This window comes from Leuresthes tenuis, unplaced genomic scaffold (genome assembly GCF_036924035.1).
Source record: "Leuresthes tenuis unplaced genomic scaffold, fLeuTen1.0.hap1 SCAF_16, whole genome shotgun sequence".
Classification (NCBI taxonomy): Eukaryota; Metazoa; Chordata; class Actinopteri; order Atheriniformes; family Atherinopsidae; genus Leuresthes; species Leuresthes tenuis.
In genome coordinates, this window is record NW_027325370.1 from 9,594,883 (window position 1) to 9,663,363 (window position 68,481).

Genomic DNA, 68,481 nt, shown 5'->3' on the forward strand with positions numbered 1-68,481 from the left:
TCAGATAACAAACTGGAAGCAAGACACTCTTGATAACGAATATTCATCTATATCTGTTGTCAAATTGCTTAAACGACCCACAACGGTTTATATTTTTCTATCTGAGAAGCATCTTAAGATGGATTCAGGTAGTTTTCTCACCAATGTACACACAATTCTCTGAAAAAGCTATTTTTTTCAGTATTTATTAGAAATAAGACAAAAAAGTTACACATGCATTCACTTTTTTTTTTTAAATCTGAAATCCTTGACTAATAGCACAAACTATTAAAAAAAACTATTATTAAAACAAATTTTCTGTCATTTGTCATTTCTTTATTCCACCTGGCAGCTTTTCTTCCGGTCATGATCCGCTTACCCCTGAGCTTTATTTATTTTTGCTGTGATATAACATGTTAGGATATCTAGTTTTAAGTGAGTAAGAAGTTGTTGAGCGACGTTTTTTTTTGTTTTTCTTTGAAAACAACCTTCTAATCCCTCCGGTGTGGATAGAGGTGAAATTAAACACCATTAGAGGGCTTCAGTTTTTTTCCTCTTTTAATCAAGGTGAAACAAAAAGAAGTGTGCTGAAAGGTGTATGGTATCTTTGCTTATCCTTCAGATTCTGGTTACCTGTTTAGTGGAAGCAGACCGGCCTCTCATTATAAAGACTCACCATCCTCAGGTACTAAAACTGTGAGCTTGCAGCGTAAATTCTTAACCATCTCTGATTAGTAGTTGACACTTTCCACTTTTCTTACAGATTACTTTTCTCTGAAGTCCGGGAGCCGCCCGTCATCCCCTGGCCCCTCTCCAACGCCTTCGATTGCTGGGTCAGTTACATCCAGTTCGGGCTCTGCAAGACTGCGGCGTCCCCTCATCAGTCCCGCTCGCCTCAACTTCAGCGGCCAGAAACTCCGGCTTTTCTCAGCAGAGCCTGAACCCAGGCTCATGTCCCCGCCCATGTCTCCGTGTCATTTCAGCGTGGAGCCAGCCTCCTCCATTTACAGTGGCTGCTTTTCCCGCGACATCTCTCCTTTCCAAAGTCAAAATGGCAAGTACAACGGAGGCGGAACTTGACAAACAGGAGCACTTGTTGTTGGCCAATTGTAACCAGTCTGCTTTACCCGTAGTTCATAAAGATGCCACCAGATGGCAGTGTGATACACTGTCAACTCGATCTCTGCAGAGTGAAAGGATTTTGTTGTTCATGGTTTTTTCCCCAGTATCACTATCAACTTACTGCTATTTCCTTGCAGATTTGAGTTCCCTAATGAGAGATGGCAGTGTGATTGAAGAAGAGAAACGAAGCAGCTCCTCTGAGTCCTCTGCGTGTCAAGTTGGCACTACTACACAAAGTCCTGAGGTCATGCCGCCTCCAAAAGGTAGGCAGGTTTATTATTATTATCATTTATAATTATAATACAATGCAAACATTGTATGTAGTATCGTATTGTGGGTGTTTCTCCTGTAATTCATCAGCTTTGTCTCTCTCCAGGTTTAGTGAGGCGCCTTATCTGGCCAGGCCTTTTGTTGGCGAGCCTAACGGCCAACCTGCTGTTCGCCTTCCTTTATATGTACCACAACTGGAGATGAAGTGTCAGCGGGTCGGCTGCCGTGTTCTCATGACCCCGCACAGAGTGACTGAGCCTCAGAAATGAATACTTTTTACATCTGTAGACCTCTGTCGTTCTGCAGTGCCAGAAATCTTCCGTCTGGTCATCACTCATTGTTAGCTGGTGCTAGTTGAAAGTACAGATGTCAGCTAACACATTTTCAATAACAGACCTCCTGTTTTCGTAGTGTTCAAGTGTAAGGTAAAAATCAAAGTACAACTCTAAACTATGTTCGAGGTAACTGCTCGAACATAGTCTGGCTTTTGGTCACTGCACATGAAGGCAGGTACAGCTGATTTAAAAGGGGTCAATTCGAACGCCGATGCTTGAGGGCAATTTAAAACCCATGCTGTAAAATGTGCAATAAACGTCTACTGTTCAGTCGATGCTGCTCGGGCACAGAGGGTCACCTCCTCCTGTCTTACACTGATTGTGATGAGTAGATTCTCTCCCCTCTGCTGAATAACAGATTTTGGTTTCCTACAACAGCCAAAAATGTTCTTTTCTGGCATATTAATTGGACTTTTTTTTTTTTTAATGTGTGCGTATTTCCACTTTGTAATGTTATAATCACAAAGAACTGTCTGATGTCGTTTTTTGTTCAGTTCTGAAAGGTGCTCTACTGCTACAGAATTCACTGCTGAAATGGCTCCTTTCAACCGGGCCACCTTTGTTTTGTTATCTCTGTTTTACACATTTTCGATCTGTTAAAAAAAAAAGAATAAAATAAAATTGTGCTCAGTTTTACTTGACATAAGAAAGTCTGATAGAACTGAGCTTGGTTAATGTTGTTTTTGCAAGACCTCACTTTAAAAACTGGCGTTTTCTGAATTGTATCATCACTTGTGTTTTGGTATGTGATTCGAAAGTATTTGAGACGAGCGAGTTATTGTTTGTGTGTTTGAACGTCGTTGTACATTTTGGATTTGTGCAAGCTGTGTATTAGCAGGTCAGACTTTGTTTTGTTTCTCTTGTGAAAATTCTGTGAAGAAAATATTGTGAAATGACACGTTTTTTCCTCTTTAATCCAAATGAGTAACAATTTTGCGTGGTGTGGATGATCACAGTGCTGTGCGTTTGTTTCCTTTCTAAAACGTGCTGATTTGAGTTTTTTGGGGATCATTTTTGCCGGTTTCAGAGTAATTTTGAGCCAAAGTTTAAAAATAATTAAACAAGTGTTGGAATTTAATCTGCTACTGAAAGGCCGCGATAAGACCGTCCAATGATGGGTGTAGGAAACTTCCTATTAGACGTCCTGTCTAAAAAGTAACACTTTTTGAGCATAATGTATGCGTTTGTGCTTGATATGTGACCTGGTGTACATTTACCTTTTTCTCCTCAGAGGGCTTGTTGATTGAAAGGTGTTACATGTTGAAATGTAAATGTTTTCTCAGCTAAGCAAAAATAAAACGTCTTGAATTTCACGTTTGGAAAGGAAAAAAAAAAAAAGTTTTTTTCAGTTTTTATATGAAATGTAATTAGAGTATGTTGTGCATTTGTTCCTTAAAGTGAGTAACAAGATAACTATTCTGTTAAAATGCAGATTGTCCCGTTTCAGACTGAATGAAGTCGTGTTGTTTTTACGTTTTCTACTACAGTAACTGTTCGGAGAGTTGTTCTGCTGAAATGTCTGTTTGTGATTGTATGGAACAACATTGGCTTCACCTGCCAAGCTTTTTAATAAAATGTTTTGTTTCCCTGAAATACTTGTGTGATCCATCTACTTTCTGCTAAGCCACAAAAAATGACTTAGTTACTCAGTTTTTTGCATTGATGCTGTGTTAAAGTCGCCCCCTTCTGGCACTAAGAGTGCACTGTACCTGCAACTTATTCAAAGACCTTGTTTAATTTGACACGTTTCCGTGAGCATTTCAGCCAGTTGGCTGGTTTTGCAAACAGATTTCATCACTCAGCTGATGCTGAAGCCTCAAAGAAAATTGGACATTTAGAGTGTTGCCATAGCAACTGAATTGGGCTCAGATGAGGAAGCTGTAGACTTGCTCTCAGCATTCATTCTCAAAAAATTCCTCCCCAACATCACTAATGATGTTTCTGAACTCGACATGCTACAGCTTAATATTTCATACAGTGTTTATATCACAGCTGTATCCCTCACTCTGACATAAAATCATAAACGGTCCGTTCTGTGCCATGACTTTGCTGTTTTTAAAAAAATTTTGTTTGTTTTTAGAAGATAGAAAACCGCCGTTAATTCTATTTTGGCCTGATTATTCCCGGTTGTAAGAGAATTTCTATTTAAACCTGATGCATTCTTAAATTCCTTGCTCACGAAATGGACATTATTTCTTTAAGCGGTGCTCTCCCAGTTCTTCTCTCACTTTGCATTTTGTCAGAAATTAGCCTTCAAATAAATTTTCCTGCTTCCCTTTTTGACTGGTTGGTCTGGGCCTCCCCTTCTCGGTTACCCTCAAATTAACTTTTCTTTTTCTCAGAAGTGCTCCACCTATCTAACCTCTCTTAACCTCACAGCTCCCCTTAAAGGAGGAAACCCAGACATAACACCCAGTCATGGCTAGAAGATCCTGCTAAGCCTTTACAGAGAGAAGCTGGGTGATATGCGAAAACTTGTGAGTCATAAAACTGAACGTTTACAGAGAAACGTAGTCAGTTAGTTTTTTGACGCCCTGTCCTTGACTGTCACCTGAAAAGTTTGGGGAATTTTCACATTTTTTCTAAAGTTGATGTTTTTTAAGGTGTGTTTCACCAGTGTAAATTTCTTAAAACGTAACCACGTTTGTGTGTGTGTGATTTTACATATCGATACATAAATATGGCCTCAGATTAACAACACATGACATTTTACGCGATCATTACTTATCTAACAAGTTCTAAGCCAGAAATCGGGAGCAGTACAGTGTGTGAAAACCTAAACGCACCCCATAATTCAACAGCTTGTAACCTTTGACAGAACTGTTTTCTTGTGTGATGTTATCACTTTTCTTCACAACAGTGCTTCAGTTTATTGAGCTTTGTACAGCTCCCCTCGGGTCCACCACAGCATTTCAGTCAGGTTGAGGCCTGGACCTTGAATGAATCATTGTAGCACCTTCATAATTTTCCTTTTCAGTCATTCTGCTGTAGATTTGCTGCTGTGATTTGAGATCATTATTGATCATCCTGCTGTATGACCCAATTTCAGTCAAGTTTGAACTGCCTCACAGCAGAATATTTTGGAATACATAATAGTTCACGGCCGACTCAATGACTGCTAGTTTCCGAGGTCCTGTGGCTGCAAAACAAGTGACCCAGATCATCAGCTTGTGGTGCTGTTTATTATGACCAAACATCTCTACTTTGGTCTTGTCTGTCCAAAAGACATTGTTCCAGAAGTCTTGGGATTTCTTCAGCAAACCAAAGCAATGCTGCCATGTTATTCTTAGAAAGAGGATTCTTTCTCCTGCAACCCTTTCAGGCAAGCCATACTTTTTTCATACAAAAACTGACAACAAACACTCCAGCACAGCATGGCAGCTCATTGTACCCCCTCTTCCCCAAGACACACTACATCCTACTTTATATACGGCCACGCCTCCAAATACTTGATACTATTTAAATATCTTACCCATAATAAATCTGAGGAATTTTACCCACATTTCAGGAAAACAGAATCTTAAATTTGGGCTAGCATAAACTCACAAGTATAACCATAAATTCATTCCAGTCTTCACAACGAGGTTTAACTTTATTTTTTCAGGCCCTCATTGACAAATCCCACATGGGTCAACTCTCACAATGGCTTACTAAGTCCAGTTGGAAGAACAGATCTATCTCTATGAGAAGCCAAAGCTCGAGCTCTGTACCATTCTATCGTCATTATCAAAGAATCAAATGTTTCCTATCTCACATTTCAAGATGAATGTTTGTCGCAATTATGTGTTCATTTTTGTCCTTACCTCTAAAACAAAGCCTATATTCTCACAGTGAGAGGGTTCCTGGTTCAAATCCCGGCTGGGGCACTTCTGTGAGGAGTTTGCACGTTCTTCCTATATACGCATGGGTTCTCTCTGGGTACTGCAGCTTCCTCCCATCATCCAAAAACATGCATGTTAGGTTGATTGGTGACTCTAAATTGTCCCAGGAGAGAGTGTGAGCGTGGATGGTGGTGTGCTCTGTGTGGGCCGGTGACGGATTGGGTGCCCAGTCCAGTGACAGCTGGGATTGGCTCCAGCCCCTCCGTGACCCTGAACTGGATGAAGCGGGTGTATAGACAGTAATGGAAGCAATCTTAACAGCTTGTATTGGTGTGATCAAGTGAACCAGGCAATCATTTTCAAGTTCTTTTTAATCTTTAGCAAAATTAGAAACCCAACAGAAACAAGGCAAAAGCCACACCTTAGACTTACGAGAGTCTCAGGTGGTGTCATTTTTAGCTCTTGATATTTTCACTCTTGAGACCTCACTTCTCTGTTGCTGGAGTTCTAGCACAGCTCTGGACAGGCTTATTTGGCAGATTTGAGACAGAACATTTTCAGTTTCTCATCCTCTTTGCTGGTATCCCTGCAAATTTTCACCTGAGAGCCCGTCATAAGTGGGCAACAGATGGCAATTTTGACCTACAAACAGCTTTAAAAAGTGACTCAACACGTAATATCCCACTTGTAAAATGGAACATTTGTAGTTTTATTGTCCTGTTTAATGACCGTTTTTGTCGGTATATGCATGCCGTTTTCTTTCTGTGAGTCTTCTTTATCTCGACTTTTTTTTATTTAACTGAAAGACAAAACAAGTATTAACTTGCTTTGACTATATTTGTTTTTGACTTGTAGGGCCAAACAATGCATATTCAGGAAGACCCTCACATGACCCCCACCACAGAACTGTGGGTAAGCTGAGTGACAGTAAACAGATCACACATATGAACACCACATGTTCGAGCTATTATTGTATTCACCTTCTGTGAGGGTAAATCTATTGTCTAATCTTTCGGTGTCTGATTGCACTAAAACATAGTGATGCTGGTAATGGCTTTAACACTGTGTATTAAGATTAAAGCTGTTTTTAAGGGAAGGTATTAACCACCAGAGGTTTATACTGCCGTTTCCTTTAAGTGTAACATAATAATCTAAACTTTAACTGCTTTAACTACTTTAATATAATAGTGGGGTTTAAGCTTGAGTCCCCATCAAGAGGAGGCAGAGATGTTCATTTTCTTTCAGACACAATTAAAGAAAGAGTCAACTCTGTACCTTGTTTACTGATCTGACTTTTTTCAGGTTCATAGTTGAGTGTAGCTCACCAATGCTTGGGGGGAGAAGGGTGGGAAGTTTGTTCATGCTTTGAGTCTGCCGAACTGGTCGAAAAGTTTCTCTTCTGCACAGTCGCTTCCTGTTTTTACCAGCCGGCCTGAAGTGAGCTAACAAACACATATTGTATTCTTCACAACACTAGATGACAATCTAGCAGATCGTATGTGCTCATGGCTGTAGGTTTAATGAAATTCAACAGGAAACCAAGGCTTTCAGAGGTAGTAGACCACCAAGGCTCTCAGTGATTAACACCTGCAAACCAAGTTGAATAAAAACAACTGACAGCTGTAGTATACGGCGTGTCTTATTCGGAGATAGTCTGCAAATAAATGACATGTTATATCTTGCTGTTGATAGCAGCCCCTTGATTTCCCCTTTCTACATCATTGCTTGTTCTGTGGTTTATGTTGCACTTCCATGAGTGTGGTGTCATTGTTCAGTGTCTGTTTTCAAAGTTCAAATGTGAGCGGTCTCATTGTCATATGGCAATAAAAAAAGAAAAGCACACTTTCAATGAAAGTGTTTCACTTTGACAATAGACACCTAAATCTGGAAAATTCCAAATAAAGGAAGCCCGCCAGAAGAGAAGAAAAAAAAAATCGGGGTCATCTGAAGACTTGATGGTACAAAACGTCCTGTCACTTTAATTCGAACTGACTGATACATGGGAAACATTTAAGTTTAATATTTGTATCTATTGACTTTTTGTGTGTTTGTTAAAATGTTTATGTCATAAACTTAAATATGGACGTGGATGCGATGACAGCTTTTCTAAAAAAAAAATGCAAAAGTCATTAAAGTGCTCGCAGTTGTGCTGACTTAACATGTGTCTGAACTGCAGGAGAAGAGGCTTTACAAAAAAACTGTTGACTGCTGTGTTCTGGGTTGCAGTACTTTAGACCTTTGAAGTTTGTAATGATGGGAGGAAAGTAAAAAGGATAAAGCAGCTTCTGTACTGGATGTTTCATGTAAGAAAATGTATTTTTTTGAGGGATGATTTTTCTGCTATTTCTCAGACAAAATGATTCATCATTCATCAAGCTGCTGATGACCATGTCTCCTTAGACATCAAAACATTAGATAAAGGCTGTAGTTGATGAGCTTTTCACTGCTGATTGAATGTTTTTGAATTTCTTCATCCTCTCATCAGTTAATGGGTTTATCTGTAAAATAAGTGACACTGTTGACTGTTGACATTTTTCTAAGCCCAAGGTGATGTAATCAGATTGCTGGTTTTATCTAACAAACAGGTCATAAAACTTGCACTTCACCAGAAGCCTATGTCCAGTTTCAGAAGGATTTAAAATATCTGATTAACTTTTTAAATACATATATCATAAACATGCATCATTTGAGAAATATTTGTGATAGATCAACAGTAAAATTCTATATCAATACATCAGTTGCAATGATTAAAAACCTGATACAACAGCCACAAGTATTATTTTTCAGTGCTAAGTCCTGTTACTTTTGTGCATTTTACCACATTTGAGTTTCCTCTTTATGTAGAGAGCCTGAATATTTCCAGCACAACAATCTGAATCCTAAAGACATTCATTTTGTTCATGAGCCAAAGAAAAACAATTCTTCACAACTGAGACACAAAACTCCACAGCTACTTAACCGTTTTGTTTGAAAATGGGCTGAAATGTGGGATTATTTATGAAAATAGCAGAAAACAATTGCTTTAATTTATTTAAATGCAACATCAAATGATTGTGTGAGACTGAATTTATCAGGCTACCTCCTTTCTCTCTTTAGCATTTATAGACACGTTGAATAAGTCTTTTACATCATTTAGTTGTTTGTAGATGAAGTGTTTGATGTTGGATTTGTTCACAGTTTTTTACACTTAAAATGTTCTTATCCTGGTGCACAATTGCATTAAACTGCAGCTGTGTGCTTAAGCATGATAACCGGTGGGCTTATGCCTGTGCATGAGCTACATTCAGACTCCCAGCAGGCAGAGTTGAGGAGGTGGGGGCGGGAGTTAACAGGCAGAAAGGTTCTAGCGCTTTTGCACGAGTTTAACACTTTGCGGACGGTCCCTTGGCCCACAGGGAGCTGCAGCGCGCAGCCGCTCAGTCAGTCTGTCAACCGGCCTCCGTGCAGCAGCATCACCGCATGACTGTCAACGCAGCGGACCGAGGCAGGGAAACACTTCACCGCTTCACATGAACCGTGCGTCTGAACAGGTGGATCTCTGAACCCTCTCACTCACTTGGCGGATATACTCGCGGGGACATTTCGCCGTGATGTGACAGCCTCTATCTTCGCCCCGATAAAACCATGAAGAGATGACCGGATTATAAAGCTGACAGGCAAGTGTGTACGCCAACAGGTTGGCAAAGCTTTCGCCGTCATTTACTGTATGTAAGTTGTACTCAGACAACACGTTTAATGCCGGATTTGTTCCTATGTGTACTTCCTCTGCTGTCATTTCCTTTTTGCCGATTTCAAGAGCATTTTGCTCCGCAACACGTTGAAGATCAACGTTCCACTGTTGGTTCATGCAGATACATTTTTAGAGAGGCTAAGTCAGCCTACATGTGCTATTAAAATGCGGAGAAGCAGCTCACACAGCACATTTTTCTTAATCCTTTTACCAAAATCAATAGTGTAGAATTACTTTAAGGCACACAATAAAATTAGGTTCAGTCCTTCTGTACATGTGTGGGAAGCAGAAGCAGATTTCCAGACCACCTGTACTTCATGCAGTGTGCATAATTAATTCAGGAAAGTGAAGATTTTTTGTAGTGTGGTTCACCTGATCTGACCCTTGATCGTTTGATTGAATGTAAAGGTTGAGTTATTATCCAGGCCAAAAGCATTCAACTGCAAAACACACACACACAAATCTCAGTACATTTGTTTAAGTTCACCATTAAACATGGATTTCAAACAATAACCTAGTGATGATATATCATATCTATGGTTTTAGGAACAAACAAGTGTGTCAATGGTGAACCTATTAACCCTGGCAGTGCTTCCTCTGTGTGGACTGTGTGTTCCGATCAGCAGCAGGGGAGCTGACAGTAAATGAGAGGCCATCATCATGCCCCCGGGGAAGTATGGGATGCAGGAGGAGTGGGAACAGAAGGGAGACCAGGAGATCAACATGGATTTCCTGCTGCCGACCGGGATCTTCCTCAAATTCCCTGTGTCTCGAAACGACACCATCAAAAACATTAAAAAGGTACGTGTCCTCGCGCTGGGTTTATTCATTCATTATTCATTAATAACCATTCATTAATAGTCTTCAAGATAATTTAAATCCTGGTTGAGATAACATACAACACATTTATCATAGAAGGACACTGTGTCTAATAGACTTGAATTGATTGCAGACGGACTGTGGCACTGCTGACCACAGCTGCAAAATGCTGTTGCTACTAACAATACATTCTCAATAGGCCTTTAAACAAATTAGTTGACTTGATATTTCCTTCAGACATTAAACTAATTGGAACGTGCCGGAGTTCAAACAATGCCTGCTGGTTTTGATGCAACGATGGGAGGAGAAGTTACACCTTTGCTCCTTTGTGAAGGCAGCCAGCTCTCTGCTGAGGCAGATCTGCTGTGAAGCGTGAGAGTGCCAACAGCTCTGCCACTGCATGCTGTTTGATTCAGCCGTGCTAAGTAATGATTCTCTTGGAAGCCTTGAAGATGACTTAAAGATTAAATGCCTCTCTGCTCACCGTAATTCACTGGGAGTTTTTGAAAATGTACAGAACCTGTCAGAGTCATTTTCTTAACAGGTTTGTCTATAGAAATGACAGTGGTTGAGGTGTTCTGAATCACTGTTTGAGCGCTATTACATACTGGGACTGGGAGCACACAGCAGGCCTCACCTAAACTCTGTGTATTGCATTTCTTTGTTGTTGTTTCAGATGGTTTGGAAAAATGCCAGAAGTGAAGCTCTGTTCAGTGGACTGGGTGACCCTGATGGGTATGTCTTCACCTGCATCAACCAGACGGCAGAGAGGGAGGAACTGGAGGAAGAGTCGAGGCGGATAAGCGATGTGCGGCCTTTCATGTGTGTTCTGAGGCTGGTGGCGAGGGAGGGGGACCGAGTGGAGAAACTCACCAACACTCAGATCAGCCTGCTAATTGGCAAAGGTAAGCGGCATCCTTATTTCACAAGGATGGCATGGTGCTAGAGTTTCAGTGAGGTTTTCAGTGCTTGGTGGAGGAAGATAAAAAGACTTTAGTCATCATCACAAAGAAGATGAGAGTGCATTTTTTTTTAGATCAGCAGAGCTGTGCTGGCCTGGTTGTAGTCATCTGAATCACATCATAAACACTGGGGCATCTCTCAAGGACAAACAACAACTGATAGATAATAATATACGCAGTAAGAAACTAAAACAGGCCAGCACGGCGGTGTGGTGGTTAGATCTGTCACCTCACAACTAAAGGGCTCCTGGTGTGAATCCCGGCTGGGGCCTTTCTGTGTGGAGTTTGCATGTTCTCCCTGTGTATGCATGGGTTCTCTCAGAGTACGCTGGCTCCTCCCACCATCCAAAAACATGCATCTTGATTCTTAATTGAGCCTAAGAGTGAGTTCAGCGTGCATGGTTGTTTGTCTCTGTGTGACCCTGTGATAGACTGGTGGCCTGTCCAGGGTGTACCTCACCACTCAGCTGGTGTAGACTGCACACACACACCCCTCGTGACGTTTACTTGGATTGAGCGGGTATAGAAAATGGACGGATTTGAATTTGCCTTAAAATTCCCTCACATTTTGTTTTCCCCTGACTTCAGTGTTGCATAGCTTTTTACAAGTTTGAAACACCCAGAGTCATGTGAACTAAGGCTCTTTAATGTCTGGAGCTCATGACAGCTCGCACATTGAGATAAACCTGTTGCTATTTTTCAGGCTTTTGTGCACATGGGGGACAAATCCGTTGTCTGCCCCATCTTAAAAAAAAAAAAAAAAAAAAAAAACTTGTTTGCTTGCTTATTTCTTTTTTTTAAAAGTCCCCTCTAAGCAAAACAAAAGAAAAACACTACAATACTATTTGATTCTATTTGTGCAAAAGCGGTTTGGAAAAACAGAAAGAAAACCAGTTCAGAGGGATGGATTGGGTTTCAGTTAAAGCTCGTCATGAATAATGAGAAAATGTCACTGTATGAGTCTTGTGTTGCTTTTCTTTTTACAAACTGTCAGGTCTGCATGAGTTCGAAACCCAGAAGAACCACGAGGTGAATGAATTCCGAGCTAAGATGCGAACATTTTGCGAAGAGAAGGCTCATGAGCGGCAGAATTTGCCATGGCAACGGTGGATGGAGTACAACTTCCTGTGCAACTTGGAGCCATGCTGCTCTCCACCAGAGTGTGGGAGCGTGAAGTCAAAAAACAGCAAGAAGGTTTTCATCAATGTCAAGTTTGAGGCTTGCGATGTGAGTTGTTTTGCTGTTGTAGTTGTTATGAGTCATAGTCGAGTCATAGTCGACTTGTTAGTGTTATGGTTTAACAGGGCAGCTGTAATGAAGCCCATAAAGAGCACGGTGGCTTTGATTGGAAAAACTGTGGTTCTACCTTGTGTAGACTAATTGTGGAGGATGCTTTGAACTACTGTGAGCACCTTTGGAAATCCCCCTCCCACTGCATAAAAACTACACTGAGAACAATACCATTAAGGCGCAGGATCCAGAGACTGTAAAGCTACATGCTGTATGATTTTCTGTAAAAAACCAGTGCCTTTGTTTGAAATATTTAATCTGTGGATCTTACAGGAGAGCTTCATGCTGCAGCAGGATCCTCAGGACTTCCCACTGGCGCTGATGAAGAGCGCCCTGAAAAAGAAGGCCACCGTGTTTCGCTCAGTGCGGCAGGAGCCCGAGGACTACACCTTACAGGTCAACGGGAGATGGGAGTTCATCTACGGGAAACACCCACTCTGCCAGTTCAAAGTGAGTTTCTGCTGTGAAAGCGAGAGAAAAAAAATTTAGCCAATTATTTAATTGTTTTAAGTGTTATTCTCATTCGAGCATCGCTGGATTTTATTGGTTTGGAAGGTCAGATCAACTGAAATTTGTCAAAATTCAACGGTTTCACTGCACCCTGAAGGGGTGGATCAGGGCTCGGTCAGTAACTGCACATTTTTATTGAGCAATATTAACGGGTGAAATTTAAACGGATTGAAACATCCAATACATTTTCAGTTGTGTTACTTTGAATTGTGATTGATTACAGTGAGTCACACAATTAATAGTGATTGAAATTTCAAGCTACTTATCCGCAGCACCGCTTACAGTAAATGACATGCTCAGATATTAGGACTAAATGCAACATCTATCTTGTTCAGACCAAATAGGGTCTCCATACTCCTTCCTTTAGAGTCTGAAATGTCTGGGTTTGATATGATTTTTCACATTTAGGATCATTAAGAGGACAGACAATAACTTAAAAGCTGAAGACTTAGGCTTTCAAGTGGCTTCTGTTATATGTTTTAATCGGCTTGAGAGGCCGAGAATGAAAGGTTTTAGTGTCATGGGCAATCCCTTCAAGTTTCTCAGAGGCAGAAGGCGTCAGTTAGATGGTAACAAGAGGTGTTGCAGCAAAGTACGGCATGAGAAAGATTAAATTTTGGTGAACATTGAATGTCCCCGTAAATAAAAATGAGAATATGTTAATGAGCATATCATGGAGACACGGTAGCATTAAGCAGTTAGGCATCTTTTCCAGTCTTTCATTTTCACTGTCCGCTGTCATTCAGAAGATTCATTTTTGTTCAGACTAAAGCTGGTCTGCCTTGGTGATATTTTTGTAGCATGTTGCATTTGTTTTATCCTCACAAGCCTTCTGGAAATGCTGCAGAGAGGCAATTAGCGCAGATGTCACACTATTTGTTTCCAACAGTCATTCTCTTTTACCATGAAAGGAGTGTGCCACAGAGCAGGTTGTAGCCTCCATCATTCATGTTCTTCAATTCTTGTGGTTACCTGACTTGTAGATATTTTCAGATGCTATTTTACATGCTTTCAACCCCTGCTTACTTCATATTTACAAATGTTATCCTTTCCCTTTTGTCTCATAGTGTCGTTTTTTTGCCAGACAACTATAGTACAAACAAATGAAACCTTTACTTAAGGCTGATTTAAGTTTATTAAGATAGATTTGAAGAGATCTTGGTCCTTTTTAAAGATTATTCTCATTATCTTTCAGCTAAAACTACAACCATGGAAAAAAGCGATGGAGAATGCTAGTTTTTTTATGCCCTGTTTTATGTTGTTTGTCTGCATGCTCTCTGCATGCTGTGAGTTTAGCCTGGAGCTGGTGGTCCATGACAGCAGAAAGGATAGTCAGATCAAAAGTGGTGTCAGACGAGATGTTGGTGGCAGGAGTCTCCACTGTTGATTTTGAAACTCCAGCTACCTGCAAGGGGTGACTCATATCACTCTAGCAGCCCTGCAGAGAGGAACTGCACCCATCCACACGTAATGAGATTTTGACTGCATTAACCTACAGCAAATGAACAGCCTTCAGGAGTTAACCAGTGCTATCGGGACACTGGGAAATATCTGTGGGTGAGCTGACTGATGACTGTACCGGAGAACAACAAAAACAAAAACCTTCTTATGTCCCTTCTTGTTGTCTGTCTCTGTCTCATGTTTTCCCCAGTATATTTTCTCATGTTTGAGAAATGGTCAAAACCCTCAGCTCACCATGGTGCACCACTCAACCGTCAGCAAATATCAGGAGGAGCAAGGCAGAATGTGCAGCCAGATGTACAAGAATCGCTCCCTGTCCAGACCTCCTCCTCTGCCCGTGAAGAAGGTGAGAGGTTGTCTTTCATTAACTCGACAGCACTTTTTCTTTCTCTCTTCGTCACAGTCGCTTCCCAACCAGCCTCTGGACTTTTGCACGCTTAAAGAAAACCGTGTAGATGATTTACACCTTCGACAGCTTTGCTTACGTTCACTGTCGCTGAACATACTGTATTAGACACTTTGTTTCTATACTTTTATCTGAATTTATTCGCATTCAAAAAGGAGGAATATGGGAAGCTGAGAATGGTAGAATGTTTTAAAACGGACCTAATGAAAGTGTCCTGCAATGCCTTTTTTTTTATCAGTTTCTTACAGTTTAAAAACTGTCTCTTTAAAGTGTACATTGCTGTGCATCCCTCTTTTGACTCGTTGCTAAACAGGATATTGTAGCAACTGTTTCATAACTTAGATTCCAGTGAAAGCGATGAATGCAATTTTGATAAGAAGAATTTGAATATCCTTTTCTTTGATGCCCTACAGCAGAACACCTCCTCTCTCTGGTCCATCAATGAGACTTTCTACATTCACCTGCTGCAGGGCAGCCGAGTCAATGCAGATGAAGGAATGAAGGTTGGTGTGGTTTGGCGTGGGTTTTTTTCTCTCTTTGCTGCTCAATGAAATGTGGCATGGACTTGTTTACCAATATTTCAATTTCAGTTGTAGGAACAGTGAAGTTGACATGTAAATGACAGGGAGTCACATGGTCCAGACCGCACGTTTCCCATAATTCATCAAGGCGGTTGGTTAAAACTTCAAAACAGGAAGTGGGGAGGGCCTATCTGGTTTTTACATCTCACTCTGAGGCCTAGATTCTAAGAAAAAACTTCATGCTCTCTTCTCTCGCTCTCAAATGCACTTCTTTTGTCATAGGGCTGTATGCATTTTGTTACTATTGCAAGTCGGTCACGGCCTAGCTTTAAATATACAGCTTGTCAATGTTTTCTCTGTAATCTTTCTTGTAAAAAAAAAAAAAAGTGGTAAATGGACCTACAAATACATAGTTCTAGTATTATGATATTTAATTTTTACTGTGTTTTGCCACATTAGAAAAAAAAAAAGACAAATGCAAACATGTGTCTGCGTTTGTAATTGTGCTTTACAACTAATGTGTTACTGTTTAAATGGGTTATTACATATAAGTGCACTTCCGGCTGCTGCCTTGGGGCATCATGACTCATGGCTAATTTGTGCTGTCACATAATTATCACTACCGTCTGCTGTTGGCAGGCAGAGGTTTGAAAACATACCCACTTATATTTTGCAAATATAGCATCTCCACTGAGCCAAAAGGCTGATATTGAGTTATGATTCTAGCGGGTGTTTATTATATCTGGTGGACATCAAAATGCATTGCAGCCTGTTTACATTGTGAACGTGTAGACCCTTTGACTCATAGCTTGAGTGACACAGGAAGCTCTGAATCATCTATCACGAAGTCTATAAATCTTCAACAAACAATCACCCTCACGCAAGTGCTAAACTCTTCAGCTTCCAAACCACATGTCATGCCTTCATCTAATCTCCACTGTGTGTGTGTGTGTGTGCTTCCCCTCCAGCTTGTTGTGCAGGCTGGTCTGTTCCACGGCAGCGAGCTGCTCTGTAAGGTGGTGACCAGCTCGGAGGTGACGGTGTGCTCCGAGCCGCTGTGGGATCAGAGGCTGGAGTTTGACATAAACGTGTCCGACCTGCCCCGCATGAGCCGTCTGTGCTTTGCCCTCTATGCGGTCATTGAGAAGGCCAAGAAACCCCGCGGCACCAAAAAGAAGAATAAGAAAGCTGTGAGTCTGTCAGAAACTCGTACAAGTTGTAAGCAGAAGAGTGCCCGGGCTGGTGGGTGTGAATTTGTTGGCAGGCACAAACAGATCTGTTTCCTCTCCAGTGTGTAGTGCGTGCAGTCAAGTGTGTGCTGTGTGGGTGTGTTTTGCTGTTGCGTCTGGTTGTGCAAGTGTGTTCAGTGGCAAGACTGCGGTTAACATTTCATCCGCTTCAGCTCTTTTATCTGTACATCAGTCCAAAGGAGGAAGGAATTGGTAAAAAATTTTCAAGGAATTTTAAATTTGTCACCATTACACACACACACGCTCCCACACATTGAAAGTTTTACCTTTTGATTAGTCAGTGTTAAAACTTACTCAGGGGAAAGTTTAGAGGAGAGACCTAAAATATTGTGCAGGTGAGTGACCCGTGCATTGTTTTTTTACGTTGCATTACACAATACAAGAAAGCCCTGCTACTACACATTAAGCCCCAGTGTGTGCTTATTTATTGATTTATTTCATTTTGCATCAGTTGGATTTTATTGAAGCCTTTTTTTTAAATGTTGAAAACCTTTAGCATAGAAGAACAGAAGCCTTAGTGCCAGCAGGCACTGTAACATTGACAGTCTTTTTGCTTTGCTATGTGTTTGGCCTGTAATTACAGCGTCTAAATTTAAATTTCAAGCTGTGTGGGTGATAGTGGCAGATCATGAGCCATGTCATTCGTATGTGACACTGCGCCATGTTTATTCCAGCCTAGAGAGAAATATTCCAATACGGATAGACATATAAATCAGTCAGAGCAACTTCAGTTTCATTACACATATGAATGATAAAAGGTGTACAGCTGAAATGTGGTTGTTTTTAAAGAGACTCTCTCTGTCTTCATTCAGCATTGAGCCTGTGAAGAAAAAAAAAAAAACTACGGATAAATGCAAAGTTTTTGTTTGTGTTGGTCAGCAACAGAAAAACTGCAGAAAAAGGTTGTTTCCCCAATGATATCCAAGGGACTGATCCTTGGATATCGTTGCCTGTGACACAGAGAAGATGAATCTTGCTGGTTTGTTTACTTTAATATCCTGATTGCTGCCACCAGGAGTTTGAATAAGCTAAGTTTGAATAATATTCGTATGTAGTAACATAGAGAAAAATAAAGATGAAAATCAAAACTCAAAATAACCAGAAAATTCATACAGTGTACACGTATGAATGAAATTTTAAAGGATCGTGAAAAAAAGTAGAAGTACTAAAAAAAAAAAATTTTTTAAAGATTTTTTTTTCATATCATTTTAACACATTACCTTTATTCCTGGAGGTGAATGTATTTTGACAGCAATACAAATAATACATTTACAACCGTTATTACATTCAGTCCTAAATCATTCAGCTGTCAGAAAGTGTGTTTTGATCATGAGCCGATGGTTCCCGAGATGGTCCCAGCCTCTGAATTGTGAGGATTTGATTCCTGTGTCTGTTGCATCTTTCTGAGCTGTTTATCTTTATCTAGCACTGGTTAGTTGTGAGATTTCATACCTATTCTATTAAACTTGGCTGGCTGAATATTATTGAGAAATATAATCATCAGATTATTGAGTATGGAAAAAAAATGAGTTAGATAAATGAACACATTTATAATGCAGATTATTTGAAATGTAGCTGTAAAATTAATTATTTGAATCCCTTATGTTATGAACGATTGTAATTCATTTAAAATAGTTTCACAATAGTTCGAAACCAATAATGGCACTACGGTTGTGACACTTAAAGGGGACACAGGCACAAGTTCCTCAAATGTTATTTTCTTTCCTCTTTAAACATCTCAAAATATTTTGAATCCAGATTAAATGCATTTCTCAAAGCATATTCGGGAACGTTGGTCTAATTTAATTACCCTTTCAGAAACAGCCCTGTCGCAAAGTACAGATGTGCTTTGTGTATCCTACAACATGTAGAATGCTGTCTCATGTATGTATGTTTGTGTTGCTGCTGCTGTTGGAGCGCATGAGGAGCACAGTCCCCGAAACTGTTCAGTGTAAATGAATAGGATTAAAAACTGTATTCTCTATCAGTCACCATTAACAAAGCTGGCAACATTAGAGGAAACACCAGCTCTGATGTGGAGGAGAACAAAAAAAAAAAAATTGTTTAGAACTTGTCCAGTCCAATTACCCTTAAAATATGAAAACATATGTATAAATGAACTTATATATGATTATTAAAAGAAATTCAGTCTCTAATCTTGCACTTTTGTTTAAACATTGTCATGAAATGATTTTGGTAAACTATTTTAAACTTCCTAATGTTCTGATTTGGTAGAATCCCTTATCGTCGCAGTCAGTAACTATGATACGACATTTGAAGCGGACTGTTTAAGAATCCTGTTTCGTGCACAGCTACAGCAGTGGGAGTACTACACTGCGCGACCCACTCAAAGAACAAAAACAAATTCCCCTTTTTCTGCAGCTGTGGTCTCAGCATCTTTTGTTTTTGACAGCTTTGCAGCAGCTGTGGGCACCGTGTTTGGTTGGACTCCCCCAACACGGTGGCCAGGTGTGTTTTATAGACATCAAGGCCACTTCTGCTTTCTGAGCCACTTCTCTCTTCTGTTGCCCGGAAGAGAAGTCCTGCAGCCAGACACAAGCGAGGCAGACGGAAGTTGAGCTATTTTAGCTGTTCTTGTTGATCTGCAACGCCTCTGTTTTTAACTGCACTTTCTCAACTTGAGTATGTTGGTTTTGTTTTCAACGCGCTGAAGTAACACAAGTTATTTTTCTTCTCTTCGCCTGGAACTTAGCTCCATTTCTGCAGCGAGAAACTTGAAATAAAACGTGTTGCAAGAGCCTGCAAAGCACTTTTCTTCACAACTGGGATAAAACATTCTGAAGTCCTAAGAATGTTTTCTTGATGCTTTGTGATTTGAATACAAGCGAACCACTGAAGTAAAGCATGTTTTGAACGAGGGAGGGTTAGTCATTCAGAATGCTTAAGATTGATTGATTAAAAATGTTTTATCTTTAAGGAACTTCCGGTATATTTTTTTCAATGTTGCACAAATTAGTTGATTGTGTAACATTTTACCTTAACAATAACTTGAAAAGCTGGTACAAAGCACTGCATGTGTTCTGGTGGAAATCATCTCAACTAAATACACTACTTTTATAGCATTTGGGTCAGGAAGAAATTTTGGCAACTCACACAACATTTGCAGGATTTCACAGCTTGCAGGTAGCCAGTGAACCTAATCCTCCTGGCGAATTTGTCTTTTTAGGATTGTCCGATTGCCTGGGTGAACACTATGGTGTTTGACTACAAGGACCAGCTGAAGACCGGAGAGTTCCTCTTATCCACATGGCCATCTGTACCTGGTAAATTCTGCCTCCTCTCACATTTCATCCTCCCAGAAAACACCTCACATAGTCACAGCATCCTCCACAACGCTCATCTGGACTCGCTACTGTCTGAAATATCCAGGAAGATATATGACACCGTAAAAACCTCCCATATTTCTACATTTTGAATATGCTAATGCATAGAGTCAAAAGTATATTTGTAAGGTGTGGTTGGTAGATGTTTATTAGCTTTGGTTGTAGTATAAAGGGATTTTTTTTGTCTTTGTCAGTGTATTTGTTTTAAATATAAAGATTGAAATTGTGCTCACTGAGTGGACAAAAATCCATGAGAAAACATTTGATTTATGACATTTTTATTACAGATGATAAAAGTGACCTGTTGAACCCAATGGGAACAGTGGAGAAGAACCCCAATGTGGACAGTGCTGCCGGGCTTCTCATACGCTTCCCAAACATCCGGCCGTACCCTCTTTATTATCCTCCTGTTGCCAAGGTAGTTTTTCCCCAAAATGTTTTTTCGTCTGGCTAAAACAGGGATTTCTGTCACTGTCAGTCTAAAATCCCTCTTCTGTTTTCAGTTAAGTGACGCGGAGAATGGTGATACACTTTTTCCCTCTAAAGAAGACGTAAGGCTCACTCAATGCAGCATTTTTTTTTTTACAATTTTTAAACAGTTTAGATAAATGAATAAATATCAATATATATATATGAATAGGAGCTGTTTCTTGCTGATCACAAAGGTTTTTGTTTTGTTTTTAACTTTTGTACTGTGCATTTCTCTCCATGTAGTACATGAAACTGAAAGAAATCATGGACAACAAAAACTACACTGAGTTTTTTGAGGATGAGAAAGAGCTCCTGTGGAAGCTCCGCACAGACATCCGCGATTATTATCCAGAAAGTCTGTCCAAGCTGCTCCTCATCACTAAATGGAATAAGCGTGAGGACGTAGTTCAGGTATGAATGGAGAATTGTGGAAGAGAATTTCCGCTATTGATGTGATTTTTCTTTTTCTTTGTTGTTCTTAAGTCATTTGGAAATCTTGGATCAGCACACAAAACCTGAGTAAAATTAAGTATTCCCAGTGTACAGCAGTATGACATTAATCACTATAAACCTACATCGTCATGAGTACTTTACATGACATTTACATGCTAATACTACTAATACTTGGTCTATTTGTTCTTACTATCCACCATTATCATTGACTGTGATTCCGAACAGTCCAACCAAGAGGGCTGCAGCTTGTAAATCTTTATTATAACAAATTAATCTACCAATTCACTGGTTTACTAACTGATTGATAAGTAAAAATGTTAACATATGCATGCTAACATGCTTACAGTGACAGTGCTATCAGGTTCAATTGATCAGGGTTTAATTTAACCCCTGTTAATGCTGGCTGAAGATCCATGTAAATCCATCAAATATTTGTTAAGAATTTTCAACCAAAGTTATTGATGGACTGACTGTCAGCAGACCTTGGCTTAAAAACTCCCACTTTTCCCATGGTGATTGCCGCAGCTATATTCACAGTATGACAGTATTCACTGAGTGCTTCTATGTTTAATTCAAGATTTCTATCCAGGAACCGTTGCACGTTTGCATGCACCATAATCCACATTTTGAGTCTTCTCCCTCATATTCAAGATGTACTATTTACGTGGAACATAAAAACACTGATATTCATATCCTTGTGTACAGTATATGGTCATATAAGCATCCAGGTTTCCAATGATGTATGTTCAGTTGTGCCATCGCCTCAACCACAGATGGTTTTACCAGCAGAAAATATTCAGAACCCTGTATGAGGGGTTTTTATAGAACTGGGATAGTTCAGTCATAAGCAGGGACGTTTCACTGACTCGCTCTCATTCAGCATTTGAAGATGTTTTTCTCCCTTTCTTTTTTTTGTTAGACATATTCTAATCTGCTTAAGAGATTTGTAAGCCTCTTAAATGTCCTTCTCCTTACACCCTACAGTCTTATCCATTTGAGCTCTTGTAAGGGCTAAGATGCATTTTCAATAACTTACATCTTCACAGGGATCTAGTCTTTCATTTAAGAGGAAATCTTTGAAAACAAAAACTCAAGAAGTTAGTCACAAAGAGCAAATTCTTGTACTCTGCTGCTGATCTTTGTGTTGTATTTTTTTGAACACATAACCAAATTTCAGTTCTACTTTATTAGGTTTATTATTCAATGAATGCTATAAGCCAGAGAGATGCATCCACTTAAGAGAGAGACATCAACAAATACCATTTTAGCTTGATAAAGTGTTCACAATTGAGTAACTGTCCATCAGAATATTTGCTTTTCATTCCCATTCAACTATGTGAAAGTAAAAATTCTGTACCCTAAAGCTCTCATTACATTTCAACCAAACAAAAGATAGTTTTGATTGTTCTCATTGTGGCACAAAATTCTCATCTCATTCTCCTCAGATGGTGAGTTTACTGAGGATCTGGCCCGAACTCCCTGCAATCCAAGCCTTAGAACTTTTAGACTACAGCTTTCCCGACCCGGCAGTCCGTTCTTTCACTATCAGATGCCTCAAAAAGCTCAGGTACACACATACTGACTGTATGTTCATGCTTTAGCTGTGTACACTTTCCTGATCTGAGTGCTAACGCCATCACAAAATTTCTCTGCACATAGTGATGATGAACTACTGCACTACTTAATCCAACTGGTCCAAGTCCTAAAGTACGAGTCCTACCTGGACTGTGACCTCACAACCTTCCTGCTTGAGAGAGCATTGTCAAACAGAAGAATAGGACACTTTCTGTTTTGGCATCTCAGGTAAAATGCAGGCTAATATAAAGAAATCAGACAAGGTCAATTACATCCACAGGCTTTCGTTTGACTGTTGATTTTGTGTTTATTTCTAGGTCAGAGATTCACGTGGCATCTGTGAGTTTGCGTTTTGGCCTGATCCTGGAGGCTTACTGCAGGGGAAACCTCCACCACATCAAGCTCTTAACCAAACAGGTAATCACAGCCTCATTCCCATGACATTAAGCTCATGGATATATGCGTTTGTTGCTCTAAATCTCAACCTGTGGTGCACAGAACGAGGCTCTGGGCAAAATGAAGGCTCTGAGCGACATTGTCAAGTCGGGCTCCCAGAAGATGACAGTGGAGGACCTGAAGCTGTGCATCAGACAGGAGTCTTATCTGGAGGCCCTATCGGACCTACTGTCCCCACTTAACCCAAGCATCATCCTCACCGAGATCTGGTTAGTGCCAAAAATTCATGCGAACGCACAGAGCATAACTGTTTTGTCACAGTGGAATTATTTCTCTCCCTGATTGGATTCTTGGGGCAACGTCTGGATCCATTCTGGGTTTATTTAATTATTTTTTAAGAAAGCATTTATTCATCATACTGACAAAGTAACCTTTTATAGGTACAGGACAACTGGACATTTTGTTGGATTTTGAATCATGCCCTTTCAAATCTTGCATTATTTATTTCCCCAACAGATGATGATGGTGCTAGTTTTTGCTCTCTCTACAGCTTAAACCTGTTCATACCTGTTGAAAAGTGGTCATTTAAGAGCAAAGACAAAGAGTTTAGTCTTGGCCTTTTGATACAATGTTTATACTGAATATCAGCTCACAAGGGACAATAGTCAATGACGCTTAAATATTTAAGAATTCAAAATGTTACATTTCAATGTTGAAATAAAAAAATTGCTCAGTATTTTGTGACAAAAAACTAAAAAGTTGTTAATTGTCATGTGCCTTTGAATCTGTTCAAAAGATCACGTTTATAATGTTTGCTTCTGCTGTTGCAGCGCAGATAAGTGCAGATTTATGGACTCCAAAATGAAGCCACTCTGGCTGATGTACAAGAACCCCTCAGCTCCGGAAGACATGGTGGGCATCATCTTCAAAAACGGAGATGGTGAGATATAAAAGAATCTGAATGTATTGCTTCACACATACGTATAGAATTCAGTCTTGCACATAAGAATATGCAGTGAAGATCCACATAACTAAAGGGATCAAACTCAAAAATGGAAAGGATTAGAAGTCTAACAACACTGAGGTGAAAGTTACGATAACATTGATTTATTTCCTTTATTTTGTCTGATTACTTTTAGATCTTCGACAAGACATGTTGACTCTGCAGATGATCCAGCTCATGGAGAATCTATGGAAGAGGGAAGGTCTTGATCTCAGGTGGGGGCTTCATTTTGCAGCACTTCATCATTTTGAATAAAGAGGGCTTCCACATTAACCAGCTTCCATTTCACCTGCACTCACAGGATGATTCCTTACGGCTGCTTGTCTACTGGGAACAAAATGGGGCTCATTGAGGTAGTGAAGAACTCCGACACCATTGCCAACATCCAGCGCAACAGCAGTAACAGCGCAGCTACTGCTGCCTTCAACAAGGATGCCTTGCTCAACTGGCTCAAATCTAAGAATCCTGGGTGAGTATGATGAACTGTGACACAATGGTAACTCTTAGAAGCCTCAGAAAGTCATCTTATACCACGATGATTCTGTATTGATCTCTCTGGAAGCACTGACTCTCTGTAACTCCATGAACCAGCCACTTGCTCTATTATTTCTGCACCAAAGCACTATTTTAAGCAGCACATAAGCCAGCAGTGGGAATGTGCAAATCCACCCATACAGCTCTGTCTCTGGAAAAATTGCCCCAGTTCTACATAGGAGGATCCCTAATGCTCCAAAGACCGCACTTAAGTGAGCTCAGTTGCAAACATTAGACTAGCTCAAGCCATCATGTCATCTTGTGTATTGTATTCACCTTGAAAATAGTGAAATCTTCAGACAGACCTGCAGTTATCTCTTGTTTTCTTTTGTGCTACCTCAGTTAAGTTATCGAAAAAAAAGAGCATTGGATTTTAAAAAATGTACTGGAGTCTAAATTTTGGGTCACACATTGTGGTGCTGAGTTGGTGTTATTTTTATTTTTCGCACAAAAATGGTAAAGTAGTGTGCTAATTTCACCTGTACTACTTCAAAACCTCATAAATGTTTTACCATAATACCACACAAAACAATCTGTTGATGAACAGTTAATATGATAACGAATGAATGTAATAGGTGAGTGCACACCAGTCAGCCACAGCACAAAACCAACAGCCAACAAGTTTTCTTGTGGGTCCCACTTTGGTCCCCTAAATAGCTTGAACCCGCCAGGGCATGAACACCAGACCTCAGGGGGTGTCATGTGGTGTCTGGCGTGGCATTGGCAGCAGATCTTTGGTCCTGTAGGTTGAAAACTGCAGTCCCTACAGATCAGCTTTGAGCCTGCGGTGCTTGATAAAGAGGATTGTTTGATATCATGAACAAACCTTTGTATGTTAAGTTGGCAACGCAGGCTCAGCAGACTGCACAGCAGAAAAGAGAGATGCTGCAGAGCCTGAAACAAAAATGAGTAAAAGCTTAACGCAATGAGCCCGATGCATGTCTAGACTGTGAAAGGATGTGACAGTCAATCATTGATCTGCTACAGGAACTCCTCTGTGAATGTTTCATACAAGAAGCTGCAGCAGTGAAGACAGTCCGCCTTGAGGCTCTGTGTGTTTTTGTGAAATGCTTGTTTTATGACGAGAAGTGTGAAAGTACAGTAAAAACAAAACTCACTCATGCTTTACTTCCTTGTTTGTCTGACTTTTTTTTTTGTCACCAGGGACAAACTTGAACAAGCAATAGAAGAGTTCACGCTGTCCTGTGCTGGCTACTGTGTAGCTACGTATGTGCTGGGTATCGGAGATCGTCACAATGACAATATCATGATCAGGGAAACTGGACAGGTCAGGTTTACCACATGTCTGCCCTTCTATGTATGTCACTGCTTAATGTGGAACATCAGTCTTATCTTTGAGATGTAAACCTGATTGTTTGGCAGTTGTTTCTGAATGTCCCTTTTGACATGAAACTTGACAGTAATACTTAGTGCTGAGTTTTAATTGAAATCTATGGAATATTTTGTTTAAATTAGGTGGTCACATTGGAGTATAATCTTTCAGGTGACACACTGGTTAGTGAGGAATGACTGTGATCAGTGATTCAGAACCTTCTTAACAGTGATTTTAACCTTTACTATTTAGCTGTTCCACATTGACTTTGGGCATTTCCTGGGCAACTTCAAGCGGAAACTCGGGATCAACAGGGAGCGTGTGCCTTTTATCTTGACATATGACTTTGTCCATGTCATCCAGCAAGGAAGGACAAACAACAGTGAGAAGTTTGAAAGGTACAATTCTGTCATTTTATGACCTACTTGATGCAATTGCAGACTATCCTAGAGTTCTGTTGCATTCTTCGGACTCATGGCTGCTTTGGTATCCATGCTGACAGGTTCAGAGAGTGCTGTGAGCGGGCCTACAAGATCCTGTGTCGGAACGGGACGCTATTCGTAAACCTCTTCGCTATGATGAAGGCAGCAGGGCTGCCTGAGCTCACCTCTTTCAAAGATATCCAGTATTTAAAGGTACTTCGCAGTCACAATGCTGCTAATGATGATTTGGGTGTCATGGCAAGTATATTCACAGTTGTTTCTTGCTTTCAAAAGGACTCCTTATCTTTGGGCAAATCAGAGGACGAAGCACTGAAGAACTTTAAAGTAAAGTTCAACGAAGCTTTGCGGGAGAGCTGGAAGACAAAGGTCAACTGGATGATGCACTCCTTGGCCAAAGATAATAGACCTTGAAGAGCAGTGGACCAGTCAAATCTACCGGAAATGATTGATTTTAACTTATAGACACAAAAGTGTATGGCATTCAAAGAGAGACATTAGCTAAATGTTTACATGTCACTGGCCTGTCTATGGTAAATAACAACTAAGCAGAGGCGTCCAAAGACAAAGAAAGGATCATGGCGCATCATTTCAACACACATATTTTCACTCTGTCGTCATTGTCACATCTACAACTGGAAAGTCTTTGCCTCGGAGAGATGTCAACCCGGATCAAAAAAGCCTTCTTGGTTTGTCGAAATTGCTACTTGAAAAATGCACCGCTCAGACAAAGTATTATGAACCACTGAAACCGAAAGTTCATCTCGTCGACTGCATTACTCAGCAGGGAGTAGGCTGCAAACAAACTTCTTGATGACTTTAGACGCCGCTCGGTTGCAAAGTACAATAAGAGAGCAGCAGTTTCACCTCAAGACCATGGTACAGTTTACAATCCTCGATGGCTGTCATTTTCTCTCATTTCTACCGCCTCTTTGCTTTTGAGTAATTTTTTATTGTATTTAATTTTGTTATTTTAAAGCACTTGTAAAGTCACGGTGGCTCTTTTAAAAAGATGTTGTTTTATTGCTGTAACATTGTGGTTTGATATTGCCTAATATGTTGCTTCTAAAGTGCCAATACACATGAAGCATTGTAACATTTAGTTTGTGATGAGAAATTATTCCTTTTATTTTGAAATGCCAGAATACCAGGTTGTGTTGCCCAGCAGAACCTTGAGAAACAGCTATCAAGCATTAAAGGAACAATCCGCCTTTTCAACTTTTCTTCCTCAGATGAGAAGTTCAACACGACTCTCTCGTCTTTCTGTTAGATACGATCCAGCATCTTGAAACTTACTGCTTAGCATAGCACAAAAACTGGAAAGAAGTGGAGCTGGCTAACCTGGCTCTGAGCCTAAATAAAAAAAATTATCTGTCCCTCCAAATGTCACAAGATGTTAATCGGTGAGCTTAGAGTTGCTGGTTGACAGACTCATAATCAGGCTTATAGTTATCCCTGTTGGCTTTTTTCCTTCTAAGCTAAGCAAACCATCTTCTGGCTCTAGCTTCATGTTATCACACACTCTGAGAACGGTGTTGATTTCATTTTCCGATCTTTAGGTTGTGCGGACTATTCTTTTATGCCATTGGCTGCTGGATAAAGAAATGACCACATTGCTTTTAGGCAAAGATGTCATTTACGTTTGGTCAAAGGAAGAAACAAATTTTAAATTTTTGGTCCAAATAAGACAATAAGTTTGTGGGCTCATAAAAGCCATTAACTTGCATTGTTTATTTTTTTCTCATAATGTGCTACTGGTCACGTAGCTGTGTGTGGGGGTTTATGTGTGTGCGTGGGTGTATTCGTGTGCCTTTGTTCTCTGATATATTTAAGTTGTTGCGCTGTGATCTCTGTTGCATTTTTGACCAGATGTGCCATAAAAGAGATTTCCCACGTATGCCATTTGCGGTCATACTTTGACATAGCTGATGCAGCACAAAAGTGTTTAAGTGAGCCCCGATGCTGTAAGATTTAATATTCAGATGATTTTGAATTACTTAACATGCTGTATATCCTACTCTATGTCCTGTAACGACAACTTGAATGAAGGAAAATGTGCTTTTTGCTGCCTCTTTTTATTTTATTGAGCAGTTAAAATGGTCTCTACTCTTTAAATGAGTCTCTGTACAGATGACTTGAGGAAGAGCAAGTGTAGCTGTAGATTACACAGCACAAAGATTGTACATCTTAAGCTACTGAAAGATTCACTGTGGAATTTAAACATTGGTTATTACTGTCGCTCAGTCTGGGCTCCACGAAACACTGCTAAGCCACAAGGCCTTGTTACTTTTGCAAATTGTAAAATTTACTGCAGTTGCCTTTTTATTACCTGATTGTTACTTCTTTGTCATATGGTACAAATCTTTTAAGTCCCAGGCCTGATTTACACACATGCAGCTGAAAGACCGACTGTGTCCTGTCAACGTAGGTCTTATGTGGAGCTGTCATTTATCTGCATCCTGTTTTTACATTTGCTTACTCACTGTTGGAAGGAAAAGATGTGCTCAATAAACTATTTGCAACCAGAGTGCTTTATAGGTTTCAACTCATTTGGATTCTAGCATTCTGTTTCTTTGTAGGACTGAAGAAAAGGCTGATCAGAACAATAGGTTGTCAGCATTTTCCATTTTTTGCCTGAGTATCCTCCTGTATTATGAGGTAGAGGGTCTCTGTTCAGATCTGTACGAGTAAACAATGAACAGATGCATTTTTAACGACTTTAGAAAATCAAACTGGCCCATTTTTAGTGTATTGTTATATGTGAATATCATTTATGTGGCTTTATCAGTGCAGAGTGTTTCTATCTGATCTGGCCCACATTCAGTGTCGCTTTCTTAATCAAGGCTGTAGAAAGCAAACATATTTTCGAGAGCCCAGAGTTACAATATTAATTTCAAAAGAGTTAAGGTGAAATCATTAAATACTAATACTGAAAATGCTATCATATTTTGAAAAAGATGTGCTTAAAGAAAAAAAATCAATACTGCCTAAGAGCCTGAAGACTATAGCTGTGCAATATAAGCTTTCACCCTTGTCTCTTGTGTACAATGACCTGAAACTGAGGTTATGTTTTGCAGATGAGGAGATTTAGTTTGAGAAACACAATTCTTAAATCACAGTTTCCCCACACAGTCACAGTGATGAACTCCTCATATCTACTTTTGAAAGACTCCTCAGCCTCTGTTGGATGCATTCTTTATATCCTGCCATGTTACTGACCTATAACGAAATTATTTAATTAGATGTGAAAGGAAACATCACACAACATTTCCTGAACGTTTCAAAAAGTTTCGGCAGTATCAAATTCAATGTAAACTAACATTTATCAGCTTCACCGTTTTAAGTTAAGTATGGCGTTTAACTTTTTTTTTTTTTTTAAAGGTTGTACCTCCAATAAGTGTTGTAGTATTTAGTCTTATATAATGTTAAACAATGTTAAACATTATTCAGGTTCAGGTTTTTAGTTTTTATTTTCCTCCGATTCTAATAATACCGGTTATCTCAAAGGAAATTTAAAAAAAAGGCAAATTCAATTTTTTGTAGGCCTTTTCATTGGTGACATTTTCCTCTCAATTGTAGTTAATAACTGTAATTAAACAAATACGGTAACTATTATCATTACTAAATTAGGTTTAATGTTCTCTGTTCTCTTTAATGATCTGTGTTTATATGTTGTTGGGTGAATCCCAAAGGCAGCATGCTGTGGCGGCTGAGCCTGTAGCGCCCCCTGCGGCAGGTCGCGGTACTGAAGAGCCTACCGCGGAGTCTCTCCGTTGAGTCAGTCCGCCGTAGCTCAGCCGACTGGAGGGATGTGACCCCGGAACAGGACGCCCTTCTACATCAGCACACCATTCAAACAGAGCACAGAAAAAAAGTAAAGCTGGACCAGGAGGGGTAAGCACATATTTGTCGTTTTCTTAAAGAGTATCACATTGTCAGGGGTTTTTCGAAACGATTCGTGTGTTTGAATCGCAGCGCTCAGACTTCTGGCAGAGCAGCGGCACCTGGATGGTGTTTGCACCCATAGGAACTTCATTCAGGCTTTTGTCTGGGGCATGCTAGCGCGCTAGCTCGGCTTGTTAGCACTGGCCGCTTTGCCTTGGACAGCTCGGGTTTGGTAGAGACTAAATCTAATGTATGTTCATAATAAAACTTAAGCGACTTATGAGTCGCTCATAGTACGGTCCATACATTTAACCACGACGGATAAAGCCCAAGAATCGTTTCAAGAATGCGGGGAAGGCTCGCCGCTTGCTAGCGCTACAGTTTGAACAAGCCTGAATCCTGCAACATGATGACAAGAGCCGTTCATTCATGGTTACCCATCACTTATAAAAACAGATTATTTATGTTTCATATAGTTTGGATTGAGGCTCGGGAATTTTGATCGATTTTCAATCCACGCCTATCGTTGAGGAAAACTGATCATCTCTAGTCTAAAAGGATTTATAACCGTTGAGCAAAACCTTCGTTAACGTTAAGTTTGAATGTATTGTTCCGGTGGGTTTTGACGTGAACATCTTTGTATTTTAATAGAGACGCCAAAACTGTTTTTTCTGTTTCTTGCTGTCAATAAATGTAACGTACACGATGCAAGTTTTCGTGTTGATCCAAACAAACTCACCAAACACCCAGTCAGCCTTCAGATAAGTACTGTTCAGATAAATACAGCTTTATTTCAAATTTGATTTTCAGACTCGAGTTTGCTTTTCACACAACTCACTAAACTGGTTTTCTACTTATGAATCGTGTCACTCACGGATGCATTGTGCCACCCTGCCCTTTACAGCAGTCTGAGCTGACAGCCCCCTTTTAGTGGCAAAGCTGGCACCCTCCTGGCAGCAGGACACTGATGAGTGCTGCAGGCAGCAGGTGTCAGGGCTTGGCCACGGGCAAGCGCACTGAATCCCTGGCAACTGGCAGACATGGTTATGTACCACAGTATGTCAGGCCTGCCTTAGTTTGCACATTCTCCTTGCTGTCTGGATTTTTGAGAGAGATTAGGACCACTTGCCTCCTCACACTCAGCAGGACAGGTGCTCTTCAGCGGCTGCTAAACCTCCTCCAGCCCTGAAGGGAGGTCATCAGCTGCCTGCACGCTGATACAGGAGGGCTGGTTCAATCTCACGACCAATTGCCCCATTTTCTAGTCATTCTTAGGAGCCTATTGTGGGCTGTAATATTGGAGCTGCTCACATCCTCTTAAGGCTTTCGCTCTGAGTGGAAATGACAGAGGCTGCCAAGTCTTATTAATATTTTTCATTAATCGAATTTGGCGAGCCTTTGTGCCATTTTCCGACTGCGTTTCTGTCAAATGTGGCAGACATGCTCCCATTTTCTTGTCTGTTGTGCGTTGCCTCTTGCGTTGTGTTGTTCCAAGCACATAGATCATATACGGCTGTTTGCTAATCTGAATTGTATGCCTCGCTTTGAGGCTGGCTCTTTTGAAAATCTTGCAGCAGCACCCCCAAGGGACCAGCTTAAGGCAGCAGCTTCTGTTTCAGTTCCATGAGGGACCCTGAGGAGTGAGCATAGATGTTCTGTGATCATAGATGGATGATGTATATATACACGATGCTCGATGTAAAAACTGTGTTTTATCAAATTAGCCATAACTGAGAAATTTGCTCAGCTGTAGAATGAATGATAATTAAGTGGACAAAAAGCTTTGTTAGCTGTTAAGGAAAAGGCTGGACTTACCCAGTGGCATTAGTTGGAGATGTGTGAAGTTTAATTCAGCACTTATTGTAACTCATTCTCTGGAGATCCTCCTATCTCCTTAGGGTGTGACAGAATGGCCAAAGGACGGTTAAGCACACCGAGAAACTTGGCTATAAGCTTGTAAAGTTCAGAAGGACTGTTTTGAGTTTGTGCCTGATGCGATGACAACAAGACCTGACCTACTTATCGGTCATGTTTTCACAATCTAGTTCATCGCCATTGTCCCCAAATACTGTAGCCATTGTTGGGAACACTGTACTTGTGAAGAGATGGCAGCATGCAGAATACCACTAAGTCCAAGTCAGAGCCTTTCTGGCTCGTGGTGCCTGCTCAGCATGCTCATGCTGAGAGACAGATTAACCTGGGCTGGGTATCTGCCATTTTGAGATAATCGGCATTTGGCTGTGACCTATTTGGTAAAAAAATAAATAAATAAATAAATGAGTGCAGACACTTCTGCAAGGATACAGCTGTGTCTGTGCGGCTGCTCTGAAACGGATTTTAATTACCTGTTTGGTGGTTACTTCTTTATCTTTGAAATGCCACTGCAAATGAAATTCAGAGTTAACAGAGCTGGCAGCTCTGGTCAGCATCGGGCCCTGGAAATGTTTGCTGCATGTTTGAATTTGTAGAGACGATAAGACCATCGTTTTGTTCCATAAAGGTTCATTTGGACTGACTTCAGCAATGTTTGCACTCGCGCTATTTACTCTTTAAATGAAACGCTAATCGATCAAACAAAGCTTGTTTTGATTGAAGCAAACTGCTTAGACGTAAAATCCAAAATGCGGACTGCAGATATGAAACATTTTGATCATCTTCCAGCTAAATTCTAAGTAACAACATTGTTGAATTCTGCAGCTTGCACTCTCACGCCGGGTATGTCCTGCCGGCATACATCTGCGCAGCCTGTGGTGAGTGTGTTCAGCCCTGCAGTTGCAGCGGTGTATTGGAATATTCCCAACCGTCTCTGGGAAAAGTTTATAAAGCTACGAGGTTTAAGTTCGTGTTGGCGGTGATCATCAACTCTCTGCACAAAAGCTGTCTATCTGGCGTCTAATGGCTGTACCTACTCCTGAAACCCCAGCTGTCTGAGTTGGTGTGCAGCCCTCAAACCCCCACAATGCACTGTGGGTTCATCACAAAATGAATTGACCGACTCCAGTACGCACACATACAGCCCCACAGAAGCATGGTGCGAGATTGTTAACTTGGCCTTTCGATCCCTCAAGCACATAACTGTTTCTCTGAGCTGGCACGTTGCTAGGTCTGCTGTGGTGCTGCTTTTCAGCATCACTCTTTAAGAAATGAATCCAGATTTTCTTGTTCTCAGTATACCTCTGCAATTTAAGTGGACAGCCATCACAAGTTCTGTGATGGAGGCAGCACAGTTTGCTAGCTGACTGCTGGTCCAAAACTAATGCATCTTATTGGATTCATACTGCTTCAGAGTTAGAGATGAGGTCAGCTTCCGCTCACCTCATATACTCTGTCCCACTGCAGCGTGTATTTAAGTATTCAAAATTGATGAAAAACAGCCCAACTTCACAGTTCAGTACAACATGGTTCTCTGTGTCTAACATGCTTCTGTGCAAATCTCTGAATTTGCTTTATTCGGATTCTGATCGTCGGCAGAAAAGAGTGTGCGTGAGAGCGAGTGTGTGTACCTGAAGTCACGCAGCTGCTCCACAGAGCCTGGCCAGGTTATTGGCTGCTCAGCTGGCAGCCACACCAGGCTTGTAGCCTACTAATGTTTCTCACACATTTGCTCAGGATGTAAGAGCAGCTCACGACTGAATTCAAGTTATTTTTCCCTCTCAGTTTTTCCTCTCTGCTGAGGCTATCAAACCCTCAGAGTCATGTTGCAGCTCGGTTCTGCTTACTGTAGCAATGTGATTTGTAAATCAGACGGTGTGCATCATGTGAGCATCGCAGTCCAGAGCCAGAAATCGTGGACCAGGCCATGTGCAACCGTGCCGGTGCCCTCTGGCAGCCTCGGCCGCTCTTGACCCTCGGTGGGCCTACTGCATTGCATAATGTTGCAGAACGTATCCCTGGCACAAGACCCTCATTGAATCGTGTGATCCAGGTAGAGTCCTGAAACAATCTTGAGAAATTTTCTTTGTTTTTATTTCTCAGAAGAGTACCTGCTAGAAAAAGGCTTGTCTCTATCTTTAAAGCGACATGAGATTTTGCCCAGCTATGACAGTCGTCATGTTTCCATCCAAAAGTGATTCGAATCATTGGGAAATGCGCATTAAAAGAAATTCGAGTCGTGTGTTTCCATCAAAAGTACGGACTTTGGTGAAAACTACTAACTCCGCAGGTTAGCATGACAACCAGCCTGTAAACGTTTTACCGGTTTCCTGACTCGGAGTGTATCACCATGGAGAGAGTACTTGACCCTTTATTAAGAATTGGGCAAGTGGTATTGAAGCTGTCAGCCCAGTTAGTCCTGGCGATTAGAGGGGCTGTCATGAGGAGAAGGCGGAAAGAGGTGTTATTTAATGCCATTAATTGCCCAAGAAGAGATCAAGGTGAAAGTGCGCTACGTCAGACTTGATGCGAACACGACTGTTTCCATCCCATTCGAATCAACCAAAACCCGGCGCTGGCGAGCGTATTTTCATTTGTGCAAATCGGGGCATTTTAATTCGGATTATGGCGCTTCCATCATAATTTACCGATGCGATACTTCTCGATGTGCATCTAAACAGGCTGATGGAAACACACCTAGTGTCTGTTATACAGTGAAGGTTTGAATAAAGTCTGATCTCGTCGGCTGGAGGAGTAGGAACGTTTGCAGTGTCGTCTGTAAAACATGCCAGACAATATCTCCCCAGCATCTTAAATGAGAGGAGATTCTGTTTTATCAAAAACCTGAAAAGTAGGAGCCCTAATGCATTCATTTACATATCATTTGGTTATCTGCAGTTTGTCAAATGCGTTGTGTTCAGCTTAAATCGCTACGATGGCAAGCTAAAACAGTCTCATCTATTTGAAAAACTGGTTTTAAGACGTCCTACAATATATAAATGTAATTGTGTGAGTAAAAATGTTTAATGTGTATGATCTCAATAATCACAGAAATAATTGTGATTACAATTTCTGCCATTACTGAGCTGTCCCAATATGTGTCCCGACATGGCTGTTCTTACCAATTTTAGACTGGAAGCTGAGTTTTCGTAGAATTCACGGTTTCCTCGCTCGTAGCAGCGTGTCGGTGATGATATGATTTAGCTGGTTGGCCTCGAGGCGCTCAAGGAGTTTGTGTGGCCTCAGCCCAACATCACAGCTCTGACAAGAGCCCAACATGGGCAGAAAGAAAGTGTGGGGGGTGGGGGATTAGGCCGAGATCAGCATTAAAGAAAGCCTTTGATTACGTCTGGTATATTAACCCTATGTGTCTGAGGCTGGCTGAGCATCCCCCGAGGGATTTGTGTTGAGCCAGCCCACTTTGAGAGGTGAACCTTGGGCGCACACAAAGGACTCTGAAAGGGTGTTGACTGTGGTTCTTGAAAGGAGTTATCACATGTGCTGCAGTAATGAGAGCCTGGACGGTTTTACAAACACACGCACCACATTTCTGAACCTCCATTTCTAGTTTTTATCAAGAATATCACTTTTTGAGTTTGAGATATTGCAGTTGTTTAGTATCTTGGTTAGTGTGCCAGTAGGAACAATGATTTTTTTTTCCGGAAGTGCCTCCTTTTTAGTAGGCATGTTGGAACGTACATAAATGCAGTTAGAAACATTTTGCTCTTCTACGAAGCAGCTAACGTCACTTGAGGGTTTAAGAACCACTCCAGACCAGAGGTGTGACTCTCTGCTAGCCTCATGATTTCCATGAAATTATTTAATGCGTCTTAGTGGACCTCACTGTACTCATTAGTACTTTACAAGACTGCTAATGGATACACTTTATTGGTAATGTATTAAAGCAGCGTCTGTTAAGTACTACTGTGTGAATGACACACCTCAGTGCTGTTCGTTTATTAGATATGAGTCATTTGACACAGAAGTCCCAAGAATCGCATGTCATGGCAACTCGAACTAGCTTAGCTTTTTGTCCTTCATCTGTGGCTTAGTTTTGCTGCAGAGGGCAGGTGTAGTCATTTCTATTAAGAGAAGTCTTTGATGAGATCTTATAGTGCAGCTTCACGCTCTTTGACAGATGGTGAAACCTGGGTTCTCAAGGACCAATTCAGTCTAAAGATTCTTTGCTCAGAAAGCCACTGCAGATTGGATGGTTCTCTTGCCTCCCTTGGAGGTGGAGTACAGAATTGACAACCCTTCAGTAATTCCCTGCTGATGAGCCAACTGGCTGTGTTCCTTGAGGCTGCAGAAGTTAGAAAGAACTGAACGCCGTTAACATGGTTTCTTATTTTTCGTAAAATAAAATGTGCCCAGATGTCCACTTTCAAAACATTGGGTGCATTTTTTTGATTATCACCCGCTCTTGCGCTTTCTATTTCTTCGCCCACAACTGCCGTCATGATAAAATTACAGCAGAGTATCTACTGCTTCTTTGTTGGTGTTTTAAAACTTTAGATCATAATGTACTGATGTAATTGTGCAACTTAACTGAACCAGTCAGGCTGGAAAGTCGCCACTTACGAAACATATATTAGAATTTGGTGTCTTTGGTGTCTTTATAAAGATAAAGTAGATGAGAAATATTTAGTGTCCACTATATTTTGTAGGTTACCCTTATTTCACAAGGAAGCCGTTACTATTAACTGGCAATAAGGCCTCGATTGCCAAGTACTTGAGAATTATCCAGTGGATTGTTTCAGTCATAAATATGGCATAAAAGAAAGTTTGTTCAGCAAGATTGCAGCATGAAAGTATGCATTACATAACCATATGCACAGTTTTCATCAGCAGTAGTATACATGTTGAGAAACAGTTCCATAGCTGCTCTGCTGTCGAAAATATTCAAATGAGTCTTTCTGGAACTGTTCGGGCTGATAGATCATACGTTTAAGGCCACAAAAAGACAGACACCACCCCACCCCCCCGATAACATGAGTATTGTGAGTATTGTGCCCTTTCTTAGTTTTACAACAGATACTGTAAGCGTGGAGTCATTGTCAGGTAGGTAAGAATACAAATCGCAGCACTCAAAGCAGTCGGAGGCCCGGGCTGACAGGTTGCTAAATGTGGACGGCTTTCAAGCTTCAAAAGCAAACATCAGAGGATGTGAAGTGTCTCTATCATGAAAGCAGTAGGCCTATTTATTTAGGCCATGATTGCGAAATATAGCCCATGAAAATGGTTTAGTTGTCAAGCCTCAAAAATATGCCTCAGTTTTGATGCCTCTTTGTCGTGTAATGTTTCCATTCTTCACATATTCTGCTCATCCTCTGGTCTTCGCCCAGTCGTGTGCATCGAACATTCGCTGCTTTGATGCACCTGAGTTTCAGTCAGTCTGCACACTCAACGTCTCCTCTCTGAAAGCTCTCTTTGCGTTGAGTCGTAGCTCTTCCATTTGTCTGAAGTGAGGAGCTCGGGAGGCGTGATCAAACGTGCCACTGCAGCTGATCTAAAGACGCTGCCACCACCCCCCTACCCCCTGCACCAGCTTCCTCTCTACATCACTACCCCCACTCGAATGCATTCACACACCACCACCGCCAATCCCCTGAAGGTTTACTGAGCAGCTGAACTGACACCGGCAAGTCTCAATCTTTTCATGCCTGCCTTGCTTTGAGTCTTCAGAAGCTCTCCAATTAAACTGATCCTGACTCTCAAGTTGAACTGAATAAGTAATGCGTTCATGTGCTCCTCACTCGTTGTCCTGCTTACCACTTTGTTTGGCTGAAAAGCGGACAAGAAGAAGTCAAGTGCCAGTTGCTCTCAGTAAACATCCACCCAAGGTTGCTGCTATTGGAAAGTCTAACCACAAGCATGGCCTCCGGCTGCTGTGATCTGGATGAATCCACAAGCTCACGGGCAACCAAACGCCAGGCAATGGCCAATTAGATCCCATTCTCCCTTTCCCCTCCTGGGTTCTTGAAGGGGGGGGACAGCGAGCCAACTCCTCAATTAAATATAACCCTACATCAAACAGCCCGTCAACATGTATTAGTAGCCCGTTGTACAGATAAGAGGCCAAAATAAATGGCCAGAACTGTCTCTGTGGCTCACAAAGGCTTTTATGAATTATTCTTTGGGGACAACAAATCCTGACATGCATACTGATATTCTCTCCATCTTTTGTTGTCTCACTAGATTTATTTAGCTCCCTTTTCAATCCCGCTCATTTCAATTAGGAAATTTGACTCTGTCCGTTTTTGTTGCCTCCTCTCGTTGGTGCGTTTTAAGAGAGATCTCGTGTGACAGCAGTCGACCTCGCGTGTGCACTATCACAGCTGAACTTATCTCATTTTCTGTCACCCACGTTAGCTTTGGCAGCTTCTTTTATCGCCTGCTTTTCCCTCCCTCTGTTCTCCCACTCTGCCTATATTCTGCATCTCTGCAGACTGACGGTGAAAATAGGTCATTAGCTAGATGAAGAATAAGAGGCGGAAGCAGGAAGGGGTGAGACCCGTGTGAAAACTGTCATGTAATATTAATGATGCAGCGAGCTGCCAAACCTACACTGTGACTTTACTGAGACGAGTCTCCTGAAGAGGCCAAGCAGACATCCAGAGGGAGGCAGGCATGAGTTTGATATGGTAACACATTCAGTCAGCGTATCTGGTTAAAACGATCTGCTCACTATTAAAGTCTTCATGTTGACCCCAGATTTGTAGCAATTTCCCCACTGAGTGTTTGTGAAGCTGGAATTTGTCATAGAGCTTGTGTAACACAGATGTTTGTTTCTTTTTCTGGTCAGAGCCACAGGAGCAGGGGGGATGAACCGCGAGGAGGCGCCAGGGAAGTCTCCTGAAGACATGTACATCCAACAGAAAGTGCGGGTCCTGCTCATGCTTAAAAAAATGGGATCAAATGTAAGTATGGTGACTTAATCGGCATCAACCTGCTGTGTGTTTAATTTGGAGCGTTCACGTTTTAGGTTTAAAATAACCACAGCAATAAAGTTTTTGCGTTGTCATCTCAAGGCTCTGGACTTGGACCATTAGTAGAGACGTGGCCCAAATGTGTGTGTTGTGTGCGTTAGTGATATCGAAGACAAATGTAGCATCATGACAAACCCGCACAGGTTGTCATCTAACTGTGTTGGGACGATATTTGATTTGATGTGCTATTTTTCTTGGTTTGAAAAAGAGGAAAAACGTACTCCTCCCGTCATGACATGCTCACACAGTTTATAAGGTAAAGATTAAGATAAGTAAGGAAAGCCCAAACATTTGGAGCGAAAACTGGTTTGTTGACTTTAACACAAACATATAAACTGCAGCAAGTCTGCCAATCACATCTTAAAAGCAGAAACCATTTAATCAGTCTACAGAGCTGACTGTTTTTTTTTTTTTTTTTTTAAAGGAAGGGGTTGATTCGTTTATGTGGACTTTGTGTTACATTTCTCCTCTTGTCTGTTTTTAACACAAATCATTTATTACGTTTTGGTAATGAACTAAATAACTAAAAGTGTAAAAGTCGAATTCAAGTGAAGTTCCTCAAAATGTGGCTGTCACATTAATCCCGTTAATTAGCATGAAAAAAAGATTGTTTGTACTTGCTTTAACGTGTAAAATCACTTTGTTTGCTCCTCCACAGCTTACACCGAGTGAAGAGGCTTTTCTTCGGAGTTACTCAGGTGTGGTCCACAGTCAGATGAGCCAGCTACCACAGCACAACATAGACCAGGGTGAGACTGGGACACACCCTCCCACATACGCACACACATTTAGTGCCTTCCTGTAGCCGGTTTTATTGTCAAAACAGATATTTAAGTTCCCTTTTCTCGTTGAACTTTCTTGTTGAACTTTGTTTGTTTTTTTTTTTGTTTTTTTCTATGCACGGAAACTGCTGATTTAATTGAATTTTACTGTAGTTGGATACAAAACCTGTTCAAAGCAGCAACCAACCCACAAACACCACCCTCACATGTCACAGAGGTGCTGCTGTGCCCAGACGGAAAACAAGGGAAAATCCCTCTTTCTGACTCTGAACCTCAGCAGGCCAAGCTGGTTTCCTGACTGTGCACAGAGGACGACTCAGTCACCCTCCAGCACCTTAAGATTACTCACAAGTGACTCATCCTCAGAGGGAGCACAATACAGGTGTCACCGCTGTTTCTCACGCTTTGCCTCAGTAGACAGTATTGTGGCATTTACACTGTAAAGCAAATCACAGCTCATGCATGTTGTTGGATTTGTGAAGTCATTCTTTTTCAATATGGTGCACTAGAGGGCGCTATCGAGCTGTCTTCTTCCCCTCTTTGGTTCACTCAAGTTCAAACCACAAGAGGGTGCTGCATTAAACACAATGCATCATGTAGAGCGGCACTGCAGTGTCCTGAGAAAACAGCAGCAAATTGTAGATATTTTTTTGTAAATAGACTTTCAGGTCAAAACACAGCTGTGAGATAGGAGGGCTCCTGTTCTGCTGTGGCGAACCTGCGTCAACTCAGGTCTTCCTTTTCTTTCTAGCATATTCTCCTTTCAAGGGAGCTTTCAGACTGGAAAATTGCCTGTGACGCCTTACCCACATTGAAGTGTCCTTGTCTGCGGCATCTCTCTGCAAGGCAACAGTCGGTGCTGGTTGAATGTATAAATATGATAATTATAATAATTTATAATAAAGGCGTTAGCGGTGCAACTAAGGCCTTGTGGATTTCATGGTAACGCAGCATTTCGTCACCAAGCAGCAGAATATAAAGCAATGCATCACAAATCACCGACCGTCATATCTTTGAAACCACAGCACCGAAAAGGGATTGTTGTACATTATATGACAGATGTCATCGCTTTGTTTAAACAGCTATAGATTAGCTGTCAGTTTACGCTCTCGTGCTTCGCGTCATTTAGCCGACACACAACTCTGTGTCTTTGCTTTGTCAATACAGCTGGGACGAGTGTCATTAATAGTGTAAGAATGTAACTGGTGAGAGGTGCTGCAAGTATGCATTATGCATTTCTAAAACCGACACATTGATCCTCCTCGGTGTGCCAGTGAATTGTTCGTGGTCGGCTTCTTGTCTGTGGTATTGTGATTAGGCATTACAGAGCTGGAGGAGAGTTATCTGGTTGTTTAATATTCAAAGATGCACCAAGCGTGCAGGAAGACAGCCTTTGGTTTGTAGCAGCACACTTGGGACTTTGAGGTGATATGAAGAGAGTTAGTAGCGTGAGAGGGGAATGTTTTTTTACTGGCATGCAGCAAGACAATGTGCTCTGACACGTAACTAACACGTAAAACCTAAAATGTTGAATTAGAAAGCTCACATTTTCTTTAAGTAAACCTATTCATTTTGTGTAAATTTTTATTGACCGTTAATTGTATTATTTGTTGATAGTTTTATTGTAGCTAAATGTTGCTCATTGGTGTCATAAGGGTGTCTGTTCCTTCATGCTGCTGTACACATCAGCTGCTGACCATCACACAGCACAGCAGCCTGCAGACACCTGCAGTAAGAAAAATGCACGTTGTTTTATGCCAGGCAAAAATGGGGACTTAAATTCGCACATAATTGAAGCTTTCGAAGATGGACTGATGCACCCGGACACTGTTGTTATGGGTCGGATCAGCTACCCTTAAACTGCACCTGTGCCCAGGTAGAAACATGCACAAAAACAGAATAATTCCAGGTGGAATGTGTTTGTCCTCCTATTTGAAGCCCAAATGTCTGCTTTAAAAAGTCTGTAGCTACCATTTTTCGCAGTCCAAAGTGTTTTGCGATCTTGACATGTTGATATTGCGATAATAGTGAATCTCAGTGTATTGTGTAAGCCTGATACTCATCCAGACAAATTCCCAATAAAGCTGCTTTTGTTGTTGGACGAATCATAAGCTGAAAGGCTGCCCTTTAAAGCCCTTTTCACAGATCGGCTTGCAGCTTCTTGGTGCAAAACAGACGGCCTCTTGACTCGCCGCTGTTCCTCTTTGGTAATTCACCAGAGGCGCTTCCACACATCAAGCCAGCGTTGTTGAATCAGCTGTGTGACAACAACATCATTTGTGAGGGTGGCGTGCTTCGTGATGCCGGCTGACACACATGGTCCATTTCCCCTCTGTTGCCACCTCCCTGGCCTCTCAGAGACGTATCAGCGTTGACCCTCATGAGGGCACCTCAGTCTCAGCTTGAAAGGCATATGTGAAAAGTCCTTCAGAGTCAACCTGTGGTCACTTAAAGTGTTGTGTTTTATTGACTTGTATGAGAGATGATTTAAAAAGTAATGCCATCCACTTTGAGTTAAAATGATTGAGTTTAGAATAAGGTTAGTGTGAGTGCTAGACATTGAATATAATATTTTTTATGCTACTTGACTAAATCCATTAATTGACTCCCTGTTTTTAGTCTAGTACTTGTTCAGGAGGATTTGAATAGTCACTTTTCAGATAATACTATTTTGTGTACTAGTTTTCACTCAGTCCTGTTCGGATGGGAAAGCATTTAGACTGTCAGCACCAGAGGGATCCATTGGGGGCAAGTGGACTCAAGCAAAGATTTTTCCTTTATTGAGTACAAGGCCTTTTTCTTCACAGCAGTGTGAATGATGATGCGTTATGGTGCAAGATGCCCTGATGCCAGCTTCCAAACGATGTTTCTGCATGGAGCAGCAGTGTCACATGTCGGGCTTGGCCTAATTGATCGATTGGCGGCATGCCTCGAGGGCTTTTAGGTTACGATGGCGTTCGGATGGCGTGGAGGCGCCCTGGAAATGTTCAGTAGAATTCTCTTTAAGAATGCACCAACTTTAACGTTGTCAGCTCGGCGTATTCTGAAATTGAAATGATTTTGTCTACTCCCGTCAGAAATGTCGTCATTCTTCATCACATCTGATCGGACTGATAATTTTGCTCAAACCCTGAGTCATTCCCTCACACTCTGCTTAACTTTCAGTTGTTACTCCGGTCTTCTGTGTACACAGGAAATCAACTCACAGGAGTTAACACATGTATATTTATATATAAGTCTGTGGTATCACTCAATTTACATTTCAGATGGTTTTAATTGGCAGATTACCATAGATGCAAATACCTCATTTTGTTTAGCAAGTTTAATTATGCCCGAGAGGAGCTGTCTGCCAAAGGTTTTGAGTTTTCTTTGCTTTCTTGTTGTGAATGTGAATTATGGCGGCGCGAAGGGAAGCTGCACTTCGCATGCTACGTTTAAACACAGAGGAGAGGCTTGTGTTTTGGCGTAAAATGTTTCTTATCTTGGCTCATACTGATAAAATAAATGTGAACTTCTTTCATATCTGTTATTTATTATCATATTAGTTCATATTAGTTTTTGACTCTGGAAAGTGAATTAAGATTCAGGGATGCAGAGGCTCTCCTGTCGCACAGTCATCACTTCACAGCATTTTCTTTGTTATCAGGGTGTTATTATTTCTATTTAATTCTTTCCCCCGCAGCTCTCTGTTAATGGCGTTGCATCGTTTCAAACAAAACGGTTGATCTGAGCCATTCACAACATCAGCAATTGTAGGACTTGTTAGCCTGTCGAACTCAGGGAGAATAGTTAACCACTCGCAGAGGGGTGTCGGAGGGTGTCATCAAAAGAGGAAAAAAGGAGAAGCCATTGCCATAGCAACCGCAATTATCCCAGGTGAGGCTTCCCGTTGGGGTTCAGTGTTGTGCTGTGCAGGAGCAGATGTGGATTAGGCAGTGATAATTAAGCATCCAGTGTGTGATATTCCACTGTCTTGCAGTCAGTCCTGCCGTATGTAACATGATGCAGATATACGCAGCCTTGTCTCTTTTTTGCCCGTCTCACAGTCATGGTATGATAGTCGTGGTCTTTAAAACAGCCTTTCAAGTGAAAGTCGCGTCACAATGACCAAGGACTCGTCTTTTGTTTGGCTTCTCTGCCTGAGCAGAGTCATATCGATTCTTCCTCTATCCTTTTCTGTCCTGTTGTTCGTATCACAGCTGAGACTGAGAGTAAGTGCCGCTCCTTCCTGAATTCATCAGACGGAGGCACTGTGGTTAGTTTTTTCCCCTCATAAGTGCTCTCACCTGAGTCTCTCAGGTGTCGGTCAGTAGGTGTCAACATACATTTAAAGAATATGTATCTATTTGCATCTGTAGTTGCCAGTTTTCTACAGCTTGTTCTACCGTGGCGCCCACTTTTGCTGTTGCTTACGTCGCATCACTAAGCTTGTTGCATCTCATCCAAGTAAACAAATAAAATGTTGGAGCTGTTATGTTATCTGTGTGCAAAGAGGGACGTCTGCAAAATGGCAGTACAGAAACCTTGAATCTGTGTGTTGAACGTGCCGAGCCGGACTCCACACACACTCCGCGGTGTGTGTGACGTTCCTCTTAACCTGCTCCTGCTGTTCTCTGCGTCTTTTCCCCCTCAGCTGACCCCTGCACCCTTATCTTAAATTTAAATGATCTTAAGTCCTGTGGGTGCTGCATCGTCGTACGGATGCTTCTCTGCCTATTCAGTCGAGAAACACTGTCGGGATGCAGCTTGGCGCCTCTCACTTCAAACAAACTCCCTTTGGGTTCATTCCCGGCTGTCTTATCCTAAGAGGTTCGAGTGCAGCTTTCATGTTTCTTTGTTAATTTCAAACAGACCACATATTAATTTATAGTCTCTCAGAAGAGTGAAGTGTTTGTTCTTATTGTTGCTGCCGTTGTTGGCCTGAAGCCTGAAGGATTGAAAAAAGATTATTTATTCATTCATTTGTGTTGTATTTTTATTTAATTGGTTGTTTTTCTTCCCCATTTAAAATGTATTGGAAAAAGTATTTTAGGTCATTTTTCAAATGTATTATAGTTTATCTAACTGTACGGTAACTAGATGCTCATTGGTATTAAATTTGCGACACAATTGATGCCTTCATCACATTTAATTCTTCAAAGCAGAACTGTCTTTGACATTACATTGAAATACTTTTTTACTTTCTGGTCTTTGTCTGCTACGACATTTGCTGTCAAAAGATGAGGGTGCGTTTCTTTGTTTAAAAATATTAATCAGATCATCATGTGTGGAGTTTGTGTTCATGTTCTCCGCCTTCCTGAGTCGTTTGAGGCAGATGGGAAGGCGAGAGATTGGCCGGACACAGAGCTGCGTCGAAGCCGGCCAGAAGCTGCTCGCTCATACGCAGCAGCGCCAGTGCAGCCCGATTTTTATCTGTCGCTAGGCAACAGCGTTTAGGGAGCTGATATTTCCATCATCTTGGCCAGCGCTTGTTTGTGTGAGCGTAGCTGGGCGAGGTCCGAACATGACTCTCAGGCAGAATGGTCCGATATAGCCCGGCCTGTGGAGGTATTTTGAGAGAATATGTGTTTGTTATTTGGCTCACGTTGCGCCGTGGCCTTCCTCTGAACTGCCCGTTAGAGGCACGAACCCCGTTGCACAACAACTGCACCGTTCAGGCGAATATGCTGTTCAGTTCTTTTATTTCCCTTGAATAGGTCGCAGAACATGTTCCTGCACCGTAACAGAATGTTGAACATGAATTGTGCTGCATTTCAGTCCTTTCTCTCTGTTTGCTGTTATCTTCTCTTCTTTTTTTTAAACTTTATCACTCTCTCCAGTTAGTGCTGCTTTTGCCTCTGTTTGCTTTTTCCTGTTCCCTACGTTCAATATGGGAACCCAGTGAGCTCCTATGGGAAGGGGAACATGAAAGTTGGGGGGAAAAAAAGTATATAGATAAATAATTCATTAAAAAAGTCTTGATCTTATCAAGCTCCAAAATGCTCAGAATGTAGCACAGAAAGATGATGGTTATTTTACCAGAGCCAACAGACACAGTGAACTCTGGAGGGTGTCTGATGAAGACGGTCTTTGGCCTACTTTTATATCTCTGCAAATTGAATGGAAGCACTTTAAAGCAGCGAGTGATCGAGGAGCTGTCAGAAATTCTTCTCAGCCCCTTTGTAAAGGTGTTGATCTCGGTGTAAATGGTACTTGAGATCGTGCTCGTCGGGTGTTTTCACATCAGTACGAGATGATGCTAATTGCAGACCATCACACCGAGGTGTAACGTCTCCCCCACGTTATTAAGAGTTCATTCTTTTCTGATGGTTTCAGACCACAGCCAGACCCTCTGTACGCACTTTTTGATGTATTAAACCATCTTTGCTTCGATTACTCGGAGTAACTGAATACAATCCGTCAGGCTGCTGAGCACAACGATTGTTTGTTCTTCATGGGGTAGGAAGGTTTTAGACATCTTCCCTCACTTTACTGAAAATTTAGAGTTTTCATCGTTAAAACTGAGTTTTAATTGTAAAGTGAGTTATATTTCCTTTGATGTCATTCAAACAGAATAGGAAAATATGTATTTGATGTTTTTTTTTTTTTGTTTTTTTAGTTCTTTCTTTACAGGTGTGCGTTAGCCCAAATTACCTGATAAATCACAGTTGCCAAGCAGCTAATGGATTATTTCTTTTTATACAAACGGCTGATGAAGTCTTATTGCGCATCTGTTAGGACTCATTAGTTAAGTAAACCCAGATGCAGCTGTAATTATCAAGGTAATTGAACAAGGAACCGAAGTAATGGAAAGAAATCCGGCTTTGAGTAATTTCAGCGTCTTCTCTTTGCTTAGTAAGGGTAATATCATCAGCTGAAAGCTTCAGTTCTGTACTCACAGGCCGCTGCCACGCAGAGGACACTGAATGGCACCGAAGGCTCAGATCTTGGCGTTATCACGACAGAGCAGGATACTGCTGTCTGCTGCCAACTCGTCAGGTTAGAGCATCTCCCGTCAGGGTACTGGGAGGCCAGCCAGTTGCTTTCCTAAACAGGTGAAGACGGCAAAAGATGAATTTACCAGCACGCACAAAAGGGATTTTCATGGCTACATCTCCCCTCTTGGCTTTATGGTCAAAGCTAGCAGAGTTTACAAGATACTGAGAAGATCCAAGAAGCTTTAGAAACCTTTCTTTAAACTTTGAGTTCATGTTTCTTTAGCATGATCCAGTCACAAAGAGTTGTAAACATGTAGATTACTCACTGAGATCTTGTCATTCATACAGGAAGAGGTCTAGGATGCCTGTAGACTGATAAGCAGCAGACAGATGTGCCCAGATGAGTCTTGTTTTTTTTTTGATCATGTAGCTCAACAAACAATTCCAAAACCCTGATTTTGCCTTTTTTTTTTTTTAAACAGTTCAATTTCTTAATCTATAGATGAATGAGTCCCAAAACCCAAAGTGAGCAGAGGATAAAAATTGCAGTAGATTGCTTGTGGTGCATTTTAGCACCTCGTGGAAAGATCCACGTGAAATGATCTGCTGGTACATAGTGTCTGTACATAGTGCATGGATCTGAAGCCAGTCTAACATTCAGAGACGAGCATAAAACCTGGTGTTATTGTTAATCAATCCAAGGTGGTTAGTCAGAAAAGTAAGGATTAGTTTACCTTTTTTTGTGGGGTAGGGTATTTATTCTTCGTCCTCTGGAATCGGAGCTTAAATATTTATCAATTCACGCATCCTCCGCCCTGGTTGTGTCAACACATCATGTTTAAGGAGAAAGAAGGTTCGTCTCAGGAGATGCAAGCAGGGATGTTCTGTCTGTGCCCCTGTTGGTACCCTTGAAGGTGGTTTGACAGACATTTTTCATTGTAAATTGTATTAAAAGTTCAGTGCTCGTGCAACAGAAAATAGGAATGTTCTCTGCAGTAACTGAATAGATGAAGCAGCACCATCATGTCACGTTTTGTAAATATTGGTTTAAAGAAGGAAAAAAAGAAAGTTTGATGACGTCTGTTGCCTCAACTCCTCCGCTCACATCTCAGGTGGGAATGTCTGAGACCGGAGGAGACGAATCAAGGATTTACAAGTTGGAGAAATAAGATGAGAGGAATGAGAACTGGAGTTGAGTCAGTTTTTCTATCGACTCTGACATGATTTATTCATTCCTTTTTGGATCATTAAAAGGAAATTTCCAGTCTGTTTGATTTTTATGGGATTTTTTTCCCTTTAACATCATCCTGAATTCTGAAGGCTTTTGTGACGCTTTTATTCTCTTTTTGGTTCTTAGGTGCAGAGGATGTGGTGATGGCGTTTTCACGGTCAGAGACGGAGGATCGGCGGCAGTGACCCTGGCCCCCCCACCGTCACCTCTCACCCCGTCCTGTGCGTGATCCATAACAACATACATCTCCACAAACACATCACGTATGAGCTTAGTAGAAGAGGAGGAGAGGGAAAGACGCACAGATTGCTGCCTCGCTCTCCACCCGGCCTTTTTCCACCCCCCCCGCCCCCTCCTCACACGAGTCGGCACACCATTACCTGAGATGCACTCAAGTGGGTCACTGTGGGCTGAAGGCCTTGGCAACAAGGCAGTCGGTGAAAACACTCACTAATTGTGTGAATGGTTATCAAACATAGTTTCTTTTTTCGTTCCTTTATGGCGGGGGTTAGAGGGCTGGTTTTGTTGCGCATTGTTTCGTCTGTGTCAAGATGTCAGGCCGCGTGACGTGTTCTATCTGCTGCGGTCACCGGGGAAACTGACCAGTCGGCAGTTGGTGAAAGCAAAGAGAAATATAGTTTTGGTCAAGCAGCGAGTGTGATGATCGACTGTGTTAGAAGAGAGATTTTAATCGCCTGCTTTCACCCTAACTAGGCTGAAGTTGTTTTTGGTTTAGCTGTTGTATGTTAAAGGCCTTTTTTTTTTTTATTATTATTATTTTATTTTTATTTTATTAAACTCTGTCCACCGGGGGCCTCATTTATAAACGCATCAGAAGAAGCAGAACGGCTGCTTACAGCTTCTGCTGCACAGATTTATAGATTCAGACATTACTGACGCGCCGTCACTAAAAACCTTCACGCTGAATTTAAAGGTGGAAAAATGAGGTCAGCTACTTTACGTCTCTCCCTTTAGAGTCATGAGCAGTAAAAAAGAAAGGAAAGGATGGGGTTTACCACACTGCAGTGTAGTCTGTTTATTCCTAGGTTTACATCATGCGATCGCCCATGAGTGAATAAACAGATGAGGTTATATAAAAAAAAAAAGTGAAGAATCGCTTAAAATTCGCCATAAGGCCCCATCATAGCGTCTTGTAAACATTAGATACTCGTGTGCTGTCCATAAACGGCAGAAGGGAGTCTTCAAAATGAATTTAAATCACTTGTTATCAGATTATTACCTGCTAATGTGGATGAGATTTAAGTGGCAGAATCCGATGGCGGCCTCAGTCAGGTTCGGCCCGCTGCTGCGGGTCTTTTTCTTCTTCTTCTTTTTTTTTTTCGGGTGTATACGTGTGTGGAAGGCGTGCACGGCGTGTTATACATGAGGCCCCCGCTCGTCATTCTGCTGCTTTATTTTTGCAACAGTGTTTTTTTCTCATGACGGAAAGCATAAGAATTAAAAAGCAAAACAAAAGGAAACACTACCAGAGATAATCACATGGAACATGAAACACAGCTGTTCTCCCCACACAGATACTGCTTTTGAGTTATTGTGACATGTAAAACTTGTTATTTTTATTTCTTTTAATTGTACATATAGCTGGGAAAGTAGAACAAATGAATTAAGTGTGCCAATTGTAATTTTTTTTTTTTTTGAATAAGTTAAAATTACCATATCAGTTCAGACAAGCTGTAGATTTAATTTATTGTTTACTGAATTGACTCCCTCGTCCTCAGACAGCGATATATCAGATAGTGAAATCCTAACACGAGTCGCTGTTGAATTTAATCTGCAGCAGCGGCTCTTTGTTCACACTAAAGTCGTACAAACTCTAATTTTTAGCTACCTGTAACCGAAGACACGAAGCCAAACATACGAACCGTGTGCTGTTTCTGACCGTACTGTACCTCTCGCACTGTTATCGGCGGGATGTTAACGTTCAGCACAGAGACTCTACGTTTGGTTCGGTGGGCGAAAAGAAGAAGAAAAAAAACACACTTTGTAAACACGTTTTTATTCCTTCTGTAATTTACGGGAAAAAAAAAAAGATCTGTGTTAATCGACACGACTGGACTATAAATGATCGAATATTTGTTAACAGCATACGTGGGTTTTTTTTTTTTTGGTTTTTTTTTAGTAACATGCTCGATATTTAAAGTGTTTTAAGTACAGATAATGAACTTGTGAGATAATTGTATTGTTTTACAGCCAAGCATGTCTGCCTTGTGGTTTCTAATGTTTATTCAGCTGAGAATCTTTTGAAGTTTTGCCACAATGACCATTGTTTGTACATTCTTTGTGTTCATGGAAGCTACTAGTTCTTTAAAAATGTTTCTTTGTTTGTTTTTTTATGGGCAAATGTTATCCATTATATGTTGTTGGCAATAAGTTCTATTTGAATGTCCTCAACAATCATTTCAGAGTAAGCAGCCAACAGATTTGTCGCTCTTTTTTTTTTTTTTGTGTTTCTTTTAAAACTTTATTTGTCTATGCATCGTTTTGTTTCTCCTCTTAAAGGTGTCTTACTGTACATTTTACCTATCAAGGTTTAACTGCAGCCTTCCATCAAGTTGTGAATGAATGTGTGTGTGTGAGCGTGTCACCATCATTGAACTAAAAAGCTTCCCATTTAGATTTTCAGCATGCTGTTGAGTTGACCAGGATCATGTATCTTTTTACTGTGATGGCCTGACTTTGCCTAATTGTAATTTTTTTTACATTTCTTTTTTGTCTGGCTTGGTATTTTATTTTCCCTCTCAGTTGACATTGATTAGTGGGTTTTGTTTTGTACGGCTGCTGACCATGTCTTGACTTAATGCTTCCAAATCCTATACCAACTGAACCATTAAAAAAAAACAAAAAAACTTTTCAACAGTGAAAACTTGCCTTTCATTCTCTTTCATGGGCTACAAGTGATGCGTTCAAAGGATGGCCGATGGCATCGGATAAGGACCACATGGGCGTTCATGAGGGAGAAACATTTCAGTGAAGTCAAAATAAGGGTGAATTTGTGGCTTTTTCTTCCTCTTATCTGCGTAAAAGAGACCGTTTGAGCTGGCTGATAAAAAACAAAGCATAAACAAAAACTCAAAGTTGAAAAGAGATCCTGAAAGTGAGTTGTTTTTGGCCTTGAAAGCAAAAACTGACCCATGTTTTTTTTTGTGGGAGGGGGGCTTTTACTTCAAATCTATATTCAATGCGCTGAGCCGTTGTGAAGTTTGAGAAATTCCACGATTTTATTGGATCACAGGAAGATGACCTCGTTACATCGGCGGCATGATTTCCCACAGAACTCTAGTTTACGACATCTTTATCTCTGTAAAAGCTCAACCTTGAACAAAGTGACCTTGTTACCCAACGACAAACGTCCCACATCATCCTGTCAGCTGTTAATTGAGTCACGTTTAAATTGACTCCTGTTTGGTGACTAAGTCGATAAGGGGGCTGCGTGTTTTCCCCGTGCTAGTGACGAACATCTGTTCTGTTCTCATACCTCGGTACACAGCTGAAGTAAAAAAAAATAATTAAAAAATTCTCCAATTAGGAGGCAACAACCCAGCTGTTGGCAAATCTTTCAGCTTTATTGTACCACTTTAGACTGCAGCTGTCTTCCACTGATATAAGTGTTCCATAGCTTTGATTGAACTTCATCCGTTGATACACAATGACGGAGCAAGAAAAGAATATTGGTGGTTGGTTTCATTCATTTTTATAGAAATAGAATATTGAAGCATCTCAATCATGCAAGTGCTCGGACCCTTTTCATGCTTTATATGTCAGCGATCCCTGGGATACTTCTACAGCATTAACGGACTCCACCTGAGCATAAGTAGAATAAAAACCGAGTCAAGAGAATTGTGCTTAGATCTGAGACAGAACTTTGTCAAAGCTAAAATCTGAGGAAGGAGCCTCCATAATTTCAGCAAGAACCACCAACACATCTGGCCACCAAGTCTAATCAGCACACCAACAGCATGTGAGGAAGAAACCAGACACAAATCATCATCTCACTAATACTTCCCCACAGTCAAACGTGTTGATAGCAGCGTCACTCTGTGTGGATGGTGTTCTGTGACAGGGGTTGGGAGCCTGGTCAGGATAGAGAGCAAGATGGAAGCAGAACACATAAAGTGGCAAAAATCCTCACCTCGGTGCACATGATCTCATATATATCTATCTATATATATATAGATAGATATATATATAGATATTTATTTATTTGCCATTGTGGATAAATTTAGGCAGACTTATCAGAGGAAATTTTTTTTTTATCTACTTTGAGATTAGTCTGAAATTCTTTATTTGCTTAGTCTACAAGACAAACAGATTTCTGATAGCTCTGCTGAGTTTCTGGCATTTACAAGGTTTAAACATCCCTCGGACAAACAGAGGAACAGCGGTGCCCGGCTTTTTTTAGGCATAAAGAGTCTGCTGCCAGCTGAAGTACAGAGTGCACCATGTGAGAGCTGCACATCTCTACTTCCAGCAGCATAAGCTCCCTCTCAAAGTGTACACGTGAGCTTTGACGTTGTGTTTATCTGATGTCAGACAGATCAGATCCAGAGCTCTGCACCCAGCAGCCGGTCGGTGCAGAGCCGGCTGATAAGTGCCACCAGCTTTAATCACATCACGTTATGCAACACCGTGAGGCTACTGTAGCTGCCCCATACTCTGTGTTTACCCTGTGAACACAGCTGTTTAACAGTACAAGGATGAAGCTGCACCATGCATGATCACTTTGTGAGTTCAGGTTATTCTCTGAGACACTTTTTAATCTTTTGCAAAAGCTGACTTCTTGTGGTCCAGATCAGTAGATGTGAAATTTGTTGCAGCAAAGCTCATCATTTCTAAATGAAATTCAGTTTTTAAATTCAGATACAAATTTTGAGAAGGGTTTTGTGGCATGAAATTCATTGTTCGGGTGGATAAATGCAGGTAATTTACAATCTCAAATGATTCTGACATGCTAAATGTCACCAAAGCAAAAAGGGAACTATACAAGCAGGCAAGATCAACTCTAAGCTTCTGCTTAACGTGAACGGAGCATAGAATTGTTAAAATGGGATATTAAAAAAAAAAATCTAAATGCCTCCCTCTTCATCAGTTTATCGTGTGGGTTTGTGAGGCTTTTATTAAATTCTTCTCACATGTGTGTACCTAATCTGGTGCAGGTTTGGTCTCACAGCACTACCCATATCCCACTTTCATAGCAACCTCGCACCCCTTCTTAGGTTTTTATTTTATTTAAATCACCATTTGCACTTTGATTCATCAACCCCAACCCCTCATATGATGGGCAGATGGGCTTCCGTAACCACCCACATGAAACCACAACAGGCTGAATTCACAGCACAGTTAGTTATGCTGCAGAGTAAACATATTCGTTATAGAAATTCAAACTTTGTTCCTACCCCAATCAGACTTTTACATGTATTATTGTATTGGGTGTGTCCATTGACTATTTTTTCAAACGGCCAGGCAAGACAACACTAGTTACTATGAGTAATTTGCGTGAGTGTGTTTATTTCCCGTTGTAACTGTGTATTGTAATAGCCATTGCTTTGAAAGCTGAACCTTTTTGTATCTCACCTGTATGCAAAAATAGTGTTTCAGCGCCCGGCTGGGATTGGTCCTTCCAACCCTTCTGCCCGCCTCCTTCAAAGACTGATTGGTCGGTGTCCCAACCAACCACAACAGTAGTTGGCGCACCTTCCGCTAAATACGTCTTTTTGTTGTTGTTGTTGTTGCTGTGATTTCGCTCTCAGTTTAAAGGGCTACCAGCTTAGCTTGCACTTTGTTGCGATGACCTCTCGTTGTTGTGGTGTGAATGTGAACGCTGAGGTGAAGTCCTAATTGTTTAAAGGATTTATAAAAATTAGCCTTAGAGTTAGGGACTTAAGTTAAAACGTGTGGTGCTTGTGTAATCTTATATGTGTTCTTGCTCATGAGACTACTGTTTATCAGAAGCTTGGCCTGGTTAGTTAATGTATACACTCACACCCCTTAGTTTGTTTAATTAATGTTGGTTTGGTTCGCCAGTGTCCTTACAGTGTCATGATCCGTGTTTTTCTGTTTTGGTTTATTAGTTTCTATATCATATCATGCTGTTTTATATTCTAGTTGATATCTGACAGCTATTTATCTTCATGTTGTATATCAATTCCTGACTGCCACACCTGATCCTCGTTCGTTATAACCTCCCTGGTTAGAAAGTGTCTAAAACTCTAGGTTGAAATCATTTTGTTGTGGTCATTTATTGATGTTATGTTCCCTTCTGCTGTCTTTTGAAGAGCTGGGTCATAGCAAACTGTGAAAGCATTTACATGTGCAGCATTTGAGTCCAAGAAGTCTCCACCCCAAGAGGACAATAAAGTATATAAATTATCATATATCGTATTGTATTAGTTAGAACTCAGGAAGCCTTCGAGGTTTTGCGTTTTTAAGAGAAGAAGAAGTCCTAGTGCTTCCCGGCTCTTTGTTGAGCAGTTCATACATACAGTCTGACGATCTTTGGAGCCGGCACATGAATCTGCATTAAAATTATCTGATGATCAACTTTGTTTCTTGTTATGTGTTTTGGAAGCAATCGAGAGTGCTGCCTTAACGTGTTCAAAGCCACATGTTAGAAAACACTCTCGAGTGCAATAATCAGCACATTTAGTGACAACGTTGATGGTGTGAAAACAAAGTCGCAAGGTTCTTGTTTACAGTGTTTTGGATTTTTTTGCTTTTTTAAAATTTTTTACAAAAATTAGTTTTAATGTTTTGTACAGAAATAAACTAAATATAAGCTCTGTGTGTCATCCAGAGTTACAAAAACATGTTTACAAGACGCAATTATGAGCACCCTGAGGTGTAAGGCAAAAGCTGAGATGAAAAACACCAATAGCACAAAAAAATAACAACATTCAGAAACCATGGGGGAAAAAACAGAAAAGCAATACAATATTCTGCTAAATGTGTTTTCAGCGTTTTTGTCTTTTTTGCTGATGTGTTTTTTTTCTTTTTGATGTAATCAAAGATAATGGCATTCCCTGAAATATTGCTATTTTTTGTACTTTATCAGCATTTCTGCGTTTTGCACCCCAGAGCTATCATGTTTAATATAAAAGATAAAAAACATTATTGAAAAAAGAATCATATTAATTAATTACACGATGGGGTGGATAACTACAGAGCAGAGTTTAAAGCCAGCATAATTGCAGGTGAAACCTTCTTTTAGAGGGAGAGAACTGGAACCTCTTGACTCTCTTTGACTGAAATAAGCCCACCTTGTACATTTTAGGGGATGGATATGATTTCATGAGAAATGAGAGTAATCATCTCCACCTTTCATCTTCAAAGCTAAGCTGAGAGCATGAGCACGGCAGCTCCAGGAGCGAGGGAGGTGTCTCTCCTTCCCACCTTGTGACTCAACATAATACAGCAAAGCCCGAAAGAATCCAGGGAGGAGGAGGGAGAGGCATGCAGTCTGAGAGGGCGAATGTGGAGTTATGCAGCACTGCACAATCACTCACAGCCCTACACAAAGCTGTGCGCACACACTCTGGTACACCCTAAACCTCATGACTAATAGATGAGATTTGCTCTCAGCTTCTTCCACTCACGGCATCTGAATCTCTCTTCATAAGAGAAAAGCAGCCTCTTTTATGCATCAGACGCTCCAAGACTGTTAACTGTATCATCACTAAAAACTAGAATTTTTATCTTGCGTAGGTTTAAGAAAAAAAAAGAAGGTAGGATGAAATATTAGATTAACAAAAGGTATAATAAAATAAAATAGATTAACAAAGAAAGAAATCAAGTAGGAAGAGTTGGATCACGTCAACTATTTTCAGGGATTTTGTTCCTGAAATGTGGAGCTTGAAAACTAAGGGCTGCTTTACCATATGTTGTTCTGTCTCTGGGGACAGTGAGATGAAGCGTCCTACATACACATTCAAGTCAAGCTGAACTCCTTTAACTCTCAATGTTTTCTTCAGCTCAGAAGCTGATTCCATTGGTGAAAAACAGCTCACGTTTCGTGCCTCAGTCAAAGGGGCAAAGCCATAATTAGAGAATAATGGGACACAAGTAAAAGTCACAAATTCAGATCCTTACTGAATATGTAAAGTATTATCAGCTAAATGTACTTAAAGTATGAAATTAAATATATTCACACAGTAAAAATGGATCATCATTACATATGTGTCAACAAGCCATCAAAAAAACTAACTGGCTGGGCTGAAACTGATTTTATTCATTCAAGTGTCTTAGATTAAGACATACCAGCTCCTTTTTACATGTGTCACTGGTATTCTTCCATTTCTAATTAAAAAAGAGAAGAAAAAGAGGAAGAAAAAGCAAGGATACTGTAAGACATAGATTAGATTAGATATATACTTTATTCATCCCACAACGGGGAAATTTACTTATTACAGCGGCAGAAAAGTGTAGTATACACTAGAGAATTAAAGCAAAAAAAAACAAAACAGACAGAAATATCTATAATCAACACAATGAAAAAGAAAACAATCAACCTGCAAACAGACAATGTGCAAAAACAAGTACCGAGGATAAAAAAAGTGGTATGATATAAAAAGTATTGTAATGCAAAGTAAAGTAAATGATAAAGACATAATCAGGTGATTTCCTTGCCTGTCCTGGGACCATTTGCTAAATCTGATACAATGAATCTCTATTTTTATGAGATTAATGATGCATGGTCCTTGAAAACTAAATAAACATAAGTATTAACAAGTTATGTGGATCCCATATTCAGTTGGTATAAATTCATCTTATCAAATGTTTAAATGGTGTGTTGTTTTTTTTAAATAAATGTTCACTTTGAAAGTGATGTCGCTTACACTTTTCGAAATGTTGGGACAAGGGCGTGTTTACAGCTGTGTTACACCCCCCCCTTCATTTAAAAACACTCTTAAGTGTTTTGGAACTGAGGAAAGCAGCTGTTTCAGGCAGAAATATCTTGATATAACTGATCATTTTTCTAAGTTTTAACTGTTGACCACGGACCGGTTTAAATCCTGACTCATGGCTTTAGGCCACAGCAGTGTTGGGTGGTTTAGTTCAGGTAAAAAAAAAAAATTCAAATTGTTTTTGGATGGTTTGGAGTTTTCATACGCTCCATCAGCAGACCAAAGACTCAGTATCAGTCCATTATTCTCTTGGCTGTATTAGTGTGCTGACTTGCTGCTTCACATGGCTCTCTGTCTCGTTTTAATCCTGTCCATTATGACTTTAAGGTAAACCCTCTTAAGTAGATAATAACAGTAAAAACACATTTAACCCCTTCCCCTTATGGGATGAAAAAAGCAATCGTCTACTGCCACATTTATGAAGCGATTCTGTATCAGCGCCGTCCACCTTTTTCATTCAGTACACATTACGCTTAGCAAAGGTAGCCCTCCAGTACCAGCATCTGGACTCTATTGGGTATTACTGTGCAGCACACGCCATGACTTATCTTTTAAACTGATGACACTCAAACAAACATTTTGTTGAGCTTTCAGTCTTGGTTTCATTTGAGTAAAATGTCAGTTTAACTTTGCCTCAGACATGTTTGATGTCATAAGGAGGAGTTGATTCTCCACTCAGCGTAAAGTTCTTTGAGTGTGAGCAATATGTGCCTCCACTGCGACCTGACAGGTCTGTGGGCTCTAACAGATCAGCACAGATAAATAACACGCTTGCATTTATTTTTTTAGAGGGTTTGGCTGCTCCCAATCCATCAGCAACCGTGACATAAATGTATTGTGACTATTAATATCTATACATCAGATTCCTGCATGTTTACATTTACCACAGATACCTATTTATTTATGTGCCATGATGGTATTTATATGTGTTGTCAAGATTAGTGTGTTAAGGTTAAAACTTTTCAGCAGAAAAAAGTGCAACATTATGCCCCCTAAATTTGTTCTGAATTGTACAGAGGTGAAACCCTGTTATACTTCCTCGAGGATGGACCAGATCCCTGCTGCACCTGGTGGCTCTGAAACCGGGACGTCTGTTGGTTTACCTCCTGCGAAATCTTGACTTTGATCCTGTTGATCTTGTTGTAGAAAAAACTCGCACAAATCCCATTTTTAAGTCAACCCCTAATCATAAGAGAGTGTATTCTTCCAACAAAGATCTGCTGCTTCCATTCAGTTGCCCACCTGAACATTATGACGCACTGCTCCCCCAAAGGCGTACTGGCTCCCGCCATCTGCTCGAGCTCTATTTGGCTATGAGATCGTTTTGACAGGAGCTTATTTCCACAATATACTCCCAGGATTAACATACCTGCCCACCTCCAGGATTCCCACTCCAGTGCTTCCTCTGAGTGAGATATATTTCATGTAAACGCTGCAGTGCGTAGGCAAGATATATGGAGATGTCATCTCTGGTCTCTGCATATGGCATGTGGAGAAAAAGAACATTGTGGAAAGAATTCACAAGTGTTTCTCGGGGGTGAGAATATCATTGCATGTGTTCAATTCTTGACTCATTTGAACTTAACTTGAAAAAACTTATAATGAGACGTAAAAAAGACAGGCTATTGTGAAATTCATACAGTGTGTGACATGTACTAACAGGTGATGGAAGTAAGATCCAAAATCTTCACTGTGTGCAAATGCAAATGGCCCAAATGTTCAAAATGCAATTACTATTCCCCAGTCGTACTCACAAGCTTTCTCTCTAGCCTCAAAATATCAACTTGGGCCAGTAAGTCAGTGTCAGATTGTGAGAAGGCCAGCAAGCCTGAAGTATGTCTCATGTTGACTGAAATAAGCATGAGTGAGTACTGTTGCTGCAGGACCAGCATAAATTTAGACCGCATACAGAAAAGATCCAACTACAACAATAACACAAGTCCTGCAGCCAGCTGCAGTAACAGACCTCAAAAAGAATCCACGATGCAAACTCCATGTCTGATGCGCTTTTGTGATACTGACAGCTTCGTCTGTTCGGCTTTCTGTTCTTTAAAATGCAAAAAGAAGACGCACCAGACAAAATTCTCCTAACTTTCTCTCTCATTTTAATTCCTCTAGTGTGGGAGGAAAAGCTGAAGTTTAAAGTAATAAAATTCCTCCCTGAGGAGGCTGGGGAGGGAAAAAAAAAGTGATGTGCAGCCAGCAGCAGCTCCAGCATGGATTAATAAGACAGACTCTGAGCTCTCAAGTTCAAATCTGTATTCATTTCTCTGCCTTCCTCTCGGTAGATGATGGAGTCTGCAAAACATAAACTCTTTAAAAGAGGTGAATCTCAGTGTATATGCATGACACTCCTGAAAGTGAAAAACAAGAAAAGATAAAAGATTATTATTTGTTGAATCAAGTGCCACACATCATAATTCCCTAAACGAGGCTCATTCAGAAGCAGGATAAAGCATAACGTATCCAACTGGGTGCTGAGCTATTTGTGGACTTTGACCCCAGATAAATAATTGGAGCAGTGAAGCATCCTGCTGAACACCAGGAATGCGCTGAATGACTCAGCGTTCCCAGCAAGAGCTGGCAGAGCAGACATCTATCACGCCACTACGGCGGTCATTCGGCAGCCTATAGGCACCTGACGCCTGCTCTGACATTGTGACTCTCTGAGCTGGCAGAACAGACTCTGCTGCAGGCTCAGGAAATATTACTGACCTTGTTCTGCCCAGACGTCGCACCAATCTGTGGAGAGTCCCAAAGGAAGACATAATGGGAACTGGCCAAAATGTATAAAATGATTACATTTGAATCAATGTGTAATTATTCCTACCTCAGGACGAGATTATTGAGCTGCTGCAGGAACACTGGTTTTATGTAACTCTTAGGTTTTGGCTTTCTGAGCTAGTTAGAGGCATCCACCAAGCCCCTGAAGAAACGTGTTTATGATGTATTCTTTTAGTTGTTCTGGTTGTTGTCTCCAAAGCGCTGAAGCAGTTGCACCAAGCTCTCAGATCACAGATGGATAAGGAGAAGAGTTTTCTCAGAGGCAGCAACTTTGTTGTATGATTTATTACCCATCAAGGAGGCATTGGGGCTCGCGCTGGCCCACTATGTTCGGCTGTCTGAGGTGCCTGGCCCCCTCGGGTATTGGGTCCGGTGCTCCACTCGTGTCTGGGTGGTGGGGACCTGGTGGGGCCGGTGGGCTGTCGCCCCTGATTCCCGGGAGGCCTCTGTCCTATGATCGTGGGGCTCTGTCTGGGGGATTCCTCGGCGGTCTTCTAGGTGGATTGCGTGGTTGTCCCTGCGGTGGGCTTCCCGTGCTCCGTGGGGGCTGCTGGCGTCCTGGGTCTTGGGATCCTCTCTGACTGTTTCTGATCGCTGGGGGGGTGGGGGGTGGCCCTATACACTCAAAACTGAGCACAGTTCATGTGGGAACTGTGCCATGTGTATTCCATGTGCTTGCACACACACGCGTTCATTCACCCAGTCGTAAGCTTGCTATGCAGTTGTTGTGTCATCCTGCGGTTTCGGGCCATCCGCTGGTTGTCTGGTTTACATTGGTTTCTCAGATTGTTTCTTTCTATTTCTTTCCCGTTTCCTTTTATTTACTCTCCCTCTTTCTCTGTCAGATTCAGCTCTATTACATGTAAAGTATTTTAATAAAAATTAATAAATAAACAGTACTTGGGAAACAAGGGGAGCTTTACATTCATAAAGCTTCCCTTGGCAAAGCAAAAAAAAGGCATAAAACAGTATTCAGATTACAATTCTGCTGCCATAATGCTGGACAGGACAAGGGGTTATTTTTGATTCCTTGCTAATAAATGTGCTTTTCCTCTGCCACAGGACGGCACCATGATGATCTACAGAGCAGCACCTTCCTGTTTCTTCAAAAGCGGCCAACACCTCAACCCTCATTATGACACGCTGTGTGCCCTCCACGCTGGAATTAGCAAATGCAAATGTCAGTACTAATTCCCAAAAGCTTTATTGGCACGAATGGAAGAGAATCAACACAGCCAAAGTGTTTCAGCTCATCAATAACCTGATGCCGATGCACTATCATGAACCAACTGGGCCTTATGCAGCAGAGTAGTTAAAAACTGGAAGAGCAGCAGCTCAAACGGCCCCTGTTAGCATCGCATGATGATGCTGTTACTACTAGCTGATGTCTATTTTATCGACTGATTGTCTGAAAGACTGTTGGATTCCAAATTAACCTCACACAAAGAGCTGCATGTGGATTTTCATGGTCTCATCGCACAGGGAAGGTGTCACTGTGTGTATGCTTTCTTCTGAGTGCAGGTGCTGTTGCCACGGCAACAGGAGATGATTTTTGCCTGAGTGAATCACGAGTTAACTGTCCATTCTCTCTCTGCCTTGAGATCAGGTCCTGACCTCCTCGGGGGACCATGGAGAATAGTGTGCCGGAGAAGCCGTCCTGCCTTGTGATTGCAATGTGAAGCTTTTTTGTACTGAATTCAATATCCATTGGCTCTCAGCTCACTCCATGACACCCGTATCCTCGGGCCCTCCACTTAAAATTAGAGGGCAGCTGTCCTTGGAATATGTTATCCGGGAATAGATTCCTTGAATTCCGAGGACAGAATTATCCAGAAGGTGATGCAGAGAGGAGAAATGGGGTTGGGAGTCACTTTTGGAAGTGCGTGTCCATAAATGACTGTTGTGGGAGTGGTAAGGCAGGCACGAACAAGTGTTGTTTGTTTGTGTTACAGTATGAATCTGCCAAGGCGAGGGCATCGTGCTCAACCTCCTGTCATGAAGTATCTTTTTTTAGGGCTCAGGTTAAAATTAGTATATTTGTATAGGTCAGAGGTTAGAGGCCAGGGAATGGATGCAATAAATAAAGATATGCACAGTTATGTGTTTCCTTCTGTGTGTCAGCATATGTGTATATCCTCTTTTAAATTCAATTTGTTTCTTGGTGATTAAAGTGGCAGCATTATTAGCTGTGCTGAGACTGTAATTAGGGTTTGTGACAAACCATTTTCAAAGTCCCTGAAGAGGCTTTTATGCAGTATGAGGAGTGAGTGCATTACTGTGGCTTTTGTATCTATACTTGTCATCCGCATCTGGGTGTTTGTACACTTGTTACTTGGAATGTGACTGTATTTTTGTGCGTGTGTGAGCTGCGATGAGAGCTGTGGTAGACTATTTACAGAAGTGTCCCAGGGAGTTGGACTGGAGCTCTATGGAAAATATACCCAAACCTCTTGTGGGTGTAAACATGTTGAGGCTTTTCTACCAACTGCCATCCCTACACAGGAATTGCATCTCATCAAGAGGACTCTACCACTATATCCTCAGAGAAAAATGTGTTTTTGACCAAATTATATTATTCATTCACACCTGTAAATGAGGGCGGTGATGCAGTTAGAGAGATCTGCAATTCATCTTATTCTGAGCTCCAGCTATACAAATACGTCAACATGATGGGCGGCTTTGAATGAGACTGTGACACTGCCGTTACTTCTGGATTATTGATAGATCTGGGCTCATTTCTAACTCTCTCATAAGGAAGGAGGTGTGCTCAGTCACTTCCAGTCAGGGTGAGAGTTGGATATGAATTACCTTCCTCATTCCCCCTGCTGACTCTGCAGATAGCGACCGACAGAAGCGCATTTTAATATGGAGACAAGTCAGTAGAGTAACGGGGGAGAAAAGACAAGAATAATTGGGTGTATAAATGTGTGAGTGCGTTTGGATTGCTCTGAGGGATTTTGTTTTGGAATAAAAACCAGAATGATAGAAAAACAAGCAGCGGGGGTGGAGAGACAAAAGGGAAGGAGGCAGAGATGAGAGCAGAGATGATGCCAAGTGGTTTGAAAATCAATAATTAAAGGTCATGCGGAAAAATAGAAATGTTCCTTCAACTAAATAATACCTTGATCCAGTGTGAATCTAAAATCTGCCTCTTTCTCACAACAGGAGATGACTGAGAGTGCTGACACTAATGTAAGCTTGAGATGCGGGGGGGGGTTCTTTCCCAGGTGGAGAACTTAAACATTGTTAGCCCGATTCTTTCATTGGAAGCCCAAGAACAAGCTGGAGAAATCTTTTATGAAACAAAGCCTTTATTAGTGGTCACAAGTAAAGTATATTGCAGCGCTGGACTCGGAGTGCCAGAGCTCTCGCAGGAAATCCGTCAGCCTGAGCCCCGATATCCGGATACATTTCATATTTATATTCAGCTTTATCTCACAGAGGTTGTACTCACACTTGTCAGAGTATAATTGGCCAGTTTTTAGTGGCATGATCAGGCCAACCACTGTCCTCGTTGTGTTCTTTGGATGTGATAAACAATGTGTGTGTGTGTGAGTGCTGTTTTAGGCGTGGATCCAATGTAACAGACCTATCTTCTCCAATAGAGATGTTTTGTCTGACCCAGTTGTTTCGTCTTGCTATGTCATTCTATGGTCTTGGACTATTTAAGGTCATCTATTGTGCAGTATGAGCAGAGTGGAAAAGTACTAGCTAGGAACATAGATTATTTAGTAAAATACAGAATATGAATACATAATGTCCAAGAACAAAGCCAATTAGAACCACTTTAAAGCTTTTGAACAAGACTCTGCAATGCTTTAAATCTAAAACTATCCCACGGTCTTGTTAAAAACTGAGAGAGGGTATTTACCAAAGGCTACGTACAACATCAAGAAATTGCTGAGCCATAATTCAAAGCTCTCAGTTTACCAGTTGGTTTATGTGCCGACACCAACATTATCTTGTGGCAATGTGTAAAAATTGCATGCCACTTTAGGCACTTTTCATGTATCATTTATATGCATTTTATACTTCTGTTATGTAATTCTATGCTGTTAGAATACAATCCAACTGGTTTGGGTAAAAGTGCAGGGCAGGGTATCATCCTCTCACAGTACATAGCATAAAATGTTAATAACATGTTACACCCCTTGCCATGCAATAACTATGCCTTTTTATCACTAGTTTTCCACACCAGCAACCTTTTCCAGGTGCTGGGATCTTTTAAGCTGTGTTCTCCATGCCGCTGCTCTGATCTGAACCCTAACCCAAAATAGCCATGGTAGAGGGGTAGCACTACTAGGCAGCTGTGGCTCAGGTAGAAGCCCAGTCGACTGCCTAATGAAAGGTCAGTGGTTCGATTTCCACTTTGCCTCTTGTGCGTTCAATGGTGTGTGAATGTCTACAATAGAGGAAAAAACACTGTGTAGCCTAGCAAACTGTTTAGACTAAATGTCAGTGTGTGAATGAATGTAATTGAAGTGTAAAAGAAAGCTTGAGTGGTCAAGTTAAATAGAAAGGCCTGTTATAAATGCAGTCCATTTACCATTTTAGTATTTAAGATTAGCCATTTAGTACAAGTATTTCCGGCGTTTTTTTTTTTTTAACGTTAATCTGTAACTCAAACATTCATTTTGGGAGCTCCAGAATAAGTGAGGAGCTTAAGTTGTGACAAGAAAGCAGTTAAATCAGTGCACATATTAATCTGATTGTATCACAATGATAATAATAATAATAATGTTAAAAGACACAAATAAAAACACCTAAAATCCCATAATAGTTTCCATGACACGGTCAGAATTGAGTTCATACAGCTGAAGAGGACTTCTTGGTTTTACAGTTGGCTCAGGATGATATCGCCAACCTTCCAGTGAGCACTGTCGGGCTGGAGCAACACACTGCGGCAGACCTTATTTGCCTTATCTACCCTGTACCTCAGACTTTAGTGGAAATGCAACAAGCCCAGGCTGAAATTATCTTTTGGCACCTAGAACAGAGCACTGGTTTGTTTAAACTCTGGATGCTGTTGGTCACAAAGCATCTTATGAGATCAGACTCGCCTGCCTGCACAAGTTCTCCAAGTAGTTTAAAGACTTTGGCATTAAGTCCCTTAAAAGTCTGATTGACCTGAGCTTCTTTGCTCCCCCTGTTTGTTTAACACAACCCTGAATGTATTAAACAGTTTGGAGAAGGAATGGATATGCCTGAATATATGATGTTGTTTTGTTTTTTTATTTTTTATTCAGCACTCGCTGCATGTGCTGTTTTGCCAGGTCAATCCTCCTCTGAATGCTTTTTTGGACAGAGATTCTTATTAATCAAATAAAATCACTCACAAAGTATTGCATGCAGTGAGCCACCCTGTATAATCAGTAAATGCATCCCTTGCTGACAAGAATCAGACTTTTGTAAGAAAATGGCCAAGCTCTACAAAATCTATAATGAATGAACATAATTAACCAAATGGATGCTTTGGGAGCAGCTTTCCACCTTCACACAGTGCTGATGTGTTGATTCTGATGAGTTCAGCTATAGGCTCTTTTTTTTCAAACTTAAAAGTCATCTTAAACAAATCAAACATAGATTTGGTTGCTCTAACTTGTCTGAGTAGAGGGCACAAATAGACTTTGAGTGTGACGAGGGCTATTTAAATTGCTCTGTCTGTGGCACTGATCTGGTCAGGTAATAATCACTAATCTCGGTCAATCGCAGGCTAACAACATAATTATGAGCAGCTTGGGAGCAAGGCGGAAAACCAATAATGAGACAGGAGCCGTGTTATGGCCGAGCAGGCTGCAGTGACCCTGATTTGTCCTTGTGATTTACTTCTCTAATGTCTCGACACCATATTTTAGTGTCTTTACTGGCATGAATTCTCCCACAGGTCAGGGTTCAGCATGCACTAATCTACATTTATATCACAGGAGGGATCGAATGTGTTTTCATAGAGGAAAACACAAATGACCGTCTTTAAACACAACTGAGCTCACAGATGGCAGATGGGAATATTTCTGCTGTGTCAAGCTACAACTTCATTTGGGTGAGGAAGGAAATTCCGGCAACACAGCAGTTAAGTCTTGAAAGAAGAGGGCTTAATCTAATCTTTTAAATTATTACCTCTTTTTTAATTGGATTAAACTGCATTCGATTTTAGTCTGACATAATTTTTATTGAGCAAGCTAGTTTAGCATCCCAATCATCATAATGATCCCAAGTCCACTGCACACTCAGTATGAAACGAAGGGCACACACTGGCCTCGAGCCATTTGTAACCTCCTCCTCGCTAATATAACCCACTCACCATACGAGCCTCCTTCAAGGGTAATGAGAGAGCAGACTGCTCACTTCCTCTGTCTGGACAGCAGTTTTTCCTTCATACATACACTGCGACTTTGATTTTAATCACAGACATGTCTCGACTCGGGGGGTTGTTACAGTGGGTGGGCTGTGTTCCGGGTCTGCGGTATTACTTTATCCAGGCTGTGTGCCGGGCACACATACAATTTTTTATGTGCGAGAGAAGTAATATGTGTATATTCAGCTGAAATGAGGGAGATCTCTTGAGATCATATGTCTTGTGGAAACCTGTCTATCATATTTCCTTTGGGATCAGTGATCCTTGGGATCTATCTATCTATCTAAAATGCTGCAGTTGAACTAAAAGGCTCCATGGACCATGAATGTTTTCTTCACTGTTAAGTTTTAAAAGTTTTGTCTCAAGTTGTTTTTGCTGTTGTCATACCAATATGAGTGCTAATTTTTTCAAGTAAATCATAGTTATGCTTGTCAAACTTTACTTCCTAAAAGGTTAATGTTCCTTTGGTTTATAAGTATCCAGTTGGAAATTACTGGTCTACTTCACGTAGGCACACAGTTGTTGCCATTACGTAGTTTACATGTGAGCACTATAAGCTTACAATGTCCAATATGTCTATTTTCATCAGCTGCCATCCGTAAGGCCCTCAGTTTTCAGTGCTCAAAGCAACAGTCTCCAGGGAGCCAAGAGACATTGCCCATCACAGATGACTGATTGGGCTTTTTGTGACAGCCATGTCAGTGCCCCCTCCCTAAACTCTCTGAGGCAATAAAGCCAAGGAGGTGAGAGTTTGTCACCAGATTGACCCACAGTATAAACCCTCCCAATGGTGTGTCAGAGGTGACCCTCTGTGGGGTTCAGGGGCCAAGCTCTTAAAAGAAACACATCAAACTTGTGGCGCCCACACACTCCTCCTCAGCAACCCGATGCCCATCTGGAATCCACCACATGCACACACACTCATGCACTCATGGATGGCAAAGGCAAAGTACTTCACAGTCAGTTCAGATCCATTATAAAGCCAAATTATACTAAAATATCAAACATCTGATGCTGGTGATACAATTAAAATATAGCTCTCATTAATATTTATGGTTCTGAAAGTGCTGACTGGCAGTTTAATCTGCAGGATCCTCGAGGCCTGAGGAGATGACTGAAGTAGTTTTGTGAGGATATTAAGCCATCTGCCCAATTCCCTCTCACCCCTCCCATGCGTTTTGTGGGCCTATTTTCAGTCAGTAACAATTCAATTTCAGAGATGACTGATTATACTATACGGCACAAAAGCACATTGGACATTTTTAAAGCTTTTGATTAAGTTTGAAAAAAGTTTGTAATTCTTTTTTACTATTGTCCAAATTTCTTCTTGAATCACTATGAAAAAACAGTAAAAACATATAATTCTTGTCTGCAGCACTATGACGATAAGGTGGTTTCAGATCATTCTGGGTGGGGTTCATTTAAAAACAGATCACATGCATGGGGCTTTCATACACACACTGTGTGCACATGGAGGAATAGCCAGCATTTAAGCAGTGACCATGAGTGATAGCTGTAAGATAAATGAGAGAAGAATCAGTCATTGATGGTAAGGTCCCTATGAGGTAAATGTGCGAATTAGATAGCAAAGGTAGCTTAAAGGTACATGACTGTAGCTCTTTATGTCATTTGAAGACCCCATGCACATACAGACGTGGCTTTAAAAATTTCCAGTGAAAGAACTCGATAATCCAAGAATTTCTAAAGCTAGATTTTACTTCCCACAGCTCAGGATTTTAAAAATGTCCAGCTGTATATAAAACTGATCTTTCACAAAAATGTTCTCTGGAAATTGAGGATTATGAATTTTCCAGGTTTCACTGAATATTTTTTTTGATCATCAGGCAGAGAATGAATTAAAAATGGAGGCCAACTGGCATGCAGGGCTGTAATCCTTTGAAATAACTTTTCTGAGCTCTTCCCTTGGGCAATTAAATACTGAGACAATTTACAAAAGTAAGCTGCTCCTTTAAAAGATACACTGCAAATAATCTGGTCTGCACACGTCACTGATACGAATTCACTTGTAAGGAAGCTATTATCAAAAGCTTTGCACTAACAATTACCTCCTGAGAAATTATCTCCAGCTGATTTGGTGCTTGTAATAGGCAAAATAGGACAGATAATGGAGTTCCTGCATCTTTTGGAAGGGGGAAACTAATAGTTTACAGCTCAAGCTGCAGTCTAGACATGCGACAGGAAAGAGAATATTTTGTTTAATGGCCACGACTACTTTGACTCCAACGATAGCAGTCAAGTCTTTTTTCATGCTCTGTTTGCTGCCAACCACCCGCCACGAGAGCAGCCCACATTAATGCCTCTGATAACGTGAGACTGGGAAAATATCCAGCCCCCGCTGCATCGACACCCTGCCCACACTGAGACACAGAGAAACTCAGGCAGAAAGATGAAGACTTAGGTGGAAGGATTCGTAACTCGTAACTTTTGTACATCATAAAAGATGTGGTGCATCTAATCCCCCAAATCACTGGCTGTGGGTTCGAGAAGATCTTTGTTGTGCTCAGGTGCCATATAGAGGCTCTGGTTGTTTGGCCCACAGTAATATTTGAAACAACTCACAAAACCAAAAGTGCCCATCACAGTTTTCTTCAAACCATATACCACCTTGTTAAATCAGTTGAAGTAAGCCAAAGATACTACATTTTCTGCAACATAAAAGAAGAAAATGAAAATGAAAAAAATACATAATAACATGTACAGCT

At 41.0% G+C, this 68,481-nt stretch overlaps 3 protein-coding genes across 6 annotated transcripts in view; all 3 read left to right on the forward strand.

Moving 5' to 3' along the window:
• The window catches only part of tmem201 (transmembrane protein 201), an 11,129-nt gene extending 7,845 nt beyond the window's left edge, over positions 1 to 3,284 (forward strand). Inside the window, exons 8-11 of the mRNA XM_072367303.1 lie at positions 602 to 664; positions 743 to 1,033; positions 1,239 to 1,364; positions 1,478 to 3,284. Coding sequence (XP_072223404.1) covers positions 602 to 664; positions 743 to 1,033; positions 1,239 to 1,364; positions 1,478 to 1,575 — 578 coding nt within the window. The 3' untranslated portion in view covers positions 1,576 to 3,284. The remainder of the gene's footprint in view (positions 1 to 601; positions 665 to 742; positions 1,034 to 1,238; positions 1,365 to 1,477) is intronic.
• Positions 3,285 to 8,890: 5,606 nt separating this feature from the next.
• On the forward strand, positions 8,891 to 28,552 carry pik3cd (phosphatidylinositol-4,5-bisphosphate 3-kinase, catalytic subunit delta). 4 transcript variants are annotated; one of them, XM_072366676.1, is made up of 23 exons: positions 8,891 to 9,231; positions 9,884 to 10,058; positions 10,753 to 10,981; positions 12,033 to 12,265; positions 12,602 to 12,778; positions 14,490 to 14,645; positions 15,119 to 15,208; positions 16,195 to 16,416; positions 19,664 to 19,760; positions 20,108 to 20,238; positions 20,324 to 20,371; positions 20,535 to 20,702; positions 22,190 to 22,311; positions 22,404 to 22,547; positions 22,637 to 22,736; positions 22,818 to 22,984; positions 23,546 to 23,655; positions 23,855 to 23,933; positions 24,020 to 24,187; positions 25,417 to 25,540; positions 25,838 to 25,983; positions 26,088 to 26,220; positions 26,302 to 28,552. In XM_072366676.1, the coding sequence occupies exons 2-23, from the start codon at positions 9,918 to 9,920 to the stop codon at positions 26,437 to 26,439; spliced, it is 3,123 nt and encodes a 1,040-aa protein (XP_072222777.1). In that variant the 5' UTR covers positions 8,891 to 9,231; positions 9,884 to 9,917; the 3' UTR covers positions 26,440 to 28,552. The 4 variants fall into 4 exon arrangements, with proteins under 4 accessions (XP_072222777.1, XP_072222775.1, XP_072222774.1 ...); XM_072366674.1 differs by having other exon boundaries at positions 8,891 to 9,203; positions 9,881 to 10,058; XM_072366673.1 differs by having other exon boundaries at positions 8,891 to 9,203.
• A 1,232-nt stretch (positions 28,553 to 29,784) lies between these two features.
• Positions 29,785 to 50,585, forward strand: ctnnbip1 (catenin, beta interacting protein 1). Its single transcript, XM_072367360.1, has 4 exons — positions 29,785 to 29,919; positions 38,588 to 38,702; positions 39,430 to 39,520; positions 47,828 to 50,585. The coding sequence occupies exons 2-4, from the start codon at positions 38,607 to 38,609 to the stop codon at positions 47,884 to 47,886; spliced, it is 246 nt and encodes an 81-aa protein (XP_072223461.1). The 5' UTR covers positions 29,785 to 29,919; positions 38,588 to 38,606; the 3' UTR covers positions 47,887 to 50,585.
• The last annotated feature ends 17,896 nt before the right edge of the window (positions 50,586 to 68,481 follow it).

Bases quoted from the DNA above. Each gene is read 5' to 3' on its own strand.
- pik3cd (XM_072366676.1), top strand. From the start codon at position 9,918: ATGCCCCCGGGGAAGTATGGGATGCAGGAGGAGTGGGAACAGAAGGGA. The intron at 14,646-15,118 runs GTGAGAGGTTGT...GATGCCCTACAG, and splicing joins CTCCTCTGCCCGTGAAGAAG to CAGAACACCTCCTCTCTCTG. The intron at 16,417-19,663 runs GTGAGTCTGTCA...TTGTCTTTTTAG, and splicing joins AAAAGAAGAATAAGAAAGCT to GATTGTCCGATTGCCTGGGT.
- ctnnbip1 (XM_072367360.1), top strand. From the start codon at position 38,607: ATGAACCGCGAGGAGGCGCCAGGGAAGTCTCCTGAAGACATGTACATC. The intron at 38,703-39,429 runs GTAAGTATGGTG...GCTCCTCCACAG, and splicing joins TTAAAAAAATGGGATCAAAT to CTTACACCGAGTGAAGAGGC. The intron at 39,521-47,827 runs GTGAGACTGGGA...TTTGGTTCTTAG, and splicing joins ACAGCACAACATAGACCAGG to GTGCAGAGGATGTGGTGATG.